Below are 60,948 nucleotides of genomic sequence, written 5' to 3' on the forward strand. Positions count from 1 at the left end.
TTGTCTATCTCCTGTCTCCAGTCATCTGGGCCATTTTGCTGTGAGATAGCCTAGCTGTTATGAATTAGGATCTATCTGTTTTGTGAATTTATGGGTGGAAAAAGGTGTGGGGCACTTATTCAACCGCTCCAAGTCTATTTACTGTCCAAGTGGGGCATCTCAGTCCACAGTGGAGGGGGTACCATTCATCACAGTCAGTGGAGGGGCTACCATACATCACAGTGAGTGGTCCACTGCAGCCAGCAGATGAGTCCCAGGTGGACAGTGAGTGTCTGCACTGATTGCTTTTATGATTTAGGAAAAGGAGAAATGACCCACTGTCTGATCCCCCCCATCTCTCCACGTTGGAGGCAATTGCCAAAAGCCATCTTTGTCCTCTCTTTGTTTGACTGGGCCATCACGTCACCATTGAGGTCTTCAAGGTGGAGTTGCTCGAGCACATTAGTGCCGTGGTTCTGTTTTGTTTTTCCTGTCAAAACACATCTCATACAAATGGCAGCCAGGCCGAGAGTTGTATTGGATGTGTTCTGGTGTTTGACACTGAGAAACACAAACATTGGAGCCTATTCATTGACTTGTCAATCGTGGATGTAGCCTACAGTATAGAGAGAAAATGGAAGTGTCAAAAGAAGCTGTAGCCTTGTCTGCTTGAATAGCAAACAGCTTGCCGACCTCGCAAATGAATGCTTCCGATTAAATGGGCTCAGACAGGCCAAGACGAGGCCTCCCTCGCTTTATTGTTAACTAAGTGTTTGAGGAGCAGCCGTTCTGTCTTGTGTTTGTGACCATGTGCACATTGCACATATTACTCCAACACCGTCCAATCACAATCACATCAGTTGCACCGTTCAAGCAAGATGCAAAACAACAATATCCTGTCCATGAACCAAAGATTGGAAGGCAGGATAACTCACTACATCTCCATGATTTAACAGTCTACTGAAATGTGGAGACCTATAGGAGAATTCTGGTGTTTTACAACCTGGACCTTATTTCCAACTTTAATTATGTTTTTTAACTCACCCTGAAAAGTTTTTTCTTTAAACTGGATCCACTACAACGTTATTACATGCCGAGCAGCCGCCTGGAAACGAGGAATATGGGGCCTTAAAGGAACACTCCGCCCATTTTCAACCAGCTTTGTATCATTAGAACATCAGTAGTATATCAGAAAACTGTAAACGGTTTTGAAGTCTGTCATTTAATTTGACAGTTATTGAGTGTTAAAGTGTGGACCAGTGACATCACTGGTCCACACTAACTCAAATGAATAACTCATTAACTCAAATCAACTCTCAATAACTGTCAAACTATTCATCATTCATCTAGTTTGACAGTTATTGAGAGTTGATTTGAGTTAATGAGTTATTAATTTGAGTTAGTGTGGACCAGTGATGTCACTGGTCCACACTTTAACACTCAATAACTGTCAAATTAAATGACAGACTTCAAAACCGTTTACAGTTTTCTGATATACTACTGATGTTCTAATGATACAAAGCTGGTTGAAAATGGGCAGAGTGTTCCTTTAAGGTTTCAGCCCGATCGCACGTAAAACGGCATAGCTGTGGCCGAACACAGAACTTGAAACAGTGGACAGAGCCCATACTCAATTTTATATATAGATAGATACATTTGCAATATTTTTACCCTGTTCACAACCTACTGTTATCACACATGGATCGAGTACAACCCTTTTCTTTTTTTAGTAATCCAAAACGCATGCTCACCAAAAAAACTAAACAGAAACAAAATACCTTACTATTTACATTTCATTTACACAGAAGTTCCTTTTCCTCAAACTAGCAAAGTTACTTGCTGTTACCCAAAGCCAGTGCTGTCATTGTGGGGCTTCTATCCGTGTCAAAACCCAACATGAGCTTATGTAAACCACTCAGTAAATCTGTCAAAAATAAGAGTACTTTCTCACAATTAAATTGGGAAAATATACAGAACACCTCTGGGAATGAGCTAACCTGTAGCCTACTGTTCTATTACATTACATTACATTACATTACATTACGTCATTTGACAGACGCTTTTATCCAAACCACTATTAACCTTATGTTCCAACACAGGGGTCAGCCAGTTACTTCCTATTGTGTTTACACTTCCTGTGACAGTACAGTAGCCTAGTGACCAGGTAAAACAGACAGTGTTTTGAACATAATGGTAAATGGTAAATGGCCTGCATTTATATAGCGCCTTTATCCAAAGCGCTTTACAATCAGTAGGTAGGTTACATTCACCCATTCATACACCGATGGTGGCAGGCTACCACGCAGGGTGCTGGCACATCATCGGGAGCAATTTGGGGTTCAATATCTTGCCCAAGGACACTTCGACATGCAGACTGGAGGAGCTGGGAATCGACCACCGACCTCTCTTATCCAAAGCGATTAGTGGACGACCCGATCTACCTCCTGAGCTACAGCCGCCCCTGAACAGGAAGTCATAACACAACTGGGTCAAGTGGGCCGGGCTACATAAGGTGAATACGAGGAATCAGCGTGACATCACGACACTGCAAATCTCATGGAAGCGCAGCTGTTAACTAGTATGAGTTGTGCCAAACAAATGTTAGCTCAAGAGTCTGATGTAGGCTATAATAGCCTATATGCATGTCGTGTTAAAGTTGTGTGAACTGTCGGAGTTTTTAAAATGTAAACAACATAGAGTGAGACATTCAAGGCAGCTCCATGGGATCCCATTGCCGTTTCCCCCCAGAAACACAGTTTGTTTACTAAAATGCTGCTCGGCTGATCCCTCGTATAGGCCCTATATCTGTATGGAAACAAGCGTTTATGCATGTATTTTACACCAAGAGAGGAACCTGCTCTGCAGTCGCATTTTTCCACTTTTCCAATTGTTTTGTAGAACTAGTATAACCCATCTATAATATTTCCAACACTGCATATGGGTGGATGATGGAATCTCTACTCTGTTATACATTACACATTAAAAGGGGAGAGGTTTGGGATTCAGGGGGGTCCATGCTTGCAGTTGAATCGGCCCCCAATCATTAGGTCCGCCCCTGGCCAGCAGCTCCTTGAGGTGCGAGACAGACGGGGAAAGGGAAACCATCACTGGGCGCCAGCGCCACCGCACCTCGCCGCTTGTGCGCAACCGACGGAGACTTTATAGGCTAAGAAAAAACAATCTCTACAATTCGATAATTGGCTCCTATTTGATGTCATTTAGGTAAGTTCACACCTATTGTCTGCATTTTAGCCCTGATGAAGACCTTTAAATGGTCGAAACCTGTTGGCGTTTTTTAGTTAGTCTTGTTTTGAATATCCTCTGTGTGATTATCAAGTGGATGTTTCCAGCTGTTTTCCAACAGAACCCTTTTCTAGCCTACCTGCTTTGGACAATTAGTTTGTCCTCTTTTCATTCTCTACAATATTCTGGACATTATATCCCGGGCGTTGTAAATGTGGCTCGGATCTTTGGCCACCACTTCTCATGTGATGATGCTGGGGAGCGGGAGATGAATCGGACACATCTTTACGCACAGTTGGGACATGTCTTCGCCCTGAACGCCTCTCTGCTGTGGGCGCCTCACCGCCATGACCACCGCAACTGGAGCGTGTTCAGCAGCGGCCCGTTCGCGGTGGACGTGTTGTTCTCGGGGCACGAGCCGGGCACCATCGTGCTCGTGGTGATGTACACGCTGTCCTTCCTCGCGGGACTCGCCGGCAACATCACGGCGCTGCTGGTGCTCACGCGCAAGAGGAACCGGCTGTCCGCGGCGTGCGCCACGCGCCGGCTGCTGGTCAACCTGGCGGCGTGCGACATGCTGGTGGTGTGCGTGTGCATGCCCGCCACGCTGGGACACCAGGTCTACAACGCCTGGCTGTTCGGAGACTTCCTGTGCCGCGCCGTGCCCTTCGTCCAGGCGGTGTCCGTGTCCGCCAGCGTGCTGAGCCTGGCCGTCATCAGCCTCAACCGCTACTACAGGTAGGCTACACCCCCACAATCTAAAAATTGACCATCATCATCATCATTAGTATATAAATTGGAGCTGGGGCTCTGTCTGTCTGTTTCTCTGTCCCACTGTGATGTCATAAATCCCACTGTACCAGAATAAACTCCTGCACACTGTCTCCACATGCAATCAAAAGTTAACGTTGATTCTCAGAGAATCTGATGAAGGTCTCACGACCGAAACGTTATTCTATATATTAAACTTTTGATTGCATGTGGAGACAGTGTGCGGGAGTTTATTCTGGTACTGTGTCGGGTTTTGCCCTTCTCCGACGCACCTGTTGAGCCTAGGTGTGCAAAAGCTTTTTTCCTTCATAAATCCCACTGTGACATCATCAGTGATGTCATAAATCCCACTGTGACATCACCAGTGATGTCATAAATCTGACATCATCAGTGATGCTGGTCTCATTGGCCACACAGCAGCCGAGTTGCGAATGCGAGCTGCAGGGCCAGCTTGGCGAGCTGCAGGGGCGGACAGGCGACTAGCTATAGCGGGCGAGCCTAGGAATCCCTAGTAATAATAATACACTATGGGACATGCAGGAAGGAGGATGTGTGTGTGTGTGTGTGTGTGTGTGTGTGTGTGTGTGTGTGTGTAGCATAGGCTATATATATATATAATATATACAGCGGGAGAGAAATAGAGGGAAAGAGAGGGAATGGGAGGAAGGCCAGCCGAATAGGCAGTTCCTTGAGGTGCAAAAAAGGGGAAAACCATTGACTGACGCGCACCTCAGCCCTTTACTATTAAAGGGGAAAAAATCTCTACAATATTCTGGACTATATTCCTTGTATCATCTCGTCTGGACTAATTCCCTTTTCACATAGGCCTACATGTCTCAGCAAGTCATCCCTGGACGCAAATGGTCCAGAATGCTGCTGCAAGGGTTTTGACTATAGGTCCAGCAGATTATGTCACATCTTAGCTTCCTTACATTACAAGTTCTTATAAGTTCCCAAATTGTTACCCCCTAATTCCATAAATTCACATCTTGTTCCCCTGTGCCTATACAGTATGTCTTGCTATACTGTACTGGTAAACCATTGTTGTGGGCTACAATTCTAAAGTGTTACCAAATTGACTTACTCACTGACTTACTTTACAGTGTGCACAGCCCGCTCCATGCGCGCGCCTTCTTCACCGGGCGGCGTATCCTGGGCATGATCTGCCTGGTGTGGGCCGTGTCGTCGGGCCTGTGCCTCCCCCTGCTGTTCATGAACACCACCCGCACTCTGTCGCTGCTGGACGGGGCGCACACCGTCACCGTGTGCGTGGAGGGATGGAGCAAGGTCAAGCTGCGGCAGGGCTACAACTTCCTGCTCTTCTGCTCGCTGTACTGCTTCCCCGTGCTGTTCAACCTGGTCATCTGCTTGCTGACCGGGTGGAAGTTGTGGCGGCGGGATGACAAACTGGGCGAGTCAAACAGATTCGGCCTTGCGCAGGTTGTGTGTCGGGTGCAAGTGCGCAAAAGGATAGCCAAGATGGTGCTGGCACTGGTGCTGCTTTTCACCGTGTCCTGGCTGCCTCTGTACGCCGTGGACATCTGGATAGACTTCAACATGCCGGCCTCGCTGGACAGGGAGGACGGCGATGATGATGACGCGGCGGCCCACGTCCAGCACGAGTGGATCCTCCAAGGCAGACCGTTTGCGCAGTGGCTCGGCCTGACTAACTCGACACTCAACCCGCTGTGCTACTGCTTCATGGGGAACCTCTACCGGCGTGCCACGCGCTTCAGGGAGAGCTACCGGGAGAAGCTGTCGTCGGTGTTCAGCCTGTCCCTGCAAAGCGGCTCCGTGTCCAAACGGGCGTCATCAGAGAAGCAGGTTGTCGGGGCGCACGGCAGCACCAAGCGGGCGCCATCAGAGAAGCAGGTTGTCGGGGCGCACGGCAGCACCAAGCGGGCGTCATCAGAGAAGCAGGTTGTCGGGGCGCACGGCAGCACCAGGCTGACTAAGAGCAGGAGCCCGTCAGCCGTGACTGTGTGCGAGACGGTGTTCGACTGAGCGGGATGGGTGGAGCCAGCAGAGACCAAAATGCACAATGGTGCACACAAATTCCGGGTAACACTTTATATTAAGGTACACATATTCACCATTAACTAGTTGCTTATTAGCATGCGTATTAGTAGCACATTGGTTTATGAGTCATTATTCTGCATGTCCATATTCTACAACTACTAGAATCAGAATGTTTTTTTATTCAGCCATAGTGTGTTTGCACCATGGTTTGCACATACAGTCCAAGGAAATTGTCTTGGTGTAGTTGGTGCACACGTGCGATATAGACAAGCCAACAAAAATAACACAATAAATACACATAAATGTAAACATATACAAGATATGGACAGAGTATTTACAGCCAACAAGTGTGACAGAGTACAATGTTAGCAGGCAAAGTGACAGGTACAAGTACCAAGTTGACAAAAGTACAGTTATCAGAGATGGCAATTTTAGCTAAATAATACATTGTACAGAGTATTAACAGGTTATATGCATGAATTGCATTGTATCGCACATGAAACTGTATAGGGATGTGGGAGATGCAACATCAGTGCAGGAGCACAGTGCATTGTATGTGTGTGTGTGTGTGTGTGTGTGTGTGTGTGTGTGTGTGTGTGTGTGTGTGTGTGTGTGTGAGAGTGAGTGACAGCGTGGAGGGGGAGGTTGGAAGTCTCAGAGCCTCACAGCCATAGGATAGAAACTGTTCAGACATTAGACAATAAGAGTTTTCCTGTAATAACCTCCTAATTAGCCGACTGCTTATTGATAGTAAGTAAGGAAGTTATTATCTTAATATGCTTTAGTGGTACAGGGCAGTTAAATACTGCAGTGATTTATGGTGGTTGCCATCGACCATGATCATATTCCATCGCCGGTGGCAACGATGTAATGTTTACACTTCCAGTGATGGGCAATATGGCATCTTTGCGATGATGGTTGCGCTCATTGCCAAGACATAATTTGGATTGAACTTTCTTTGAACCCATCGCTGGCTCAGTTTGTTTTATTTTTTCTACCTCCATGTCTTGAGAGAAAATGAAAATGAAGTGAAGTAATTGAAACTGCGCCACTGCGATGAGTTCTACTATCGCCTAATATTTATACTCTTTATGAGCGACAGCGTCCAATACCGGCGTCCAGCGATAATGCCATGTAACGGGCGAACATCAATCGCTGTACTCTAAACTGCCCTTCAGGCAGCAGCCCATACTGAGCAAAACATATTAAGATCGTAATTGTACAACTTCCTTACATACTATCAATAAGCAGTAATTACATTACATTACATTACATTACGTCATTTGGCAGACGCTTTTATCCAAAGCGACTTACAATAACACATTTTTTGTCAGCAATAGAGCAATCAACTATGGAGCACAGTCTATGACAACTACAACTTCTGAAGGAACAGTGGTACAAGTTTAGGTTAGTGGTACAAGTTTAGGTTATTTTATTGATTTATTTATTTATTTATTTTAAGAAAGAGAGAGAACGAAGTTAGATCAAGAAGGGCCCAGATGGAGCCTGAAAAGGTGTGTCTTTAGTCTTTTCCGAAAGATCGGCAGTGATTCAGCTGTCCTGACCGAAGGTGGAAGCTCGTTCCACCATTGAGGTGCCAGGGACGAGAAGAGTCGAGATCGGGATGAGCGACTTTTGAGCCCCCGTAGCGAAGGAGGGGCGAGGCGACCTGCACTGGTGGAGGAGCGAAGGGAGCGCTGAGAGGTTTGGAACCTGACCATGGATTGCAGGTACCGGGGAGCTGACTGGTGTACTGCCCTGTAGGCCAGTACCAGTGTCTTGAATTTGATGCGGGCCGAGATGGGAAGCCAGTGGAGCTCCTGGAAGAGGGGAGTGACGTGAGAGAATTTGGGTTGGTTGAATACCAGACGGGCTGCAGCGTTCTGAATGAGCTGAAGCGGTCGGATGTCGGTGGCAGGTAGGCCGGCCAGGAGCACGTTGCAGTAGTCCAGGCGGGAGGAGACAAGAGACTGGACCAGGAGTTGAGTCGCTTCTCTTGTGAGAAAGGGACGGATTTTGCGGATGTTGTAGAGAGAGAACCTACAGGAGCGTGCTGTAGCAGCTATGTTGGCAGAGCAAGACAGCTGGTTGTCAAGGATCACCCCAAGGTTCTTAGCTGTTTGGGAGGGAAGTACAGTGGTGTTGTCAATGGAGATGGAGAGATCTGCGAGAGGGCAGTCTTTTCCTGGGAGGAAGAGTAGCTCGGTCTTACCAAGGTTGAGCTTGAGGTGGTGGGCAGACATCCAGTCGCCAATGTCTTTCAGGCATGCAGAGATGCAAGCCTCAATTTGAGTGTCAGAGGGGGGGAAGGAAAGGAATTAATTAGGAGTTATTGAGGGTAAACTCTTAGTTAATGGCCTAGTAGTTGTAGAATATGGTCATACAGAATAAGGCATTAATATGTGCTTTATAAAGACTGATAAACGGCCAATATGCATGCTAATAAGCAACTAGTTAATGGTGAATATGTGTACTTTAATACAAGGTGTTACAAATTCCAATATAGGCAACATGACATGTTTAGATAATCATGATGGAACAAATCCCATGTATTCTTCCTGAATGTAAGTAATTTATTTGTATATTTTAAGTGCAAACCAAATGTAAAATATCGTGAGCATGTGGCCTATACTGAGTTGAATATTGTGCTTTGTTACCAGACTCATATCAGGCTACTATTTGATGTTGAAATGTTATGGGAAAATGCACTGAGGGTAAGGGGGGATTTTTGTGCATTAATGTGTTTGTAAGAATGAATCTGTCTGAATAATAATCTCGTGTCATTAAAATTTGTATTTCATTATAAAATGATTGAACAAGCTCTAAAATTGTTTTCTTTGATCTTAAATTGTCTTTTGAAGTCCTGAGGGGGAATTTGTTTAGTTGAAAACTTGAAAGAACAGTCAATCGAAATACAACAACAATAGCGGTGGATTGAAGGATGACAACACAGAAGGGTGGGCTGACACCACGCGGGGTTAACACACTGCTGAGATCTGACCTTTACACCACGCGGGGTTAACACACTGCTGAGATCTGACACCACGCGGGGTTAACACACTGCTGAGATCTGACACCACGCGGGGTTAACACACTGCTGAGATCTGACACCACGCGGGGTTAACACACTGCTGAGATCTGACACCATGCGGGGTTAACACAGTGCTGAGAGCTGACACCACGCGGGGTTAACACACTGCTGAGAGCTGACACCACGCGGGGTTAACACACTGCTGAGATCTGACACCACGCGGGGTTAACACACTGCTGAGATCTGACACCACGCGGGGTTAACACACTGCTGAGATCTACTTTATCCGCTTCCTCTCCCTGCATATTCTCCACATCAATCAGAAGTCTAAACAATGATGGTCCTGGCCGGAGGTCGATTCGATGTCTAGGGGAGGGGCTGATATGAAGTTTTTCCTGATGTTGGCCTTTCAAGCCATGTCGTTTTAACGGCTCATAGATGACATTCCAACCAGTATAAAATGTACTTTTAAGCAAAGCCACCCACATCCTTTATGAAAGAAAATATGATTAAGAAAAATCTCACTTTCATAGCCTTGTTTTGTTTTTTAATCTTTTTTTTCTTTTCTTTTAATAATATGTTTATTAAATTTTTCCCTGTACAATTATCAACTGTTATTGCAAGTATTACAATATAGGTTGTGTACAATAAACACAACAAAACAAATACAACCCTCCCACACACACAAACCCCCACTCTCTCTCCCTCTCGCTCTCAACATCTATCGATCAGTGGTACCTAATAAAGTAAAGACAATTTTGAACAAAAAACAAACATTAAAACAACATTTTCAGAAGAAACCTGGAATCTACCACATACTGTAAGTCTTCAAGATCCCTGTCCTGAGTCCGCCTCCTGTATGAGCTCCCCTATATCTGCACTTGTGATGAAATCATGAAATGGTTTCCATATCCGCTCATACACTTCCAATTTGTTTTTCAAGGTGTATGTTATTCTTTCCATTGTCATACATTGTGCCATGTTCCTGATCCAGACCCCAATTGAAGGTACATCAGTTTTCTTCCAATTAAGAGTGATTATACGTTTTGCCTGCAGTATAGCAAAGTCAATCAATTTATATTCTTTGGTTGTCAAATTGAGACCTATTGGGTATAGGTGAAGTAATATCATTTTAGAATCTAATTAAATATTCACAGACAAAATGGTCATGATTTTATTGATCACCTCTCTCCAGAATTTTTTTATTTTTTCACATTCCCAAATACTGTTTTTTAATCTTTAATCTATTTAGGGAGTAGAGATGAAACGATATGATAATTTCATATGATGATTATAATGACCAAAATTATCACGGTTATCAGTATTATCACGGTATTGTTAAAAAGTGCTGAAAATGTTCAAAAAGTACTAATACACTCAGAGAAATCATTTCACCAAGTTCTATATCGAAAACTCAGCCCCAAAAAGGATTGATACATTCACTGAAATAATTTCTCCAAGGCTGTGCGTCTGCATGATGCATTTAGAATAACCTTTGCGATTCATGCGTAAACACTAACATTCGCACTCATGTTACAAAATTATATTGTGGTAAAAATACATAGTGTTTATTCGGTTACACCACTATAAAACATGTTTTCATCAAATTCACCATTCCCCTAAGATTATATGCTGTCATGTCGGCAAATGGTCAAAATAAAGTCACGTGACTGGACATCTCAGACTTGTCCTCTGTTTGCTGGGAATTTCGTCCTGGCATCGAAACTGAGAAAACATGGCCATCAGAATCAATCTGACCATCTGCAGTAGGGGAGATAATTTATGCGCATGCACGGACGCATACACACGCGCACACACACAAGATTGATGACAAGATTACCATCTTAGAGCTCATTTATGCTCCATTTCCGTCCAAAAATGAATGCGTCTGTTTCAAACGATGTCACTGCCCACATACTTCCATGTGTCTTTCACGTTGGTATCATGTTAAGCAATACAGCCTAGGCTAGTGGGCAATAGAGAGTCAAATGTGTGAGTGTGTGTGTGGTACTGCTTCGTTTCATCCGTATCCATAAGCTCTCAGAAAACATGTTGAATTTCGCACGAAATGAACAAAGTGTACGAACACAAAGCTCCATCCGTATGCGTATCCGTATTTAAAGTTGAGCCTAATTGGGCCTTTAGATGAGTTGGAGTGCGCGGCCACCTCACATGTGCAGTTAGAAGAATAGAATCTGAAATACTTCTCACTTTTGGAGCAGTTAAGTGAGCCCGGACTCCGCACAACATTTATGGATAATGCTCCACCCTGGCTTGGCTGGAGTCTGGATTATTAGATTGCCTGCTTCAAACCCCAGGCTCCCACCTGAACCCCTTTTTCTGTTTCCTCCAGATCAGAGAGTCTCTTCAGATAAACCTCTCTCCAGATAAACTCGACAAGAAAGAAAGCAGACTGGAAAACAAATAGTCTGCGTTGTGATAATGGGCCAACAAGTCCCCCCCAACCCATACAACCGTCGCTTCCAACGTTAATTTGAAAAAGTCGGCGGCTCATTTTTAAAACGTTGCTATGTGTTAATTTGAAAATGTTTGTCAATTTGAAACGGTTAATTTCAAAATGATGCTACAGTTGTGTATGGGCAAATACAACAGCATGGTTATGGTTAGGGTTATAAGTGTGATCCTCCCAGGTGCTACGTCCTACCGGTGAAGCTCCCGCTGTCAGGTGAAAAGAAGCAGCTGGCTACTGCGCATGTGTCGGAGGAGGCATGGTGCGAGTCCCGGCTCGCCCCAGATCGGCAGAGGGTGGAGCAGCAACCAGGGCAGCCAATAGGGCAGCATGGGGATAAATTGGCCAAATATAATTGGGGAGAAAAAACTGAAAAAAGGTTAGGGTTATAGCTTAGGCTTAAATAAGTAACAAAAACTTTCCTCATGGTTCAAATGTTGACTTTAGAAACGTTCAGATTGGAGTACAGCTTTGGGCTTCCATACTCCAGTGTTTAAAGCAAGTTCTTACGCCCTCTGCCACCTCCATGCCCAACGACTTTACTTTCCACTGTTAACCGCCCCCCTCTGTGTAGTGATGTCATCATCACCGATGACATCACAATTACTCGAGTGACACCACTGATGACATCACTCACTGATGACATCATCAGTCGAAATGCACCATGCAGCTTCCAGAAATAGAAAGCAGGGCCGATTGTGACAAGAGATGACCGCCAACTCAGCCACTGTCTTTAGGCAACAACGGGTTGCTAGGTATGCGGCCCTGCTTGTTCCTCGGTTGCCGGGTACCGCAAGACAGATGCTGAGATGGCCCACTTCCCAGGCGGATCCCTTAGATACCACAGTGCGCACTGTGCTGCTCAATCATCAACAAACCACCAAGTTCTGCGACAACCATGTCAGTACCACCAAGTATGGGGTGCTCACCTTCCTCCCCTATTTCCTGTACGAGCAGTTTAGGCGAGCTGCCAACGCCTTCTTTCTGTTCATTGCTCTCATGCAGCAAATCCCTGATGTATCACCGACGGGTCGCTACACCACTCTTGTGCCGCTCATCTTCATCCTCATCATGGCCGCGATCAAAGAGATCATAGAGGACTATAAAAGGCACGAGGCAGACAACATGGTCAACAACAAGAAGACAACAGTGCTGCGGAATGGAGCCTGGCAGACAATCCTCTGGAAACAGGTGGCAGTAGGAGACATAGTGAAGGTGACCAATGGCCAGCACCTTCCAGCTGACATGGTTATTGTGTCTTCAAGTGAGCCTGAGGCCATGTGTTACACTGAGACCTCCAACCTGGATGGAGAGACCAACCTGAAGATCAGACAAGGTGTCTCCCTCACAGCCGGTCTCCAGTCTCAGGAGGAGCTGATGATGGGACTGTCCGGTCATCTGGAGTGCGAAGGCCCCAACAGATACCTGTATGACTTCACTGGAACTTTGAATCTGGAAAACCAGAATCCGGTTCCTCTGGGTCCAGACCACGTGTTGTTGCGTGGCTCCCAGCTCAGGATCACGAAATGGGTTGTAGGAATTGTAGTCTACACTGGCCAAGACTCCAAACTGATGCAGAACTCGACCAAGGTGCCCCTGAAGCGCTCCAACGTGGAGCAGGTGACCAACGTGCAGATCCTGGTCCTCTTCTGCATCCTGCTTGTCATGGCCCTGATCAGCTCTGTGGGTACCACCATTTGGAACAGACAGCACACTGAGAAGGCCTACTGGTACCTGTCCCGCACTGGTGATATCTACACTAACTTTGGATACAACCTGCTGACGTTCATCATCCTCTACCACAACCTGATCCCCATCAGCCTGCTGGTCACTCTGGAGGTGGTCAAGTTCACACAGGCTCTCTTCATCAACTGGGATGTGGAAATGTACTACCCAGAGACAGACACACCAGCCATGGCCCGAACGTCCAATCTCAATGAAGAACTGGGCCAAGTCAAATATATTTTTTCAGACAAGACAGGAACCCTCACCTGTAACGTCATGCATTTCAAGAAGTGTACCATTGCCGGAATTAAATACGGCCACTTCCCTGATCTTAACTGTGATCGTTCGATGGAGGACTTGAGCAATCTGCCATCCAGCAGTAATAACTTGACAGAGTTTGATGACCCGAGTCTGATCCAGAACATCGAGAGGGACCATCCTACGTCGCCTCAGATCTGTGAGTTCCTGACCATGATGGCAGTGTGCCACACGGTGATCCCAGAGAGAGAGGAAGACCAGGTCATCTATCAGGCCTCCTCACCTGACGAAGAAGCACTGGTCAAAGGGGCGAAAGGACTGGGATTCGTCTTCATTGCAAGGACCCCACATTCAGTCATAATCAACGCTAGAGGAAATGAGAAGAGCTTTGAGCTACTAAATGTGATGGAGTTTTCCAGTAACCGCAAACGCATGTCTGTGGTGGTTCGGACCGCCGATCGGAAGCTGCGGCTCTACTGCAAAGGAGCTGATAATGTCATTTTTGAGCGTCTGACTGAGGCATCCCAGCATAAAGAAGTAACCATTGCTCATCTGAAACAGTTTGCTACTGAAGGGCTGAGGACTCTGTGTTTTGCCTATGTGGACCTGGAGGAAGGCGTCTACCAGGAGTGGCTGAAGGAATACACCCGCATCAGCACCCTGCTCAAAGACCGTGCTCAGAAGCTAGAGGAGTGCTATGAACTGCTGGAAAGGAACCTGATGCTCCTAGGTGCCACAGCCATAGAGGATCATCTCCAGGCCGGAGTCCCGGAGACCATCGCCACTCTGATGAGGGCCGGCATCAAGATCTGGGTCCTGACTGGAGACAAGTTGGAGACGGCCATCAACATAGGTTACTCCTGTCATCTTGTTACACATGGCATGTCGCTCATCAGCGTCAATGGGGACTCTCTGGACACTACTCGCGCCACTCTGACGTCCCACTGCTCGTCTCTGGGCGACTATTTGAGGAAGGAGAATGACCTGGCACTGGTCATTGAAGGCCAGACCCTGAAGTACGCCCTGTCCTTTGAGCTCCGCCAGGCTTTCCTTGACCTGGCCCTATCCTGCAAGGCTGTCATCTGCTGCCGAGTGTCTCCGGTCCAGAAGTCGGAGATTGTGGATATGGTGAAGAGACACATGAACGCCATTACGCTGGCGATAGGTGATGGTGCGAATGATGTGGCCATGATCCAGACAGCCCATGTCGGAGTGGGCATCAGCGGCAACGAGGGCATGCAGGCCACCAACTCCTCTGACTACTCCATAGCACAGTTTTCCTACCTGAAGAGGTTGCTATTGGTCCATGGGTCCTGGAGCTACAACCGTGTCACCAAGTGCATTCTCTACTGTTTCTATAAGAATGTGGTTCTCCACATTATAGAGCTGTGGTTTGCCTTTGTGAACGGGTTCTCTGGCCAGATACTTTTTGAGTCCTGGTGTATAGGCCTCTACAACGTGATCTTTACTGTGCTGCCTCCCTTCGCCCTGGGGATTTTTGACCAGCCGTGCCACAGTCAGGAGAAACTGCTCCAATTTCCCCAGCTCTACCAAATCACCCAGAATGCAGAGGGCTTCAACACCAAGGTGTTTTGGGGTCACTGTATCAACGCACTCATCCATTCAATTATTCTCTTCTGGTTACCACTCAAAATGTTAGAGCATGACTCTCCCTTCCCTAACGGTCATGGAAATGATTCCCTGTTTGTAGGGAATATGGTCTACACATATGTGGTAGTTACCGTGTGTCTAAAAGCTGGAATGGAGACCACCGCCTGGACCAGGTTTTCCCACCTGGCGGTATGGGGCAGCATGGCACTCTGGATGGTCTTCTTTGCTGTCTACTCGACCATTTGGCCCACCATCCCCATCGCCCCCGACATGCTGGGCCAGGCTGGCATGGTGATGCGTTGCTGGCATTTTTGGCTGGGCCTGATCCTGGTTCCTGCTGCTTGTTTACTCAAAGACTTTGCTTGGAATGCTGGGCGTCGCACTGTGAGGAAGTCACTTCTGGAGGAGGTGCAGAAGTTGGAGGCGTGCGCTGTAGACCCGGGGGCGGCCGTACTCAGAGATGCCAGTGGCCGCAGTAGAACAATCGTGCCCATCTGCTGACAGGTGTTTAGGAAAACGCCTTCAAGCGTAGGAGGCTCCAACTCTGTACAGCAGACCATGTCACATGACTACTACGCCTTCTCTCAGGAGGAACACAGGGTGGTGTCCCAGTCCCAGGTAGTGTGTTCCTACGACACCACCCGCCACCAACACCCCAGCCTCTCTAGCCCCACCCCTGCACCACTGATTTGGCTCAACGGTAGTCAATGGCTGCTAGGGTGACAGCGGAGAGAGACTTATGGGACAGCCTCACGCTGGGTGACCGACTCCCTGCTGTGGCTTTACCAGAACTATGATCTGACCCATCCCCCTGTCCCCAAGGGTCCTGTTTAGACGTGGAGGCTGTCGCTGGGGCGTGGAGAAAACTGCCTTGGGAGAAGCGACCAGGCCAAATAAATGGAATAAATGTTCTCCACATCTCACACACAAAGCTGCATAGGCATGTGTCATCATATCCACGCACAGACAAACTCAGAAACTTCTACTTGTATTTGTATATATCACACAGACTAGGTTTGGTTTATGCCAGTTCGTGTTAATAAGTGTGTGTGTGTGTGTGTGTGTGTGTGTGTGTGTGTGTGTGTGTGTGTGTGTGTGTGTGTGTTCCAGACAGTGCATCTGTATCTGACTGCACATGTGTGTGCAGAAGTACAGAAGTACAGCCACAATTGCTGCGTTTCTAAAGCTAACTCTCGTCAAAGTATGAACGGCGTCTCCCAGGGAGTATTTTGAGTTCCAAGTGGCTTAATTGTTCTCTCATAATAATCTCCCACTTCTGATGAATAAACAAACATGAGTGTGTTGGGAGAAGCCCCCCAGATTAAAAGCACAGAATGCAACGCAGGGCTAGTTCTCAACACTTTATTAAAACAAACAAATTAACATTGAGTGCCAGCCACTTTTGGAAGACGGATGCTCCCAGTGCCAGCCCTTTCAGAGCGTTTTCAGTGATTTCTCGAGGCCCACAGAATATTGTGTGATATTACTATGTAAACACCGAACACGCCCAAAGAACGATGAGACTCTATTGTATCATCAGCAAAAAAAAGTTTATTGATATCATTTTCCGTTCTTTAGTTATCAGCCGGAGAAGATAGGTTGTTTTCAGCAAAAACAGATGTTTCAAACTAGAAGCTGAGATAATCAGCCTTTTGTGAAATGAAGCATTTCAAGCACATCACTGACTCTGAAGCTAATATTTTCTGATGTAGTGACACCTCAAAAATAATTTCCTTCAATAAAACAGCGAAAACAAAGGAATTTTGTTTGGCAAAATAATATTTTTTAGCTGCAACCAGCAGCGCTGGCCCGTGCGTGCGCAGACCCTACACTTTCTTGCTGGTCTTGATTTACTGCTGGTGGGCATCAGATATTCTAGCTTGCCAATCTGTCCATCGAGCCTGCTGTCTGGGTCTGTCTGGGTTGGTGTTGTATGCTGCCCTGCGTGCCCCACCCCTCTCAACTGCAAACCCCTCCTCCGTGGGTGTGGCTCTGGTGGCTCTCTGCTGCGTTTGCTCTGCACTGAAAACCCAGCTTTTTCACAGCGTTCCGCGTGTATTTGTCACCGGCTCCCAGCGCTTCCAGTTGAGAATAATAACAACTCCACAACTAATCATGTGGAGGGGCTATCGCAGCGGACACGGAGGGACTCAATTGTGGGAGCAGATTGGCTGCTGCAGGCACAGCTAACGTTATGCTTCATGCATATCGATGCATACCGATGCGGTTTCCATTTCATCACGGGGCTTCTTCTGCTGTTTTTCCTCACCTTTCTCTAATCTGGAGAGCACTGTCGCCACCTAATGGGTCCGTAAAATAGGTTATACACATTCAACATGCCCCAAATTTTTACAGGAGATGTATCAGGCTTTGATCCACGTCCCACCGTCAAAAAACGCAATTGACGACTTTAGTCGTCATTGGTACTCTACGTTACTATTTGAATTGACGACTATAGTCGTCATTGGCACTCAATGAGTTAAAACAAGTTATTTTGATGCTGTCAATAAATAACCAGATTATCCTCTCCGATTCAGACAACTCAGAGAAGTAGCCTTTCAAACTGCCTTCATATACTGTGCATCTTTTCCCTAAAGGGAAATCACTTGGTTGGAATGAATATATGAGGAATGATTGGTTTTGGATGTTTATTCAAATCACTCCAGTGTATTGTAGCTGTCAACAGAGTGTCAAACATCAAATTGAAAATGCTTATTTTTTTAACCCCTTCTTGAGCTCAAAATCGGTATTCAACATTCTGCATTCTGTAACTATAGCCTCCTTGAAAAACATGATATGCAAGATGTGAAACATTTTATTAACTATAAGAGAGGGCGCTATCTATGGCTGATTGCCTTCGAGTAGAAAATAATGGCGATTTACTGGAGGAAAATAAACAATACAGGCTGTACATTTAAGCTGTCTACATGACAGCACGTCATCAGAATGTAAATTCTGAAGGATGAGAAGGCTGGGCCTCTGCTGTAAGGAACAACCAATTATTCCTCCTTACAAAATGAATCAACCACAAGATTAGCATCACTAAAGGAATATGAAACCATTGAACACCAGCGGAACCTTTCATCTAGACTAGAGGATTCAGTGGCCTTGACATTATCATGAACATCAAAGCCTTTGAAGAAAAAGCTACTGTGGTTGTTAGGGATCGCAGGGTCGGCTCTGCTCCGGAAATTTCACTCCATGGAGGTTGCAAATATAAAACAACGATTCAAAGTCATCTGCAGGCGAGTGGTTTTGTGTCAAGGCCAATAATTGTCCCTTGGATGCCTTGATAACTTCGGTCTGGGAGGAATAGTCCAATGCAACCTCATCCTTTGGAGCCCCATTGAGCATATACAAATACATAACTTTGACCTTCTCTGTCTCTAACCCTCACAAAACTGAAATTTTAGTTTATATTCATGTCACTTTCACCAGAACGCACTAATCTATGCATGCATGGTGATCACCGGTGACATGAACCAGACCTGGGTCCTGAATCCTGGGTTCACCTCTACACACTTCAGTTAGAGCAGCTACAGTAGATTCCTCTCACGATATGACCTCTTACACACTTCACACTAGTTGATTGCTCTATTGCTGACAAAAAATGTGTTATTTGCAATTCGCTTTGGATAAAAGTGTCTGCCAAATGACATAATGTAATGTAATGTAATGTTAGCCAAAGAGATAATATGGGGGAGAAGTCTACTGTGGCTGCTCTAACTGAAGTGTGTAAAGAGCTAATATGGTGAAAGGAGTCTAACTGAAGTGCTCTAACTGAAGTGTGTAAAGAGCTAATATGGTGAGAGGAGTCTACTGTGGCTGCTCTAACTGAAGTGTGTAAAGAGCTAATATGGGGGAGGAGTCTAACTGAAGTGCTCTAACTGAAGTGTGTAAAGAGCTAATATGGTGAGAGGAGTCTACTGTAGCTGCTCTAACTGAAGTGTGTAAAGAGCTAATATGGTGAGAGGACTCTACTGTAGCTGCTCTCTAACTGAAGTGTGTAAAGAGCTAATATGGTGAAAGGAGTCTAACTGAAGTGCTCTAACTGAAGTGTGTAAAGAGCTAATATGGTGAGAGGACTCTACTGTAGCTGAAGTGTGTACAGAGGTCATATGGTGAGAGGAGTCTACTGCTGCCCCGCCGATTGAAACAGCGGCGAAGCCAGACCCGGAGGCCAGGAAGGAGAGCGCCGAGCCTGCGGCGACAGAGGCGCCACCGAAGGACGGACTGGAGAGCAGCTGCCCCACACCAGGGGAACCCCCACCGCAGAACGGATCGGGCCGGCAGACCACCACGTTCCCTAAAAGCCCATGAGTGACTCCTGTGAAAATGTGTACAGAAGAATACCTGCAAACAATGAACATTATTATATTGTGCTATGGAAGCCAAATGTTATGGAAATATATATATTTATCCACATTTTCTTAAATTACCTTTAAACAAGAGGTAAAAACACTAACACTATATACGTAAGCTCCCATCTCCCAGCATAGGCCTACTCTAGTCAGTGGAATAGTCGGCCCATGACCAATAAAACAAGTCTGTAAAGAGGTTCTGAGACCAATGAGTGAGCCAGGTTTTCATGATTTGATTGCACAGTGAACTATTCTCATCAGTGTTTAAGGAGAGCGCTGCCTGTTCTAAAAGTGATTCTGAAATCTCTGTGTGTCACTGGCTTCTCTGTGGAGGCAGTATCCTTCTCCCTGTTTCCCCCAGTGTTTCCTTTCACATGTATTAGCTGTCAGCATTACATGTTCTGCCTGTGGCATGGGCAGAAACACAAGCAGTACAAATAGGCTGTCAAAGAACTACTGGTAGCACTTTACATTACAGGTCAGTAACAACATAATAGGGGTAATAGTGTGATAATAAAGATGTAATAATTATGATATAGCCTACCATGTAGGCTATATAGAAATGTAAAAGCTGTGTTTCATCTAAAAAAAAGAACACCTCACCCTATAAGATCGACTATAGGCTAGCCTACATTTTCCTCTCACCTGTAGTGCTATTTATCCATCTAGATCGCTTTGTGAATAGCTTATATAAAACATGCCATATTTTATTTATGTAACATTTTCTTGTTTGGGAAGGAGCGCTTTGGACTGTTGTTTGAGTTGCTCTTTTGGGCGTGCCTACTAGCCTACTACACAATGACGTGTGGCCGATCTGATGAGCCTACACTGACCAAGATGCTTTGCGCTCAAATCTACTTCCAGTTCCTGGTTACTTCCTGGCTTCCTTTAGCCCAACTGTCAGCTGTCTGCAAGGTCTGCAACCGTCTGTAACAGAAACAAACAGCAAGCGACTTTTGGGCTGTGTGGTCGCTGCGACGAGGTTTGTGCCTTTCTTTTCTTTTGAGCCTTCCATCATTGTTTGCCTTAAATTGCACCAAATACTTTGAAGGGGTAGTTAATAGTTGGTGAGCCGTCCATCAACGTTATGCCACACTCCATTCAAAATGTGGCAATGGCGTGATCTTCAAGATCTTGCTCCTTGGCAAAATTGTACACCATCTAAAATCTGAGTTAATACGTTTTCTGAATAACGAGTAGCTACTTTTCATTTCGGCTTTCTGAAGCTTTCAGCCTTCACAGCCATTTGCGTTGGAATACTTGGAAATGGGTTTAGTAGCTAGTAGCTACTCAAAGCCTCGAACACAGTGCACGTGTTTGACATCTACTGGACAAATAAATGTACTGCAACCAAGACACGTGCTTTTATTATTATTATTATTATTATTATTATTATTATTATTATTATTATTATTATTATTATTATTATTAATAATTCAGGCATTTTATGTGTGTGTGTGTGTGTGTGTGAGAGAGAGAGTGTGAAGGTGTGTGTTTGTGTTCATAAGATACACACACACACACTTACCCTCTATGCCAAATTTCAGCCCTCCGCACCTGCCATCCTGCATTCTGAAATTTACCCCCCCGCCCACCACCCCCTTTTAGCCAGTTGGCATGAACACAAACACACACCTACACACACGCACACACACACACATTTCAGCATCCTAGGGCAAAAACTGTGGCCACTAAAGGGTGGCGAAATTTTTGTGTAATGACCGACCGATAAGAGTGACTTATAGAGCTGCTGGTCGCAGCTAAAACTATCAACATTTGGCGGCAGTGTATTGATAACATATCACAAGAGGAAGTATCGCAATATATTCCAGTACTGATATTTTGTCCCGCCCCTAGAAACCCCCCCAATGTGATCCAGAATGGAGGACTTCAGGCGGACATACCTGCGTCTGTGTAAAGAGGGAGGCGTGGAGCCCCAGGAGTCTGTTGTGGCTAAGCTCCAGGAGAGCAGGGGGATTCAGAGCTGCAGACTGGACCTGAGTGGACAGAGCCTGTCTGTGGACACCTGCTCTGTGCTTGCCAGGGTCTTCCCTAAAGACACGCTATTTACCGAGGTGTCCCTCAGTGACTGCATGCTCAGCGAGGAAGGTGTGTGACACTGTGAACTATGGGGCATTCCTTTATAACTGGGAAATGGGGATCTGACAGTTCAAAGGTCATAAGCTCGAACGGTGACGTCACCAGTGCTCGTATTTTCCCTCCCAATCTAGTAGGAGCCTCAGCAGGCCCAACCTCAAAAATCCAAGATGGCTGCTCCACGCAACAAACAGTAGCTAAAAATCGTAGTAAATACTGTTTATTAGCAATTCTGTCTTGTTTGTGTCTCATTAAATCAGCTGTACAGTGCACACACTCAGTGCACAGATAGAAGTTAGACAGTGCTGAGCACTGTCTAACTTCTATCTGTGTGGACATGTTGTTGCTGCAGTGTTTGTATGTGCGAAATGCCGCGTTATCAACTGTTATTGCTAATGATGGCTAGCAACCGGCTCTGACTCGTTTAAACGGATGTGACATAATTCAACAGTGAACTTCCCAGCTCCCAGTTTTCTGCAAATGGAACGCTAACAAAACGGATGTGACGTCATTCAACCGCCACATCCCAGTTTGTTTGCGATAAAGGAATGGGCCAATGCATACGAGGCCTGTGTGTTTTACTTATGTGGATTAGAGTTAGACTGGTGTTTTTCTATGTGGGTTAGAGTTAGACTGGTGTTTTACTATGTGGATTAGAGTTAGACTGGTGTTTTTCTATGTGGGTTAGAGTTAGACTGGTGTTTTACTATGTGGATGAGAGTTAGACTGGTGTTTTACTATGTGGATTAGAGTTAGACTGGTGTTTTTCTATTAGAGTTAGACTGGTGTTTTTCTATGTGGGTTAGAGTTAGACTGGTGTTTTACTATGTGGATTAGAGTTAGACTGGTGTTTTATTATGTGGATTAGAGTTAGACTGGTGTTTTACTATGTGGATTAGAGTTAGACTGGTGTTTTACTATGTGGATTAGAGTTAGACTGGTGTTTTACTATGTGGATTAGAGTTAGACTGGTGTTTTTCTATGTGGGTTAGAGTTAGACTGGTGTTTTACTATGTGGATTAGAGTTAGACTGGTGTTTTACTATGTGGGTTAGAGTTAGACTGGTGTTTTTCTATGTGGGTTAGAGTTAGACTGGTGTTTTACTATGTGGATTAGAGTTAGACTGGTGTTTTACTATGTGGATTAGAGTTAGACTGGTGTTTTTCTATGTGGGTTAGAGTTAGACTGGTGTTTTTCTATGTGGGTTGGAGTTAGACTGGTCTTCTGGTTGGCTGATATAGCAGCCACTAATTGGCCTTATTGAAAAATTGGCCAATCAGTGTTCACCAACTAATCAGTACATTCTTAAAGGGCACCCTTTCTGATTTTCAAACCGCTTTGTATCATTACAAAATATGCAGTATATATGCAAATGAACAATGTTTAACTTCCTTCCATCTTGCCGGGCGCACGTTTCATGAATCCCACGCACGATTTTCTTATTTTCCTCTTATTGCTCTTTGCAAGAACAAACAATTTATAAGAGAAAAATAAGAAAACATTTATGTATATGGTTTTGGTTTTGTTTGTCTTTGTACGTTTGACGGGTTTAATTGTACTAAATGGCATTTCACAGTAGGCACAAAGTAAAGACCCATAGATGATGTTTTGCAGTCCATGTGACAAGTCATTTATTCTAACACTTAAGAACGTCTCTTGCCATGCATGTGTGTCACTCTCAGGTGCCAAGGTCCTCCTGACTGGACTGTGTGGAAACACAACTGTGAAAGTCTTGGATCTGAAGGTAAGACCAGGCAAATTAGGCTGCACACCGTCACCCAAAAATTTTGGTAACACTTTATTTTATCGCTCTGCAATTTCCTTGAAAGGAGCTGTTCATTTCTTAGGGAGTTTCCTTGAAAGAACCATTATGTAGTAGTCATTATATATAAAATTTGAAATTAGAGTAAGGAATAAAACAAATGACTATTATAAATTATAGGAAAAATTACTTGGGTTACCAAATGGACTTCTGCCTATTATTTGTCCAATAAATAAATAGTTTATTGTTTTGCCGTTCTTTCCAGGAAATTCTTCTAGAACAACTTATGACCAGGGTATACAGAAAAGAAACTGACCGCAATAGTTTTCTTGATTTTTCCAGTTATCATCCCCCCAGCCTCAAAAAAGGTTTACCCTACAGTCAGTTTTTAAGGGTTAGGAGGATTTGTAATACTGACACTGTTTTTGAACAACATGCCTCTGAACTGTACACACAGTTTAAAGCTAAAGGCTACAGTAATTCAGTTCTTGATAATAGCCTCCAGAGGGTTAGACATTTGAAGAGGGACAACCTACTAGTACCTAGGACGTCTTCCTCTAGCGATTTTAATATTGTGTGTGCCACTACTTTCTCTCCTGTGTCCCAGGAAGTAAAAAAGAGTGTTCTGAAACACTGGCACATTTTGCACAGTGAGCCAGCCGCAAGTGGGCCATATTTACACCAAGCCGCCTCTTTTCGCTCTCAAAGGAGCTAGAAATCTAAGTGATGGGCTAGTCAGAGCTGCCTGCCACACACGGCGCCTTGTTCATTTTTTATCTAATTTACCTAATGGCAATTTCCCTTGTTCTAAATGTGTTCAGTGTAATGCTATGATCAGAGGGGGGTCCTTTTTACACCCACACTCAGGTAAGAAGTTTTCTATCAATAGTATAATTACATGTAAGACTAGGTTTGTTGTCTATCTTTTGAAATGTCCTTGTGGACTGTGTTATGTGGGTAAAACCACAAGAGAGCTAAAAACTTGTGTGTCAGAACACAAAAGCACTATTAGGAACAAAGAGGAAAAGTCTTCAGTGGCGAGACATTTTAATTCTGCTGGCCATGATGTATGTTCACTCAGGTTTCAAGGGATTGAATTTGTAGCACCTTTGAAAAGAGGCGGAGATAGAGATAGAACTCTGCTACAGAGAGAAGCCTTCTGGATACACACCCTACAGACTGAACATCCTAAAGGTCTCAACGAGGAGTTGTTAGGATGTTTCCTCTATGTACTTTTTAACTTTATTTCTATATTTTCTATCTTGTCTACTTACAATGTGTCCACTAGACCCTCGACTGTATATTTCTATGTTTCTGCGTGTTCTCTGTGAAGGGCTATTGACAGGAAGCATATCCTGCCTTACTTAATTTAATTATTTCTAATTGTAAACAAATGTGTACGAATACCTGGTAACTGATTTGATTATTGAATGTAGTTCCGGTTTGACTGTATATAACGCTGATGAAGGCTACCCGCTGAAACGCGTTTGTTGTGCTGTACAAGCCAAGTATTAAAAAACCTAAAGGACTTTTTTGAGTGCTGTCCTTTTGTTCTTTTTTGTACGTTTCTACCTTGGCCCTGCACCTTGACTGACTTCAATTTTGAAGTGTGCTCGCTACTGCTCTTGTTTTACATCTTTCCAGGAAACTGCCTAAGAATTTAACAGGTCCTTTCAAGGAAATTGTAGACCCAGAAAATAATGTGTTGCCGTTTTGTTTTTCCCCATGAAGTACCGGTATATGCATAGATGCTCACTCAATGCAAAATAATGTTTACAGGGAAATAACCTGAGATCAACAGGCGCTGAGGTGTTGGGGAAGTTGTTGGCACGAAACAAGACTCTGAGAAGGTGAGGATTACGCACCTCAGTTGAGTGTGAGACTACCTCAAAATCTGTGACAAATCTGTTATTGGTTAAAGCTACACAAAGCAATATTTGTATGTAAAGCAACCCTGCCTCCTCAAGTGGGGCTGCTGCAACAGAAGCGTATAATAAGTGAATAATTTCAAACGGTTACCTCTCACTGCCACTTGGGGGCAGCCAACGTTGCAAAGTTGCCTTGTGTAACTTGAATCTCGCAGGCTTTGCATGTTGCTCTGTCACTGCACGCTGCTCACATGCCCCTCTGCAGGCTGGTGCTGGAGTGGAACGCGCTGGGGATGTGGGACGAGGCTTTCTCGCTCTTTTGCGAGGGCCTGGCCTCCAACGGCTGCCTGACCCAGCTGGACCTGCGCAATAACCAGATCAACCACAAGGGGGCCTCGGAGCTCGCTCTGTCACTCAAGCGGAACGGCACCCTGGAAGTTCTAGGTCAGTGGTTCTCAGACTTTTTTTTGGATACAGCACCCCCTTTTCCCTGATTTCTCAATCCAAGTGCCCCCTTTACCAACTACAACATTTTGCTTAGGAAAGTGAATGAATGATAACCCACCTTTTGAAGAATATAACATTACAAAATTAGTGTTGCAATAGAGTCCCACAGGAATGAGTCCGGAAGTAGCACTTCCAGTTTGTACGTGTAAAAGGCAATGTGATTTTTGCATGGGAATTTCGGTTAAATGCATGAAATAAGGTCTGTGGTTAACAAAAGTTTATGAAACAGTGAAGTTTGCGTTCAGCAACATAATCTTCACAAATGAGAACCACCTTTATGACTTGTGAAGCAGAAATGCGTTAACGTGATTTTCAGAAAATGCTTCAAAATCCCCATACAAAAACACTATTGCCTTTTCCCCCTACGAACCAGCATGGCAGCGATCTCTGGGTAAGCCTACAAAAATACGCCATCTCTGCGGTACTCTATTACGTAGTGCCTCCTGAGTAGACTTATTTTAACGTTTCATTTATTTTCATGATTTATTCTTACGTCTATCCATTTCCCCCTTTCTCTCTCCACGTAGCCCAGTTTGGGAACCACTGTCCTAGCTGATATATAACCCTCCCCCCACCCATCCCATTACGGACCGCTCTTGCTTTTTCAAAAGGAGGAAGGACTTCTTGTTGGAATGAGCTCGCTGTATTCATAGCTGTTTCACTCCCGCCTCCCGTCTGCTTTTTGTGGTAGATCTGAGGTGGAACAACATAGGTCTGCTGGGTGGCAGGTCTCTTCTGGAGGCTGTACAGCACAACAAGACCCTGGTCCAGGTGGAGATGGCAGGGAACAACATACCCAGCGACACACTCAAAGCACTTGGTAAGGTGTGTGTGTGCGCGCGTGCATGTGCATGCTGTAGCATTATGATTTCCGACTCTTTCCTTATACTGAATGTGTTGGGGCGGATTCACATTGGCTCCGGCTCACCGGATTGGCCCCCGCGCTCCACTCATTGTTAATGGGGGTAGTGGGGTAGTGATGTCATGGGCTAGTGGGGTAGTATGCTAGTGGGGTAGTATGGTAGCACCCCTATCGCTGATGTGACGAAAGTGGCGTTGAGGTGTTAAAATATATTGAAAAGTTCTTAAAAAAGGTCTTAACGGTATTGAATTTAACTTCAGGATTTCTGCATACCCTGTATTATGAGCCAATATCTCATCGACATTGCTTTGATGATGATTTTTTCTTTTAGCTAAAACATTTGCGGGCAATAACAGTGGAGAGGCGTGTGTGTGCGCGGCTTCAGCTATATACAACCACACCATCTCTCCCACACCTGAATTTGAGGGGGGAAATCAAGGCCACACACGACCCTGACTGACCTGTCTCTATTGTCCTCTACACTCCTCTCTGCAGTGAATGACCTGACTCTGACTCACCTGTCTCTACATAGCCCACATATTTCACCTATCCCAGCTATTTTGTGTGCAGAGAGCTCCCCCTATAGGATTTTCCCCCTCCCCATCCCTGTCATTTGGAACCGCAGCTCACAGCGGCTGTCTGAAGGCAGGCATCGCCGGCGTGTAAACGCCTCTCACTTGCGCCCGTTGCCTCTCGCCTCTCCTGGCACTGATGAAGCTACCATAGCATCTATCAGTTTGGCTCTGCTCAACGCTCGCTCTGTTGCCAACAAATCATTCATCCTCAATGACCTATTTATTAAAGAGAATATGGATTTTCTTTTTCTCACTGAGACTTGGCAGCGAGATATGGATTACGCAGTCCTAAATGAGCTTTGCCCTGCGGACTGTAGCTCTATATCCTCGCCTAGGCTGTCAGGCCGTGGTGGAGGTCTCGCAGTCGTTTTTAAAGACCGTTTTGTTTGTCGATCAGTAAACACAGAGACCTTCCCCTCCTTTGAACTACAAATAACTAAAGTTGGTCGGTTGAACCCGTTTTACTGTATTTTAATTTATCGACCCCCTGGCCCATCTGCTCCTTTCTTGTCTGATTTTACTGAGTTTTTATCATCTGTTATTAAGCTGGACAAAGTTTTAATTACAGGTGATTTTAACTTCCACATTGATGACGTCACCTCTAAGGCGGCGTCTGATTTTATTTCTATTACTGAGTCTTTTAACTATGTGCAGCATGTCTCTGGTCCCACTCACAGAGCAGGCCATACGCTGGACTTAGTTTTCTCCCATGGTTTAACTGTTGATAATGTTCACCTAGAGGATTTTCTGATCAGTGATCATAAGTGTGTTTTATTTGATGTAGTTTTTAATCTGGACTTGCTGCCCCAAAAGCGCACTGCTCATAGGCGCGTTGTCAATCAAACCACAGCTGAAAAATTTTCAGCCTTATTTAAGCCAGAAAACATGTCAAACTGCACTGATGTGGAGAGTTTTGTCCAGTCATTTAACGATCAGTGCACTGCTGTGCTGGACATAGTAGCCCCTTTTAAAAATAGGCTTTTTTCCTCTGGAAAATCATCCCCCTGGATTAATGAGCCTATACGCAGTTTTAAACGAAACTGTAGGAAGGCTGAACGCCTATGGAAAAACACCAAACTAGAAGTCCATCGGTTGAATTTTAAAGAGCTTTTAATCATTTTAAATCAAATGATAAGGGATGCCAGGACTGCCTATTTTACCGATCTCATTGAATCAAGCAAAGGAAACTCAAAGGTTCTCTTTGAGACTATCAACTCCATAGTGTCTCCTCCCTCTCCTAATGTACCTGTTTTTTCGAACATTGAGTGTAACACTTTTCTTAATTATTTTGTGGACAAAGTTAACAATGTAAGAGCAAGCATTCCTCCTTCAACCAGCAGCCATCCCACCATTACTCCCTCCGGCTCCACAATTCTGGACTCCTTCTCTCCTGTAACACTAGAAGACCTCACTAAATTGCTGCGTGAGACAAAGCTCTCATCTGGCCCGACTGACATTTTTCCTTCATCTTTGTTTTTAGATGTTTTTAATGCTATCGGCCCTTCTGTGTTGTCCATGATCAACCTCTCCCTTTCAACCGGCACTGTCCCCAGCCATTTTAAACATGCTACAGTTCAGCCTTTGCTGAAAAAAATGAATCTGGACCCCTCTCTCCCCAAAAATTACAGACCCATATCCAAATTGCCATTTTTATCCAAATTACTTGAGAAAGCAGTCGCAAAACAACTCACAGCCACCTTAGAATTACACTCTCTATATGACACATTTCAATCAGGTTTTCGTAAGCAACACTCAACAGAAACAGCTCTTCTTAAGGTCTCGAACGACATTATGATGGCGGCAGATGATGGCAAGTATACTATACTAGTATTACTTGACCTCAGCTCAGCATTTGATACGGTTGACCACAGTGTTCTTTTAAATAGGCTGAAACATTTTGGCATTTCTGGTTCTGCCCTGGACTGGTTCACATCGTACCTCACTAATAGACATTTTTCTGTATCTGTGCAACAGTTCATATCAGAATCTGCCTGTCTGTCATGCGGGGTGCCTCAAGGATCGGTCTTGGGTCCATTGCTGTTTTTATTGTATATATTGCCCCTGGGTCAAATTATTAGTTGCTTTTATGGTATTTCTTATCACTTTTATGCGGATGATATCCAGTTGTATTTTTCTTTTAAACCTGAAGAGACAAACAAATTGTCAATTTTAAATGATTGCCTGGACGCAATAAAAAACTGGATGGCTGACAACTTCCTCCAGTTAAACTCAGAGAAGACTGAGACTCTTATAATTGCTCCAGAAAATAAAGCGCCATACATTAAGCAGTGTATTGGGCCATTAGGCAACTGTGCACAAAACAAGCTGAGAAATTTAGGAGTCATTTTTGACACGTCAATGTCCCTTGACAGCCACGTGAGCCAACTCACACGCTCTTGTTTTTATCAGCTCAGGAACATTGCGAAAATTAGAAATGTTGTGTCCAAAGTTGAACTGGAAATGATTATTCATGCTTTTATTTCTTCTCGTCTTGATTTTTGCAATTCTGTTTTTACTTTGTTAAGCAAAACCTCTCTGGGCCGTCTACAAATGATTCAAAATGCAGCTGCACGGCTTTTAACTGGTACCAACAAGAGATCCCATATCACTCCCATTTTATATTCCCTACACTGGCTTCCCATTAAGTACCGCATTGATTTTAAAGTACTGGTTTTAACTTTTAAAGCCCTGCATGGTCTGACGCCACAATACATCTCTGATCTTATTATCCCCCACACAGCAGGTCGACCTCTGAGGTCATCTGTACAGTCCCTGCTTGAAGTCCCTCGTACCAATTTTATAACTCGTGGTGACCGTGCTTTTAAATCAGTTGCTCCAGTTTTATGGAATGCCCTCCCATTATCTCTGAGAACCATAGACTCTTGTGGCATTTTTAAAAAGCAACTGAAAACATTTTTATTCAGACAGGCTTTTGGCTAGGTTTTTAATCCCTGTTTTATTTCTTGTTCTAATTGTTTTATTTGTTATATTTTATCTATCTGTTTTATTTGTCTTTTAAGTCTATTGGTCTGTTGTAAGTTTGTATTTTGCACAGTGTCTCGCTACCTCTTAATCTGTAAGCCACTGTTTTTATGATATCACTACTGTTTTTAATACTGTAAAGCACTTTGTGATTTTGTATCTGTGAAAGGTGCTATACAAATAAACTTTACTTACTTACTTACTTACTGTCCTCTACACTCCTCTCTGCAGTGAATGACCTGCCTCTGACTTACCTGTCTCTACTGTCCTCTACACTCCTCTCTGCAGTGAATGACCTGACCCTGTCTCTACTGTCCTCTACACTCCTCTCTGCAGTGAATGACCTGACTCTGACTCACCTGTCTCTACTGTCCTCTACCCTCCTCTCTGCAGTGAATGACCTGACTCTGACTTAACTGTCTCTACTGTCCTCTACACTCCTCTCTGCAGTGAATGGCCTGACTCTGACTTAACTGTCTCTACTGTCCTCTACACTCCTCTCTGCAGTGAATGGCCTGACTCTGACTTAACTGTCTCTACTGTCCTCTACACTCCTCTCTGCAGTGAATGGCCTGACTCTGACTTAACTGTCTCTACTGTCCTCTACACTCCTCTCTGCAGTGAATGGCCTGACTCTGACTTAACTGTCTCTACTAGTGTCCTCTACACTCCTCTCTGCAGTGAATGACCTGACTCTGACTTACCTGTCTCTACTGTCCTCTACACTCCTCTCTGCAGTGAATGACCTGACTCTGACTTAACTGTCTCTACTGTCCTCTACACTCCTCTCTGCAGTGAATGACCTGACTCTGACTCACCTGTCTCTACTGTCCTCTACACTCCTCTCTGCAGTGAATGACCTGACTCTGACTTACCTGTCTCTACTGTCCTCTACACTCCTCTCTGCAGTGAATGACCTGACTCTGACTCACCTGTCTCTTCTGTCCTCTACACTCCTCTCTGCAGTGAATGACCTGACTCTGACTTACCTGTCTCTACTGTCCTCTACACTCCTCTCTGCAGTGAATGACCTGACTCTGACTGACCTGTCTCTACTGTCCTCTACACTCCTCTCTGCAGTGAATGACCTGACTCTGACTGACCTGTCTCTACTGTCCTCTACACTCCTCTCTGCAGTGAATGGCCTGACTCTGACTCACCTGTCTCTACTGTCCTCTACACTCCTCTCTGCAGTGAATGGCCTGACTCTGACTTAACTGTCTCTACTGTCCTCTACACTCCTCTCTGCAGTGAATGACCTGACTCTGACTCACCTGTCTCTACTGTCCTCTACACTCCTCTCTGGCCCTGACCCTCTCCCATGGTCCCCCCTCTCAGAGCAGACCATAGAGCATAACTCAGACAGACAGTCCACCCTGAGAGAGAGCCACAGCAGGACACAGGTTCTCAGCAAGGAGATTCGGATCCTTAAGGACCAGAAGGGACAGCAGGTAATCCACAAAACAACGCATTTACATTTGGAAGGTAGTTACACCTGAAACATTTGGTCTTTTCAGAGCTGTGTGACTGGTGCAGCTTTCAAGCTTTTTTCTTCAAGATTAGCTGGATTATTTCATTCTTTTCATCCCCCCCCCCATTCAACCCACAGCTCTCATATTATTATTATTAATGCCTTGATAGGGGATATTAATGATTGGTGCCTGAACGCCCCCGCATAAACTTTGCACAGTTTTTGCTTTGAAAGGTTGAGTTTAGAACCAGCCTATAGCTTCGACAGCCACAGCCACACCAATACAACATGAAATAATGATGCAATCACATGTGTTGTTTTTCTTGTTATTTCTCCTGCTATCAGTTCCTAAACCTGATGGATACCATAGACAGGCAGAGGGAGGAGATGGGCCGCTCCAGCAGGTCAGTGGAGGTGGGACTTGATAAAGAAGGGCTGTGGGTGTATGAAATGCGAACCAAAGAAAGCTCCTGGCTTCTGCTATGCCTCTGCTTGGCCTCTGCTTGGCCTGTGCTTGGCCTGTGCTTGGCCTGTGCTAGGCCTCTGCTTGTAGCCTGGGTAAACCCAGGCTCCACGTGACCTCTGAAACTTACGCTACAGGCATAGCCTGTGACGTCACGTTGAAGGCTGGGTTTACCCAGGCTAACACTGAAGTGCCTGGAAGCGCAGATAGTTTCCTTTTGGCGCCCTTGTTAACAGATTAGACTGTTCAGACTGGCCGCGGCGGTGTGCGCCCTGCAGCGGCAGTTTGGGCATCTGGTCTATTTTTTGGCGTGAGCCGCGTGCAATTGTGTGCAGCCAGGCAGGAAGTCAGTACAAGTTGTGACCGGCGCGGAGCAAGATGGAGCGTGTCTGGTGTGAACGGCCAGGCTGCTGCTCAAGCTAAATTTATGCTTGGCTGCGCTTTCGGAGTTGGTGTGTTTCCACCGTAATAGCAGAAATGTTCTCACATTCAGTAATAGGCAATTTTTCACAAAGTAAATGAGCAATGCTCAAAAACTACAAAATGGTGAATATTTGGCGAAAAATTTAATTGTTTATCCAAAACAAATGCAGCATGATATTTAAAAAGCATCAAGCCTATGTTTTGTTTTATAATACCCCATCAGGTCCACCACTATGCATGTCGGCCAACTCCAGGAAGCGCTGAACGAGAGGAAGTCTGCTGTCAACTCTCTCACTGCCAAGTAATCATCTCTTCTTCTTTTATTCAATATGCAGCCAATCAAGAGCTAAATGTATTAGATATTAGATAGTCCACATTATTAATTCTTAATCAGGCGCTCCGAGGGACGACTATTATTAGCTACTAAACAGACAGCCCTGGCTCTTATATTTATTCTTGCTGACCCACATACTGTTGTCCACTCTGTCGTGTTCTGTATGTGTACACCAATCAGGTATTTGCATGCTGTTGCTCTTGTATCTGGGATTTTCTGCAAACAAATCAATGTTAATATCTTGAAGTAAGGTAAACCACTAGGCATGCAATTATAGATACGATAACCGATATTAACATTTTGCTCATCGGACCGATACAATATTCTAAAAACTGAGTAACAACGCCCGATACCGATATGATTGCGGATATATCGTGCATCCCTATAAACCACTGCTGCACTAGTACCAAGAAAATTAACAAGCTGATTTGCATTGGAAACAAATGAAATAATCTTTTACTTAATCGTTTGTCAGATCTTTCACATACACACTAGATACCACTTTCAAATGAGTTTCATGCTCTGAAGCTTATGAGTATGTACATGTATATACTCAATACTATAGAGCTCAACAATGACCACCTACTTGTTCGCAGCTCGACAAACCCCCCATTTTTATCTTTTGTTTTTGCTCCAAGTGGTCCATTTTATGGTCACTCATGATTCAGTAGCTGGCTGGTTGGCTTGGTTCCAGGCTTAAAACTCTTTATATCAGGATTTTTCAAAACATCTATGGAGAAAATGAATGGGGAATTCTCTTATGGAACCGGAGCTTCGAAAATGTGGGCGGTCACTGTTGACTCAATACTATGGGTGGGACCATATATCGTCGCAGTACAATTCAAAATCAATATAAAACAATGTTTTGTGCACAGACTGCAGATGATGGAGGCCGCCCTCGCCCTCTCTGAGCAGAAAAACCACAACTTGGGAGAGCTGCTGACCCGCGTGAAGACAGAGAAGGACGAGCAGAGGGAACGGCAGAGCAGAGAGAGGAACAAAGTGCAGGAGGTATGGAGAGAGCGGAGATGGACTGGCCAGCCGGCGCTGCAAAAATGGCCACCTTAACAAGTCATTTAGCCTCATATTCACTGCAAGTTTGCCTCGATGTCACACCAGTCAAGAAAATAACATTATCACTGGTTTTTGGCAAAACATCATTTTAATAACATTTCACAGGATTCAGGCTGTCCGTGGGGTCTTAAAAACTATTAAAAGATGATTAATTAATTAATTGAGTGAAAATTAAGGCCTTAAAAAGTATTAAAAAGTCTCCATTTTATAGCTATTTTCCCCTGTGTAGTATTTTGGTTTAAAGAGTTTGTATGCTAAATTTGCATGAATTTATTTATTTTGCCCCTATTTTGCTCTTTTATTTAGCATGTTACTGTCATGACCTTTAATGAACCATACGACCCAGTCTAGGGGTTGGATCGCAACATACAATGTGACACTGGAAACCATGAATCGTATGATTTTATTGTCACATAGTACAAAAGTGACAATAGTGATGCTGGCTCGCCAACAAGCTAACAACAACAAGCAAGCTAACAGCCTAAACTGAAGGCCGAAGCCAAGGCTAGAAGACAGCATTGTTACGAGCAGCTAATACATGGAGTCGAGTCCAGCACCGCAATAAACAACAATAACATACCAGAGAATTAACAAGTAGATAAATAAGTTTGCTTGCAGTACACGGCTGTTGGAAGAAGTAAAAGTGAAGTAAAGTTTATTTGTATAGCCCTAAATCACAAGCATGTCCCAGAGGGCTTCACAGAGAATAGTCTAGCTAATTCTAGCTGACACAAAAGTATGAAATAAAAGGATGAGAGAGCAGCGGCACAGGTCAGCAAGCTAACTGCATCAACAGGAAATCCAAGGGTGTACGGTTAGTGCACATAGTGTGATAGATTCAAGTTCAAGTAGTTTATTTGTCATATGTATAATACAATGTATAAATACAATTAAATTCTTTATGCTCTGAGCACCCTCAGCCTTACACACACAAGGACATGGTCACAAAGACCGACAGAAAAAGGGTGTAGACCTACATAACTATGTAGGCTACACGTGATACAGACATGTCTGTACACAGTGCGTGTAGACGTAACACAAACCACGATACAGTACAATACAATAATGGTGCACAACAAAGTGACAGTGCGTTGCAGTGTGTGTGAGTCAACTGTTCAGCGGCATTCCATGCCTACCAACACGAGGGTCGCAGGTTCGATCCCCCGTGTTACCTCCGGCTTGGTCGGGCGTCCATACAGCCACAATTGGTCGTGTCTGCAGGTGGGAACCCGGATGAAGGTTGTTCAGGTTGCTGCACTAGTGCCTCCTCTGGTCGGTAAGGGCACCTGTTCGGGGGGGAGGGGAACTGGCAGGAATAGCATGATCCTCCCATGCGTCATGTCCTGCTGGTGAAACTCCCCGCTGTCAGGTGAAAAGAAGCGGCCGCACATGTATTGGAGGAATGTGCTAGTCTACAACTCACCCCCAATCGGCAGAAGGGGTGGAGCAACAAACGGGACAGCTTGCCAGGCAATTGGCCACATACAATTTGGGAGAAAACGGGATGGAAATCAGGAATAATAATAATATATACATTATATATAATAATAACAACAATAATATAAGAATAAGAATAAATGCAAGGAAAAAGACATCACAGTACTGGACAGAACAGAAACACCACAAAGATCAAAGATGGAGACTAAATAAAGAATCATGGTTTATCACTTGGGTTATGAGATTACATGGTTTGTTATAATGGATGTTTGTTTTGCAGTGAAACATGTTATTAACTGAGGTGTGTTGGTTGGTCATAATATCATAATTGCTCTCCATCTTGTAGGAAAGTGTGCTCAGAGAGGGCAAGCTCCTCAGGGAGATGCAGAACATGACAGAAACCAATGTGCAACTCCGAAACAAGGTATGACCATTGTGTTTTTTGCAGGACGTCCTCACAAAGAAAATGACAACATTGGTCGATTTTCAAGGTGGAATGCGCCCTCTTGCAGCCGTGCGAATAAGTGCATACATTTTACATGTAGTGCATACACCAGAGTCGGGAGCTGTAACCAGGAAGTAGCGGCGACCTCTGGCGGTCTTTAACAGTCTGATATTGAAATTGCTCGCTGACACGTAACACCTGGGACAAACGTCGCAGCACGTCACGGGAAGCGTCGAGCAGGAGCCTGGCCATTCACACCAGAAGCGCTCTGTTTTGCTCCGCGATGGCTCTGCGTCGGTCACAACTTGTACTGACTTCATGCCCACTCGCGGCTTGCGTCAAAAATAGGCCAGACAAGGAAACTGTCGCTGTAGGACGCGAGGCGGATGCTTCTGGTGTGTCCCCGCCGTAAGAGTGAAGGGGTGGGATTGGTCGACTGGTAACTTCCTTGTCTTTCAATCGAGAGGACCGGGTTCGCCAGCCAACATGTTTCGTTTTTAACAGTAACCTAAACCAGTGGTCCCCAAACTGGGGTACACGTACCCCTAGGCCTAGGGGTACGTGGAGCTACTACAGGGGGTACTTGAAAGAAAGGAGAAAATGTAAGAATAAATCATGAAAATGTTAAAATAAATCTGCTCAGGAGGCACTAATTGCAACTCTTTCACTCCATTTCTTATTTTGTAATGTTATATTGTTCAAAAGGTGGGTTATCATTCATTCATTGCATCATATGCTATAGTTTTGTCTTGCAGTATCCCAGTAAATGGGATACTTGGATTCAGAAATCAGGGAAAGGGCGTACTGAAGGCAAAAAAGTTTGAGAACCACTGACCTAAACCATAACAAAGTTATTTTAGTTGCTTAACCTTACCCAAGTTGTTTTAGTTGCCTAACCTTAACCAAAGTTGTTTTAGTTGTCTAAACATAACCAATGTTTAAACATAACCGACATGACATTTTCAAATTAACCGACGCGAGGCGTATCACCTGCACACAGCGTTTTGCTCATAATTATGTCGTTTTGGGAGTCATTGGAAATCGACCAATGTTGTCATTTCGGTATGAGGATGTATTGGTTTTTCTATGGTTGACTCGGTCAATGTGAGCCTCGTGTCTGTGTCTGTGTGTGTTAGGTGGAGGAGACGGAGCGCAGGTGCAAGTCTCAGCAGCAGCATATCTTTGAGCTGAAGCAGGAGCTGACCAATAGCACAGCGGAGCTCAAACTACGACTAGCGCAGGCAGAAGGTACATGTAACACACACACGCACACCCTTGTTTTATTCCCAAACTCACACAAGTACAGGCCAGCTTTATCGCATGAAAATGAGGAAGTGTGTCTTCTATGTCGCTCTCTAATAGACCGTTTGGAAATGGAGAAGAGGCGGTCCAAACAAGCCCTGGAGGACATGGACAGTCTACGCCAGAAAGAGGTGCAGCCCTGCATTTTTCTCTCTTCACATGTAGCCTAATATTCCATTGGTAATCTCTCTACTGTAATAAGGCGGAGTGGCGCATACAGTTGTCAACTGAAAATCACAGCAGCAGGATCTCTTGTCGAATCGCTAACACCTTACAAGTAGGGTCACTAAATTAAGTGTTCGTTAATGCTAAATAAGAATTAGTAAGCATGAACTCACCTTTAGTTAATGCTAATTAACTAACCCTAACCTAAACTATTAAATAATGAATGGGAAGTTAAAAGAAATGGCTTGCCACCTCTTGCTTGCTTATTTATTTATCAGGCTGTCTTTTCCTCCCCTCCTTCAATAGACCCTTCTCAAGGGGCCATTTTGTGTCGACAGGGTAAACACAGGTGCAAGCAAAACACTAATGAGGGTTTCAAACTTCCATGATTGGAATTTGGAAACCGTCATTAGTGTTTTGCTTGCCTTGCACCTGTGTTTATTCTGCCTTTTCGACACAAAATGGCCCCCGTGATAAGGGTCTATTGTAGCTGGATGCTGTACTAATGATGTAGTAGGATTTAGTAATCCTAAGAAACAGTCAAACTTTTTTTCTACATTTTCTTTGTGCAGGTGGACCATGTGAATCGCCATCTAGAAGAGAGCGAGAGAGCGCTGCAAGAACGCATCTTCAAACTGGAGGGACAGCGGATACAGCTGGAGGAGGTCAGATCTTGGAAAGAATGTCCATGTAAAAAAAGTTAAAATAAAATAAAACCCACAGTAGACCAAACACACAAAAAATAGTGAACAAAGTAGCTTGTTGTAACAGACTATACTTTTTTTGGGCTATATATGAACTAATGTCTAATTGGGATCATTTCTATAGAGCAAAATAAAGTATGTACCGGTAATAGGAAGTGTGTGTGTGGGTCTTGCAGGAACTGAGCAGGGCGAAGGCAGCATGTGTGACAGAGCGGGCCCAGGCAGAGGAAGAGCTGGCCAAAGTGCGCGCTCAAGTCCGCCTGGAGGAGGTGGGTGGTACTCTTCGATTAAACAAGATGAATGAAACTTTTTAAATGTTGCACAAAAAAAAGGCTATTTAGGTGCTTTCCATTGTAATGACATCTCAGATACCTGGCGGTGATGATGGAGGTTCCTGTTATGAAATTTGACTTGTCATTTTAAAGATATTTATAAGCCCATACAGTACCAGTGAATTGACATTCACCTCGTTTTTGCAAAATATCGCCGATATGCAACCACACAACGTTACTATTTTTAGCCATTTGGGATCAAATAAGCCATACGTTCCCACTCTTTGACAGCGGCGCTCACCTCCTTGCTCGTGAAAAAATGTAAACAGGAAGTTGACAAAAGGCTACCGCTGAGAATCATGGGAAACGTAAGTCCAGGAAAAAGGTGAATAAGTCAGATATTGCACCGTTGTTTATCGATCTATAAGCAAAGCTATGGGACAGAAATGATTACACAGTTATTGCACAGTTAACACATTTCACCAAAGTGTTCAAATGAAGTGATTAAGTGACTGGTTTAAGTGTTCGTCAGAGTGATGGCCTGTGGGAAGAAACTGTTCTTATGTCTGGTTGTTTTGGTGTGCGGTAGTCTAAACCACCTACCAGAAAGGAGGAGTTCGAACAGGTCATGTGACGTTCAGTGTGAGATGGGTCTTTGATGATCTTTCCTGCCCGTTTTTTGACTCTAGAGGAGTACAAGTCCTGGATGGAGGGCAGGGTGGCACAGATGATTATTTCTGCAGTCCTGACCGTCGGTGCCAACCTGCCCTCCATCCAGGACTTGTACTCCTCTAGAGTATTCTGCAAGGTAATGCGGCTATCCCTTGCAGCTAAACTGAGGAGGGACATCTGTGAATTCTATTTCCGGCTGGCTTACGCTGTTTTTCTGGGTGTAGCTTACGCAAATAGCGTAGCACAGAATCAGATGCCGTGCAACTGTATAGCAGCCAGGTGCTCATAGAACGTTTGAAAAAGAACATTAACCGTTAAAACAGGTAGAAACAATGACTGGGTTTTTCTTAATTTACACTAAAATAATTTGTCCAAAGTATGATCTAGGTAACTACTCTCTCTATGAATCTTCTCAGTTGACTCAGAGCCGTTGGTTTTATAGGGTGAGGGAAAGGTGTGTGTGGGGGGGGTCTTGGTCCTGTAGAATCAAACTGTTCAAATGATCTCATTTGAAAAAGTGCGTTTCAACCAGTAGAGGGCTAGTCTCTTAGAACAGACAAGTTGGCTTCCGCAATTTTCAAATGCTTCCACCATACCGTCTGTACTTCGTGGGGGAGAATCATGCACCAACTGGAATGGGAAGTAGAAAGGCGGGTTTTCCGCTCGTTAGTCCAATCAGAATCGCAGAAAGGCGGGTCTTCCGCTCATTAGTCCAATCAGAATCCAATATGCCGCATTTTTCGTGGACACACGTGTCGTGATTGGTCGGATTCCGTCAAACTTCTTTCCTGTCTGAAGGTTTTTTCCCAACTTCCTTGTGCATGTTCTGGGGGTGTAACGTACAGACTGTGTATAGCTGCATTCGCCGGATGTAGATGAGACAGTCTGTTTTAAGAGACTAGTAGAGGGCAGTCTCTATGCATGAAAATTGTAAAGTATGTAGAATTCAACATTTTCGACTAAAATGTTGAGATTTTGACCAGAATCCATCAACAACACTACTAAATTAGCCATATACATTGGTTTAAAGCTGGAGGGGAAGAAAGACATTTAACATTTAATAGTTGACCACTGAAAAGATGTGGTGACTCCCCCTGCTTTAGAGAGTTGCTAACCCTTTTCGTTGGTATGGCTCCCTCCCGGTTTCCCCTGAGCAGCAGGAGCGCGTCGCCTCCCTGGAGGAGCAGCTGCGCTCTGTGCGTCAGTCCCGTGATGAGGTGCAGAGTCACTGCTCCCAGCAGAAGCAGACCATCGCCCATCTGCAGGCCAACACCGGCCAGCAGAGCGTCCAGATCGACGGCTTACGACGCAGGATAGACCAGCTCCAGCAGGTCAGCACCATGACCCAACCTCCGCTTCTATAGAGCAGCTCCAGCAGGTCAGCACCAGATAGAGCAGCTCCAGCAGGTCAGCACCAGATAGAGCAGCTCCAGCAGGTCAGCACCAGGCCCCAACCTCCGCTTCTGAAAAATGGGAGTCGACAAACCAATGGCTACGTCCACTTTTTTTTTCATACAGTCTATGGTCAGCATCCACCTGTTGCACTAATAATGCCTAATACCTGAGGCAGCTGTTGTCTGAAATGCTATTCCTCATGGACGGAGCACTATGGCTCACTGAACTTCCAAACAAGTTCATATCCAAAAGTTTCTGTGGTCAGATTATGGCGATGACTGATACTGTAACTGTTAAGATATTTGGTCATTGTAAGAAATAGACGTAGGCCACTAAACTATCAGCTCAGAACCGCATTGGTCCTGAATGTTCCTCTGATGTTTCCAGATACATTTCAGAAAACATCCATCTTAATGAGTCATTAAGTCTCATGTTCAGTCTTATAATGTTATATTCACAGTTCAAACTTCACACTTAAAGCCCCCCTTCAGTGTATTTTGTCATTTTTAAGATATTTCATGTGTTGGGTTTTGCCCTGGTCTGTTGATTACCCACAGTGTTTGCCAGTGTATTTTGACAAATAACCTCATTTTGGGGGGGAAAGAAGAAAAAAAGAGTTGCATAAAGAAAGTAAATTCTCATAATAGTGAGATTAGGCTATATTGTAGGAAAATATCACGTTTCACAAGAAAGAATTCAGAAATTCAGGGACACTTAAGTCAGACATCAAGACATACAGACAGCAACGAACTGCAGCGCCAAAACACAGTTAGCAGTACAGCACTTGCGCGCCTCATGGCAAAAGAGGAAGTAACGTCGGTTATACTCTGTTGAATTAAACTATGGCAGGAGGCAGACTGGTGGTCAGTAATCCAAAGGTTATTTTAACAGTTAGGAATTAAATAAATAAACTATGGCAGGCAGACTGAGGTGCTCAGTATTTCAAACGTTATGTCAACAGTTAGGAATTACGATTAAAATGGAACAAGCATGGGATTAGAGCTGTAGGCCTCTTTCCTTTAGGATGTAGAGGGGAAAACAATAGTGGAATTTTACTGATAAAAGGAACATAATTCCTTCTGAATTCCTTCTGGAGAATTCAGATCAGTGGCCATTAACATTCTGCCAATGGGGTGAGATAATTGTTTCTAAAATATGAAGACTCAATACTTGCCGATGGACACTTTTCTTCCACTATAAAGGTCTCAGTGTGCGATGAGGATGTCTGGGTGTTGACCAGCGGGTGTTGTGTTGGCAGGAGTTGTCTGGTAAGGACCAGGAGAAGGTGGCCGAGGTGAGCCAGGTGAGGGTAGAGCTGCAGGAGCAGATTGGACATTTGCAAGCTGAGCGGACGGCACAGGGCGGACTCCGAGAGAAGATCAGTGCTCTGGAGAGAGAGATGAAAGGTGCTCAGTTTATTTATTTTTTATTTAAAAATATATATATATATATATTTTTTTTAAGTATGGAATTTTCAAATGGAAAATGTGTAGGAAGGAACCCTGCATTTCTAACGCCGTCTTGTCCTGACCCTGCAGTACTGAGCAGCAGCCACCGCGAGGCAATCCTGGACAAAGAAAGTGAGCTCTCCTCCCTGCTGGAGAAGCTACGGCTGCGTGAGGCGGAGATCCAGAGGATGAGGGAGGACGAGGCCCAGAGAGCCAGCTACCTGCACAGCGCCATCCTCACCTACGTCCAGGGCTCGCCACTACAGGGCCTCTACAGCAGCCCCAAGAAATGACCTGCAATCCTCAGCCACTTCAGCTTTCACCTCTGACCACCAAAAACATCTTCAAATCGTGTCAAGAAATGAAGGTCTTGGAATTTTGAAATTCAAACTGTGTAGGAATCCTGTCCTCCGGCCCATTTACTGCAACTCACCAGTACACATTTACATACCTGCCAACATTAGGCTGTGAAAAAGATGTTGAGACCCGTCCAAATTCAATGTAGTGCAGTCTGGCATTGCTCATGTTGTGTTTATATAGAACAGTGACAATGTTTGATAGACGTCGGAACACAGATTTGATCCACTTGAGCCTTTATTTCATATCTATCAAACAAAAAATAAGACTGTTGCTCCTCTGTGGCTTATGCAGAGAGCAATTAAACCAATTGACAAAATGTAATTTGCTGTTTTTTGCAATATTTGTGGAAGAACCTCCTATTTTCAACAGCTGATGCAGTTTTTTTTGTATATGAATTGTTGCTTTATATCTTGATATTGTTTCAGAAAATCAAAGATTTCATTATTCCCTTGATATATACATTTTTCAGGTGCGTTTTTACCATTTTGCAGTATGTTTTAGATTATATTTGTTTTTTTCTACCAGTAAAATAATAAAATGCAATAATTTCTGTATGATTTCTAATTATTTCACTTATGTGTGATTCATTTAGCTGGTAGAGGCTAATGTAGTTACATTTGCCTGTTTTACAGATAACCGTATAATATCTGGTGTGGCGTGTAGATGGTGTGGGGATGGATGAGGTCACTGAGGCATCTTGGAATTGCAGCCAAAGAGGTTTAACTGTCAAGATAGTAACTTCCTGTTCCAGGCTATGGCATCCTTTGTCTACTAGATGTTGCGCCTGCACACATGTTGAGGTTCAGATTATAGGGGGTTTTGAAAGCTGATAGCAGTCTTTTTAAGTGATGTCATTTCTGGGTTTTCAGATTCTATCAAAATAGTTTTTTTTTCCTCTCTATGAAAATTAATGGGATTCTTGGATGCCGTTTGTCAATTGCTCTGTTTTTGTTTAAATGGGTGAAAATAATGCAAGTAGAAATTATATAAGACAGCTATGATATATATATATATGCTGTCGTTTTTTTATCCACCAGAATCCACCTCAATAAGGACACAAATACATGTTGTACTTTAATTGAATAGTTAGCCTATATTTTCTGCTACAATATATTGTAGCAATATATTTTACTTTTTCCTCTACATTTCCCTGACAGCTTTAGTTAGACTACTAGTTACTTTGCAGATTCAGATTACAATACAAGATATAAATTCACAAGCTACCCTACCAGCAGATAAAGTAATACAATATGTAAATAAATTAAAATTACCTACACATTTACCAGATGCAAAATTAAATGTTAATATTGCATCAATTATTATAATCCAAAATATATTTTAATTATTCTGAAATTGGCCACTACTACTTCGACCACCACCACCACCACCACTGAAGAAATGCATAAAAGAGGAACTGTTTTACTCTGTCAAAAAAAAGAAGAAGCGAAGTCGGAAGTGCCGGGAGCGAGCCCTTTTCTTCCCTCGCTGCTCTGCTACGCTGCTGGCCCTTTAAATCCAGTCGGTCTTCTCCGGAACCGCTCGGTCTTCTTCGTTCTCGACCCCTCTCACTGCGGCTCCTCCATCGCTGAGCAGAGTGGACTGGCCCAGCGCGCTGCTCTCTCTCATCACAGCCGCACCAGAGGATCTATCCAACCAACACTTCTCGCACACCGTCAGCCGCTCGCAGCACAAAATGCAGGCTATCAAATGCGTGGTGGTCGGCGACGGGTAAGATCAGAGGAAGCGTCCGTGGACGGATGGATGGATGAGTGGGTGGGTGGATGGATGGATGGATGAATGGGTGGGAGGATGATATGTAGGAAAAGGGGCTGGGGCTCAGTCTCCCTCTCTCTCTTTGACGGGTGGTCTGCTTTCATGTGGCCTATGCGAGACGCCTTTATAGCTGCCATTTGCATTGGGCGTGTGTCCTCCAGGTTATTGTGCGGGTAGGGAGAGAGCGCCTCGGCAGCACCTCCACGCCTCACAGGCCACTGGAGGCAGCTTGCTGAAGTGCTGATGCACGCTAAGGAATCTGAGGGCAAAAACAGGCCTCACCCGCTCCATTCTGCCCCCTCTCTCTCACCGCATCCCGATCCACCATCCATTTCCCTTTGCTGCTGCATCTACATCCTAACATCACGTCTGTGGACCAGCCTACTCTATTGCAGGAGATATCTGCATGCTGGGTTACAGCACTTATGGCTAAGGTCATCAATCAATCCAGATGAAGGCACCTGCATCTTCTCATTACAATTTCTCGTTTGTTTGGCAGATGCTTTCATCCAAAGCGAGGTAGCCTACACATAAGATTTATGCAACACAAGCGAGGAGCACGGTTCTAGTCCAGAGAGAACAATGAGAGTAAGTGGGGCAAAATTGCCCCAAAGATTTGGATAATTTTATTTACATTCGATTAATTTAATTTAATGTCCATTTCCATCTCTGGGAGCTCATCAGCTGGTTGCCAAGAAGACGATGAAGAACACACACAAACAGCGCTGTTGTTCACACTACACTTTAGCAACTTCAGGGTTGCCACTGTTTTGTAATGATACATTTCAAGCACTTTATTTGAGCTAAGAACGCCTCACCTACAACAGCTAATGACAGCTCAGCAATCAGCAAATTGCTGTATACTGGAGAGTAATACTGGAGATAGTAAGAAGAAAGTGTATCAAAGTTGGCCCAGCAGTGCACTAGTGATGAGATGTAAAAATGTATCATAGGTGAATTTTGAGATTAGAGTGCACGAGGCTCCAAATCAGAGAGGCTAAATCTAAGCACGTTTAAGGACCTCTTTATAAATCCAAGCACTTTCAAGTATGCTTTCCAGACCTGTGGCAACCCTGAACCTTATGCACTAATTACTATTTATTTTTAAGTGCCCCCAACATTTTGTAAATGCCCCCACCTTTTCTTAAAGATTGAAAGGGACTCTGCGGATCGAATGGAGTTTGGTCAGTTGTTCCACCACAGAGGAACCACAGAGAAGAAGAGTTTGGCTAGAGACTTAGGGCCTTGTTGTGGTGGCACCAGAGGAACCACAGAGGAGAATAATCTGGCTAGAGACTTAGGGCCTTGTTGTTGTGGCACCAGGGGAACCACAGAGAAGAGCTAGAGACTTAGGGCCTTGTTGTGGTGGCACCAGAGGAACCACAGAGGAGAGCTAGAGACTTAGGGCCTTGTTGTGGTGGCACCAGAGGAACCACAGAGGAGAGCTAGAGACTTAGGGCCTTGTTGTGGTGGCACCAGAGGAACCACAGAGGAGAGCTAGAGACTTAGGGCCTTGTTGTGGTGGCACCAGCGGAACCACAGAGGAGAGCTAGAGACTTAGGGCCTTGTTGTGGCAGCACCAGAGGAACCACAGAGGATAAGAATCTGGCTAGAGGCTTAGGGCCTTGTTGTTGTGGCACCAGGGAACCACAGAGGAGAGCTAGAGATTTAGGGCCTTGTTGTGGTCGCACCAGGGGAACCACGGAGGAGAGCTAGAGACTTAGGGCCTTGTTGTGGTGGCACCAGAGGAACCACAGAGGAGAGCTAGAGACTTAGGGCCTTGTTGTGGCAGCACCAGAGGAACCACAGAGGATAAGAATCTGGCTAGAGACTTAGGGCCTTGTTGTGGTGGCACCAGAGGAACCACAGAGGAGAGCTAGAGACTTAGGGCCTTGTTGTGGTGGCACCAGAGGAACCACAGAGGAGAGCTAGAGACTTAGGGCCTTGTTGTGGTGGCACCAGGGGAACCACAGAGGAGAGCTAGAGACTTAGGGCCTTGTTGTGGTGGCACCAGAGGAACCACAGAGGAGAGCTAGAGACTTATGGCCTTGTTGTGGTGGCACCAGAGGAACCACAGAGGAGAGCTAGAGACTTAGGGCCTTGTTGTGGTGGCACCAGGGGAACCACAGAGGAGAGCTAGAGACTTAGGGCCTTGTTGTGGTGGCACCAGAGGAACCACAGAGGAGAGCTAGAGACTTAGGGCCTTGTTGTGGTGGCACCAGGGGAACCACAGAGGAGAGCTAGAGACTTAAGGCCTAAACATGGTCGTCCGTCCGCCTCGAATTGGAGCCGTCTCGCCGTCTGGCGGCGCCAGCGAGCCCTACATGCTCGGACGCCACTACACCCTCCCTCCTCCCACCCCCCCTCCTCCTGTGGAAGCTCCGTGTGAAAATGGCGGAGATTGTGTGCCAGGCAGTCTGAATGAAATTGAATGTAACGTTCCCAATTCTATGTATTAAATTCTAAAAAACGACCCTCAACATTTGGGAAGGCTAAGCCACACAACTAGTTCGTTATAATCTAACATCATGCTTTGAAAGGCGACTTTACGACGAAGAGCCAAGGCAACGGCCAATCACAACTCTCCTGCAGCTGTCGTCACGCACGTATCGTCGCTGTGAAAGTCACATTTTGGAGCAGCCCCCGTCAGCCGACGGCGGCCCCCCCCCCGTAGGACGGCGCTTCACCCGCCGTCACACGGGGAGGGCGGGGCGAGGCTCTGACGGACGACCATGTTTAGGCCTTTAGGGCCTTGTTGTGGTGGCACCAGGGGAACCACAGAGGAGAGCTAGAGACTTAGGGCCTTGTTGTGGTGGCACCAGAGGAACCACAGAGGATCATCATCTGGCTAGAGACTTAGGGCCTTGTTGTGGTGGCACCAGAGGAACCACAGAGAAGAGTCTGGTTAGAGACTTAGGGCTTTGTTGCAGCACCAGCAGGCGCCGCTCCTTGGCAGAGTGTAGTGAGTGGTAGGGAGCGTAGACCTGAATGAGGGAGGTCAGGTTAGGTTAGGTAGGTGAGGTGAGGTGGTGGGAGCTGTTTTGGGTGCTCCTTTGTAGGCCAGCATCAAGGACAGTGAATGGGAGCCAGTAACATCATGTGTGTATCTGCATCTTCTCATTCCTCACAGGGCATGGTAGGAGATGTAGGTGACAGGACCATCGGCCCATATACTCTTTTTTACATCCTTATTTCTCATCCTCCAACCCCCCCACCCCTCTCTCTCTCTGCCCCACTCTCCTTCCCAGCCAGGCAAACTCACTGACCCCAAATTTCACTGTGCCCCCCCTCACACACATTGGGAGTGTATGTAGGAAGAGAGAGAGAGAGAGAGAGAGGGGGGGGGTGGACACACTCAAAATCACTCTCATTACTGCATGCATGAGTACACCGCTCACTCCAATGCTCCAAGCCACTTACTGATCTATGCAGTGTCCCTCGGACAGACAAACTGCCAAATACTGAGCTTGTGTCAGTGTAGAATGGGGAGGGGCTGTGTGTGTGTGTGTGTGGGGAGGGGCTGTGTGTGTGTGTGTGTGTGTGTGTGTGTGTGTGTGTGTGTGTGTGTGTGTGTGTGTGTGTGTGTGTGTGTGTGTGTGTGTGTGTGTGTGTGTGTGTGTGTCTGTGTGTGTGTGTGCGCCTGCGCCTGCCTGTGTGTGTGCGTGTGCGTAAGTGAAATGGGGCTTGGTATCAGAGGGGGTGACTCTGCCCCTCAGGCAACATGAATGTAGGCCAGTGTCTCTGTGGCACTGTGAAAGGGAGGGGCTGCATGTCTTTACTAGTATGCATGCATACAGTCATGTTTTGTTTGACCCTTACTATGAGGATGGAGCTACATTACAAACAACTAGACAACGCAGACCCAACAAGGATCTATTTTTTAGTAGGGATGCAGGCACGGGCTGCATAATCGGGCACGTCGGGGCAAATGCCCGGTTGCCTGGCCTGGCCTGGACTCCAAAAAAAAAAAAAAAAAAAAAAATTGTTTACTAGTGGTTTTATTACTTTATTCAGGGTTAAAGTGGGCGCATCTCATTGTAAAATTGGACTCGGCCCAAATTGGGCTTCAAACGGCCCAAATCTGGCTTCAAACGACCCAAATGTGGCTTCAAACGGCCCAAATGTGGCTTCAAACGGCCCAAATGTGGCTTCAAACGGCCCAAATTGGGCTTCAAACGGCCCAAATTGGGCTTTAAACGGCCCAAATTTTGCTTCAAACGGCCCAAATTGGGCTTTAAACGGCCCAAATTTTTCGCCGCCGCCCTTTGGACGCCGGCACGCGCGCCGCCCCGTGTCGGCCTGGCCTGCTTGGTATCTAATGCCCGGCCTGAATTATGATCCCAGTCTGCCCCTGTAGGGATGTACAATGATATCAGAACGTTATTATCCGTATCAGCCGATAATGGCTTTAAAATGAAATATCGCATCTTCTGCTGATTATGACAGGCCATTAAAATGACGCTTTAATTAATTCAATAAAAATGTCTATCTATTTATAATCCTGTATCCTATACCCCCCCCCCCAACACACACACACACACACACACACACACACACACACACACACACACACACACACACACACATTGTGTATTCTTTATCCCTCCCACACAGGGCTGTAGGTAAGACCTGTCTGCTGATCAGCTACACTACCAATGCCTTCCCCGGGGAATACATACCCACTGTGTGAGTAACCCACATTATTTCAGTATTACTTGATGTAGGTGATGTGTTAAATAAACAGGTTGGTTCGCCACAAATATAAAAGAACATCAGTAATCATTCAGAAAAGCATTGATTAATGCTGTATCGACTTCTATTGGCCATTAGTACAAGGAACTAGGAATTGCAACATAGGCAGCTTTTTGGCACAGCTTAAAGCAATATTCCACTTAGTTTGAACATAGACCTTATTGAAACGGATGCAGCTGGATGAATTCATAGCAAGATCAGATGCAGCTGGATGAATTCGTAGCAAATTGTAGATTTTTGCTTCCCATTAATTTGAAGAGGCCAGAAAATATGATGAACAGATTCAACCACATATCCTGTTATTAAGACAATAAAGCAGTCCTGCGTCTGTCCTCATTTGACTTTTTTTTTTTCTTTTTTTTTTCCTTCTGTGAGAGGCATTATTATTTTTTGCATAGTGGAATATGGTTGTCAGGGTAGCTGGATGTGTCACTGTTTTGAGACACACAAAAAAGGAACAGAAACTTAGCTGTTATATAACCTGTAAATGTTTAATCTGCTGTCGCAGAAAGCCTGAAATATATCGCCAGAAAAATCCACCTCAACTTTACTGTCCAAACTTCCTGCCGTTTACAAGGAAGACACCTTTTTATCCTATACAAATTCACGTGTGGGTTTCCTCGACGCTGGTGGTGAAGCCCTCATTTGACATTTTTATTCTTGGTTTACACTAAAGTTAGTATTTAAAAAATAATGGTAGATCCGCCCTCCCAAACAGGAACTATCTCTCGTAAATGGTATCATCCCCTATGGTCTCTTCTGCTATTTGGCAAAATTTTGTTCTAAAATGTTGCACCAACAGTCCATTGAAAATTGTTGAATCACCAATGTGTTAAATGTCAGTTTTCAGTCTATTTTCAAGCCTCATTCAAATGAATGAAATTTGTCCAGCTGCATCTGAACCTGGTGATGAGTTTGTATTCTGGCTTTCATGGTCAAATAAAGTTCAAACTAAGTGGAATATTGCTTTAGGGTGGCTTGTAATTGACATAAATAATAAAGTCACATATACCAGAGAGGAGAAAGCTAGCTAATAGAGCGCCGCAGGAATGAGTCCTAAAACCCGGAAGTTAGCATCGCCTGGTTCCCTTGTCTGGAAGTCTATGGGGTTTTTCTCTGGGGATTTTGGTTAGATGTCTGAAATAAGGTCTGTCACGAAAGCTTATGAAACTGAGACCTTTGTGTTCAGCAAGATAATCTTCACAAATGAACACAGTTTTTATGATTTTTGAAGTATTTACTGGCGATCACGTTTTGTGGCGATCACGATTTTTGGCGATCGCATTTACGCTTGAGAAATCATAAAAGTGGTCCTCTCTTGCTGACCCCCAACTTCTCAGTTTCATAAACTTTTCTTAACTACAGACCTTATTTCAGGCATCTAACCAAAACCCCCATACAAAACTCCCATCTCTTGACTTCCAGACGAGAGAACGAGGCGATGCTAACTTCCGGGTTTGCCTACAAAATACACCATCCCTGCGGTACTCCATTAGAGCAGAGATTCCATGGAAACGTCTAGTGAAGGGATTATATCACCATGATAAATACTGCAATAACATTACTGCTTTGCCTTTTGCTTTTTTAGCTTGACGACAAGTCTTTTTACCCTTTGTGGCTGAAATGTGTTGCAAGGGGGGAGTTGTGTGTCTTGAAGCCCCCTAAGGCACGGGACTTTTTGTTACGTTTTGTGTACAGGCCAGAAAGTGAGTTGTGAAAGCCACTCTCTCAGCATAGCCAAGTAACCATTGAGTCAATCCTATTAACTGCCTGCAGAATTTAGTACTATAGGGTAGGGTAGTGTAGAGGCAAAAGCACTCGCCTACGACCATGGAGACCCGGGTTCAATTCCTGGCAGCACAATGGAAGTACTGTACTTCTGGCTTGGTGAGACGTTCCTACAGACACAATTGGCCATGTCTGCGGGTGAGAAGCTGGTACGGTGTGTGTCCTGTTCGCTGCACTAGCGCCTCCTCTGGTCGGTTGCCTGTTCGCAGGGAGGGGAACTGGGTTGAATGATGTGATCCTCCCACGCGCTACGTCCTGCCAGTGAAACTCCTCGCTGTCAGGTCAAAAGATGCGGCTGGCGAATGCACATGTATCAGAGGAAGCATGTGCTAGTCTACAACTCTCCCTAGATCGGCAGAGGGGGTGGAGCAACGACTGGCACAAGTACAATTGGGGAGAAAATGGGAGAAAATATGGGGGGGGGACTTTTTTTTAAAAGTGCTATGGCGTGGTAAAAACTGAATTATTGCACCTTTAAAAGATAGTATATCTGATTGATACTTGATGCAAGATGTGTACCATGAATTTATGGCTAATTTATGGCTAATCTCTCAAGACAGATTTGCATTCAAATCTGTCAGCATGGTTGAATAAAGTCTGGATAATAGCACTCCTAATACAGTAATAGCAGAAGCAGTCCATAAAATTACCATAAAAGGGGCGTGGCCGGGCGAGTTGAGTTCCGGTTCCGGCGGTTATTCAGGTATTGAAATGAGCTCGCCCCCAGAGGTTGAAAAAATAATTTATTGATTTTTTAACCGATGGGTTCCCAGATTGCTCAAGTGCAACGGTGGGTAAGGGTGTAGCAGTGTTGACGCTCCTCTACCTCCCTGGATGTACCGTAGACCTACATAATGCCGGGCTCAGACTACATGATTTGCTCACTCCCAACACATTTCCAGCGTCGGGCCCAAATATGAACGTCGGGAATGACGAACGGCGTCTTCACTCTCTACCTCTTGTAGTGTGACATAATCAAACACCAGTGTTTGGTCTTCTTTTCTCGCCTAGCTTGACAACTATTACGTCGCGTTCCAGGGCTGCCTTTTGATTGCAGCTTTGGTGCGGCTGTTTTCGGGGGCAGAGAGTCACAGAGCGTCCCCCGTAACCATAGCAACTCACTCACTCACTCTTTCCTGCCTGCCTGCGTGTGAGAGAGGAGAGCTGAACAACATGTAGGGAAAGTGAGAAATATACGTATGCTGTCTGTCAGCCCCCTTGTCACTCTGTGAGGTTATCAATTATGAATTTCTTTTTCACTGTGTGAGAAAAGGGACTTGAGAGCGGGCCGTTTCCCAATTCCAGCGTGAGAGTTGGCAGTCCTGGTCGGGGTCAGACTTGTAGTGTTGCCGGTCTCCCGATCAAAACATTGCCTATTCTGACATGGTGACATGGTGACAGACAGAAAATGCTGTAGTCTGATGTTGGCATTTGCATTTGATTCACTGACATCTGTCTTCCTGCAGCTTTGACAACTACTCTGCCAATGTGATGGTGGATGGGAAACCTGTGAACCTGGGCCTCTGGGATACAGCCGGACAGGAAGACTATGATAGGCTCAGACCACTGTCTTACCCACAGACGGTATCCAAACACACACGCGGGCGCGCAAGCGCACACACGCACGCACACGCACACACACACACACACACACACACACACACACACACACACACACACACACACACACACACACACACACACACACACACACACACACACACACACAGCTCTCAAACACTATCTGAGGCCTCTGCATACAGCCTTCAATGGCACACTGCAGCAAATGTCCATGGTAACAAGTTGTATTCAGTCTTAAAGTTGTATTTTCCTTAAACAAGTTAAAAACGCTGCCAATGGGATGATATAATTCCAGTTGTTCCAATGCAGTTTCACTTATTTCAGGATAAAAAAGTCCCAGTGTCTTGAAACAAGGCGGAGGCCTGATGACAGCATTAAAGTCAGTTCAGATTATGTCTTGAAACAAGGCGGAGGCCTGATGACAGCATTAAAGTCAGTTCAGATTATGTCTTGAAACAAGGCGGAGGCCTGATCACTGCATTAAAACCAGTTCAGATTATGTCTTGAAACAAGGCGGAGGCCTGATCACTGCATTAAAGCCAGTTCAGATTATGTCTTGAAACAAGGCAGAGGCCTGATCACTGCATTAAAGTCAGTTCAGATTATGTCTTGAAACAAGGCAGAGGCCTGATCACTGCATTAAAACCAGTTCAGATTATGTCTTGAAACAAGGCGGAGGCCTGATCACTGCATTAAAACCAGTTCAGATTATGTCTTGAAACAAGGCGGAGGCCTGATCACTGCATTAAAGTCAGTTCAGATTATGTCTTGAAACAAGGCAGAGGCCTGATCACTGCATTAAAGCCAGGTCAGATTATGTCTTGAAACAAGGCAGAGGCCTGATCACTGCATTAAAACCAGTTCAGATTATGTCTTGAAACAAGGCGGAGGCCTGATCACTGCATTAAAGCCAGGTCAGATTATGTCTTGAAACAAGGCGGAGGCCTGATCACTGCATTAAAACCAGTTCAGATTATGTCTTGAAACAAGGCGGAGGCCTGATCACTGCATTAAAGTCAGTTCAGATTATGTCTTGAAACAAGGCGGAGGCCTGATCACTGCATTAAAGCCAGGTCAGATTACGTCTTGAAACAAGGCGGAGGCCTGATCACTGCATTAAAGCCAGTTCAGACTACATCTTGAAACGAGGCGGAGGCCTGATCACAGCATTAAAGTCAGTTCAGACTACATCTTGAAACAAGGCGGAGGCCTGATCACTGCATTAAAGTCAGTTCAGACTACATCTTGAAACAAGGCGGAGGCCTGATCACTGCATTAAAGTCAGTTCAGACTACATCTTGAAACAAGGCAGAGGCCTGATCACTGCATTAAAGCCAGGTCAGATTACGTCTTGAAACAAGGCGGAGGCCTGATCACAGCATTAAAGCCAGTTCAGACTACATCTTGAAACAAGGCGGAGGCCTGATCACTGCATTAAAACCAGTTCAGATTATGTCTTGAAACAAGGCAGAGGCCTGATCACTGCATTAAAGTCAGTTCAGATTATGTCTTGAAACAAGGCGGAGGCCTGACCACTGCATTAAAGTCAGTACTTCAGACTACATCTTGAAACAAGGCGGAGGCCTGATCACTGCATTAAAGTCAGTTCAGACTACATCTTGAAACAAGGCGGAGGCCTGATCACTGCATTAAAGCCAGTTCAGACTACATCTTGAAACAAGGCAGAGGCCTGATCACTGCATTAAAGCCAGTTCAGATGTCTTGAAACAAGGCGGAGGCCTGATCACGGCATTAAAACCAGTTCAGATTACGTCTTGAAACAAGGCGGAGGCCTGATCACTGCATTAAAGCCAGTTCAGATTACGTCTTGAAACAAGATGGAGGCCTGATCACTGCATTAAAGCCAGTTCAGATTATGTCTTGAAACAAGGCGGGGGCCTGATCACAGCATTAAAACCAGTTCAGATTATGTCTTGAAACAAGGCAGAGGCCTGATCACTGCATTAAAACCAGTTCAGATTACGTCTTGAAACAAGGCAGAGGCCTGATCACTGCATTAAAGCCAGTTCAGATTATGTCTTGAAACAAGGCGGGGGCCTGATCACAGCATTAAAACCAGTTCAGATTATGTCTTGAAACAAGGCGGAGGCCTGATCACTGCATTAAAGCCAGTTCAGATTACGTCTTGAAACAAGGCGGAGGCCTGATCACTGCATTAAAGCCAGTTCAGATTACGTCTTGAAACAAGGCGGAGGCCTGATCACAGCATTAAAACCAGTTCAGATTACGTCTTGAAACAAGGCGGAGGCCTGATCACTGCATTAAAGCCAGTTCAGATTACGTCTTGAAACAAGGCGGAGGCCTGATCACTGCATTAAAGCCAGTTCAGATTACGTCTTGAAACAAGGCGGAGGCCTGATCACAGCATTAAAACCAGTTCAGATTACGTCTTGAAACAAGGCGGAGGCCTGATCACTGCATTAAAGCCAGTTCAGATTACGTCTTGAAACAAGATGGAGGCCTGATCACTGCATTAAAGCCAGTTCAGATTATGTCTTGAAACAAGGCGGGGGCCTGATCACAGCATTAAAACCAGTTCAGATTATGTCTTGAAACAAGGCAGAGGCCTGATCACTGCATTAAAACCAGTTCAGATTACGTCTTGAAACAAGGCAGAGGCCTGATCACTGCATTAAAACCAGTTCAGATTACGTCTTGAAACAAGGCAGAGGCCTGACCACTGCATTAAAGCCAGGTCAGATTATGTCTTGAAACAAGGCAGAGGCCTGATCACTGCATTAAAGTCAGGTCAGATTATGTCTTGAAACAAGGCAGAGGGCTGATCACTGCATTAAAGTCAGTTCAGATTATGTCTTGAAACAAGATGGAGGCCTGATCACTGCATTAAAGCCAGTTCAGATTACGTCTTGAAACAAGATGGAGGCCTGATCACTGCATTAAAGTCAGTTCAGATTACGTCTTGAAACAAGTTTCAAGACTGCTGATTACAAGACAGCAAGTTGTATAGTGTGAACAGAACAGCGATCTGACGACGTTGACCGTCATGTAGTGTAGTGTGTCTGTGCTCTTAGTATCAAGAAAATGATACTGCATCAAAGAAAATCGGTTGATATTTGGATCTGAAAGTGAAACAACCTCAACCCATTGGCAGATTTCTCTTTACAGGTTTTAAGAGAAATACAATTTTAAGCGTACTAAATGACAATGGCCATTTTTTTGCAGCCACGCACACACTCTGACACATAGATCTTGCTCTCAACTAGCCATCTCTCTGGTTCTCTCCCAGGATGTGTTCTTGATATGCTTCTCCCTGGTCAGCCCGGCCTCCTTTGAGAACGTCCGAGCTAAGGTCAGTACGCTGACTGACCCCTCGAGTCTGACCACAACGAGGCACATCTATGGCTCCTCCTGGTTTATCGCAACGCTGTCGGGGGGGAGAAAGGCACCCCTGTCCGGACCTCGTCTTACAATGTTGTGGATTTGAGTGCTGTTCGTTCTACATACGGGACGTGGTACAGAGCAATGTTGCATGGCGAGGTCTGAACCAGGCCAGGCCTGCTCTATAGAGGGAGAGGGTCTGAACCAGGCCAGGCCTGCTCTATAGAGGGAGAGGAACCTTACTGTGCTTTCAGCTGCTGAGCATCATGAGCTCCCATGTGAAGTCACACTCTTCCCTTAAGGTCACATGTCCCTCTGTACAGCTTGTCTGGCACCAGGCCAACAGGATTCTCATCATGGGAAGTAAAGATTAGCTCAGGTTGCTTTGCCCAAGGAGGTTTTGCGCTCAGAACTATGGTTTCATTCAGGGCGATAGTCCACACGTACACAGGTTTTTTGTAAAACAGGGTTTTTCCTCCTCCGTTTTCAAAAACAATCCGGTCCACACCAACAATGTTTTAGAATATCGCTCCGTCCTCCAGATATTTTGGCTTCATCTTTGTCTAGCGGTACGAGGTGGGGACACGTTGTCCATAGTCTCGCGGGTAGCCAGCCGTAGATAAATCTACGTCTGGAGCACAACTCTGAAAAGTGGTTTTTGACCAACCACGGACCTCGTGGACGGTCCATTCGGAATGTGTGCACGCTGTATGACGTAACTTCCGCCACAGCCCAGCCAATCAGATTTCTCCCTCAGAATCTTGTGGGATCACCATCTTGGCTTCCAGAAGGTTGACATGTGATTCAGACCCTCCCTCGCTGGAAGCTTGCTGACATCGACGTTGGGTCTGACCACGTGAGACTAACATTTATATACAGTCAATGGTCCACATCAATACAGGAAAACAGAGTTTTGAAAAATGTCCACCTTGGGTGGAGTTTTCCAAAAGGTCCATTTTCAGTGACATAAAATGGCGTTTGCATGTGGAAGAAAGGTCAAAATGCATAGAAAAAGCTACGTTTTCAAAAATATCTGTGTACGTGTGAACAAGACAAATCTATTATTACAAACCCATATTTCCACCATTGGTAGAATCTATTGCATGTCAGCGTGGAAAGGTGCTAATCTCTCTGCCACTCTATCCAGCTAACTCTCCTCTCTCTTCTCTCGCGGACTTTTTCCTTTATATGCATGTGTGTGTGTGTGTGTGGTGCCCTAGTGGTACCCTGAGGTGAGACACCATTGCCCCAACACGCCCATCATCCTGGTGGGCACCAAGCTGGATCTGAGAGACGACAAGGACACCATCGAGAGGCTGAGAGACAAAAAGCTGTCCCCCATCACCTACCCCCAGGGCCTGGCCATGGCCAGAGAGATTGGTGAGACTGTGATTGCCTTATGTGCCACTGCATGGGTTATGTGAGATCAACATTCAATACATTATTACCATTACAAGGCTTTGTTCAGTAGCCTAATCAATTCTGATTGGCCAATGGCGGCATTCTGACGTCCGTTTTGATCATCTTGTTCTAATCGAATTAACTGACGACACCTTGTGCCAAAAAGATGTTACTCCTTACTTCCTGCAGTAACTTGGTTGCTCCTGATAATTTTTTGGGGCAGAAGGTTGAGAATTAACCTTTTTCACAGCAGCCATTTTGTGTCTAAAAAGCAGGGTTTACCATTATTCCGTCACCTCTTTACTGCTCTCACTCGGCCCTCCCAAGCTGCTGCTGTGCTTTACAGGTAGAATCAACGGCACTGAGAACTAAATTCTTGTGTCCGCTCTGTGTCCCATGTGTGTGCGCCCTCTAGGGGCCGTGAAGTACCTGGAGTGCTCTGCGCTGACCCAGCGGGGCCTGAAGACGGTGTTCGACGAGGCCATCCGAGCCGTGCTCTGCCCTCCGCCCGTCAAGAAGCGGGGGAAGAGGTGCACCGTGTTCTGAGGAGGAAGCTACGCTAATGCTAACACACACAGTACATGACCGTGAACAACAACCACTACTTCTCTGAGAGGATGAGAGAGAGAGAAACCTAGACAGAGTGAGTGTGCACTGCTGAGATTTTCTTTCTTTATATTGATGTTTTTTCAAAGTGATGTTGGTAACAAGGCCAATAACATAATACATTTTTTACATTACCGAATAAGTTTGTTTCTCTGTGAAAGACGTTGACTGTCCATCTACTTTATACAGCATAGAACCACATCGAGTTGCCATTGTTTTATATGCAGAGGAACGACAAAGGTTTCTATTACTCTTATTCATACTGTAACTGCACCATCCCTTCTTTCTCAGCCATGCTTGCTTGAGTTGATGCAATGTTGACTAAGTAGAAAGTGAACTGTGAATACGCCTTCAGGTTTGAAGTTACCCTTAGCGTCTGACCTAGGATCAGTGTGTGGTGCCATGGAGACAAAATTCATACTTCTGGCATGCTAAAATTCTCAAAATGGGACAAAATACTGTTTTGGCAGCCTGGTCTCACGAAATGTAATGAGCATGATTGAAATGCAGATCATGTGTTCCATGCACGAAAAAGTCAAATGGTTTTTTTACCCACCATGAAGGGATTATGTGAAGGAGGCACAACAAAAAACTGGCAACCAATTCTCACCTATTTTACGCTAGCTTCTTATTTTACTGCCCAGAACTTTACCAGAGCATTGACCAAATGTTTACTTGCCTAAGCTTATAGATTTGAGCTAACCTTGTCACATGACAAACGAGAAAAGGTCAAATTTGTGTTACTGTCACATCATCTTTTCATGGTGGAGGAATGATCGCCTGGTAAAACCAATCCTGATAAGGTTATCTCATATTCTGTTTCACTCTACCTATCATCAGTCTAGACTTCCAGCAGCTATTTCAGTGGGTGGGAGTACTTGGCTTGACAGACAACTCCTTCAGCCATTCAGCATTGCCAAATCCAGTCGGAAGAAGGGTGAAAATGTATTGTCAAGAAACTCCGCTGGTGCATACTCTTGTTCTGTTTAATTGTTATTGAGTCTATTTCTACAATAAATGCACTTATGGCTGTGTTTATTCAACTAACATTAATGTTACCGTTTGTTGCTTCGGGAGATGTCATTACTATTTTGCCCGATTGGCCCGGTTATGTCATCAACTACAACGCAGGCCCTGATTGGCCCGGTTCCATTGGCATTTCAGGAAGTGGCTGTGGGCGGCTGGACGTCCAGACCGATACGTAGAGCGAAACAGGATGTGAGGTCACGTGATCAGGATGGTTTTACCACACTAGAGGAATGTAATCTTCACATTAGTCGTGTTCACAACGTGAGTCAATGCTCGTTCCACAAATGTTGTGACTCGTGTCGTTTGCAGAGATTGAGGCAAACGTCCGATTCTAGACAAGTGTCTATGGGTAACTTCATCTAACTGTGTGAACACGTGACAGACAAGCATGCCAAACATGGGGCTGTACAACCTTGCTGCCTGAGCTCTGCATCTGGGGCAGAGGAGCTTGCATGGGTCTTAATGATATTCTCTGTCTTAATTTATCCCATTGCTTAGATCTTAAATATGTTGTGTGTGTGTGTGTGTGTGTGTGTGTGTGTGTGTGTGTGTGTGTGTGTGTGTGTGTGTGTGTCGCAAGCGTGTGTCGCAAGCGTGCATGCCAATGTGCAAGCTTGTGTGCGTGCGCGTGTGGATGAGCACATGTTGGTATTGGTGAGAGTGAGCTTGGGTTAGCCTGTAAAAGACAGTATTGTTTTGAGCAAATTTTTTAGTGTCCAGTTTTTTGGTACTATTTCATATTGTATTGTAGTAATACACAAGACTTTTCAACAAACTGTCGGCATAAGGAAATGAAAAAGTAAGTAAGTAAAAAGGGATATCAATGATGAGTCTAGTGATGTACAGAATAACCCTTAGAGAAGGAATGTGTTATGAATATCTATCTACATGTACCTGAATATTTAGCTCTTGAAACTAAATTCAAACTAAAAAGGATTCTAGTCGCTCACATTGAAGTTAGAAGTGTTGCAAAACAATGTACAATAAATGGGCCAATCTTTGTGTTGTTTGTCAGTTGTGGCAAACAGTGCGGATTGCACCTTTTATGAAATGCATTTTCTGTATGGTTGCGGGGACTCCAGTGTGTCTGTCTCCCTCACCTGGCGAGACGCAGCACTGCGGGCCCACCTGTCATGCTGTCTTTGGTTGGCATAGCAAACTGTGTGGTTGAATAATGTCGTGTCTGGTCCTGCCTAGGGTGTCGAAAATGTAGCTGAGAAACGCAGCAAAAAATACAAATCTATTGCATGGAAATTATCTGGTTATTTGACCCACTGTAATTCTTAGGAGAGGTTGTATGATGAAATGCATTGGCCATGTATGTATGTAATGTAAGATGACTTGTATACTTGTTCCAATTGTTTGTCTTATTTTTTATGACTTCACGTCTGTGTGGTATTTCAATTTTTGTATACTAAATACAAATGTATATGTAAGGCACTTTGCTTTCTGTCGTGACTGCCGTTATTCTACTGGCGTTCAGCCACAAACCACACAGGGAAGCACAAAGTCAGCTGTGCACTAGTTTCATCAGTGAAATAGGGCATTCTCGAAAAAGCGCTATGAGTTCCATTTATTATTATTATTATTATTATTATTCACGATTACTGCATTTTAGTAGTCGACTACTCCCAAAAAATAGTAGACTAGTCATGGGAGATATATCATATTTTTTTCACCCAATACAAATGATAAATTATTGTCAAAAAGATGTCAAAAACAGCCAGTAAAGGGTTAACTAATGTAGGCGGGACCAACCTGGGGGTATGTGAAAACATAAATATCAGCAGTGTTTACCATACTAAGCTACATAACATCTACATAGTAGACAACCTTGCGAGTAACGCGGATGTGCTTGACACGACCCTTGTCATGTCAAGCACTGATATTTATGTTTTCAAGAATATAGACGATTCATTTGAATTCGATGGCCACCCGTATAGAATAACGTCATATGGATTACAAACGGCAGTGGGGGAACGGGAACTGCTATTTACCATGTGACGGACAGCAAACGCAGCAGGCTGAGCTAGCGTCACCAACGTAAATACATGGTTAATTTTCTCGTTGTCTCTATATACTGTAATAAGGATATGAGCCGCTGCGTGTCGGAAAATAAGCTTACAGGACGTAAATGCAAGCATTTCACCTGCCCCGTTTTCAGGTCACAGTTCAAAACAAATTATTGTTTCAGTGCATAATATCAAACCAAACTTATCAGGGTGACTTAAAAAGTCATATTTAAAATTGGAAATAAGGTCCAGGTTGTAAAAAACCAGATGCTTCTTTATCATCAGTAGTTTGAACACTGTAAGCAAATAAGCTGATGAAGAAGACTGGGCAAAGTCTCTCTGACTCTAGCCCAGAGGTTTGGTTCGATTCCCGATCGGGGAGAAATGTTGTTCCTTAAACTGGTCTCCCATCTCTCAACATGGCTGGAAACACCCGCCCAAGCCTCAGACACTTTTGAATGGTGCCAGAGGAAAGAGTGAAAATTGCTGAGAAAACCAGTATTAAGAAGTCTGACCTGGTGGCAAACAGCACGCTGTATTGAGGTCTCAATCTCTTTTGA

The 60,948-nt window shown here is 44.8% G+C and overlaps 4 protein-coding genes across 5 annotated transcripts; all 4 read left to right on the forward strand.

The window, feature by feature from the left end:
• Positions 1 to 3,490: 3,490 nt before the first annotated feature.
• LOC310775648 (QRFP-like peptide receptor) lies at positions 3,491 to 5,997 on the forward strand (the record flags this gene model as incomplete). The annotated part of the gene is made up of 2 exons (XM_083635803.1): positions 3,491 to 3,960; positions 5,097 to 5,997. The coding sequence occupies 2 exons, from the start codon at positions 3,491 to 3,493 to the stop codon at positions 5,995 to 5,997; spliced, it is 1,371 nt and encodes a 456-aa protein (XP_083491929.1).
• A 6,224-nt stretch (positions 5,998 to 12,221) lies between these two features.
• On the forward strand, positions 12,222 to 15,608 carry LOC310775649 (phospholipid-transporting ATPase IB-like; the record flags this gene model as incomplete). The annotated part of the gene is made up of 1 exon (XM_083635804.1): positions 12,222 to 15,608. One exon carries the CDS (start codon positions 12,222 to 12,224, stop codon positions 15,606 to 15,608), a length of 3,387 nt encoding a protein of 1,128 aa, XP_083491930.1.
• Positions 15,609 to 20,359: 4,751 nt separating this feature from the next.
• On the forward strand, positions 20,360 to 42,605 carry lrrc45 (leucine rich repeat containing 45). 2 transcript variants are annotated; one of them, XM_083634477.1, is made up of 18 exons: positions 20,360 to 20,450; positions 21,326 to 21,577; positions 23,248 to 23,309; positions 25,107 to 25,177; positions 25,461 to 25,639; positions 26,394 to 26,522; positions 31,373 to 31,572; positions 31,938 to 31,996; positions 32,702 to 32,779; positions 33,688 to 33,823; positions 35,670 to 35,747; positions 36,905 to 37,016; positions 37,131 to 37,201; positions 37,808 to 37,900; positions 38,116 to 38,208; positions 40,041 to 40,214; positions 41,537 to 41,684; positions 41,817 to 42,605. In XM_083634477.1, exons 2-18 carry the CDS (start codon positions 21,349 to 21,351, stop codon positions 42,017 to 42,019), a joined length of 2,115 nt encoding a protein of 704 aa, XP_083490603.1. In that variant the 5' UTR covers positions 20,360 to 20,450; positions 21,326 to 21,348; the 3' UTR covers positions 42,020 to 42,605. The 2 variants fall into 2 exon arrangements, with proteins under 2 accessions (XP_083490603.1, XP_083490604.1); XM_083634478.1 differs by having other exon boundaries at positions 31,460 to 31,572.
• A 1,086-nt stretch (positions 42,606 to 43,691) lies between these two features.
• Positions 43,692 to 59,810, forward strand: rac3b (Rac family small GTPase 3b). The gene is made up of 6 exons (XM_083635408.1): positions 43,692 to 43,814; positions 48,474 to 48,545; positions 51,866 to 51,983; positions 55,249 to 55,311; positions 56,561 to 56,720; positions 57,157 to 59,810. The coding sequence occupies exons 1-6, from the start codon at positions 43,780 to 43,782 to the stop codon at positions 57,285 to 57,287; spliced, it is 579 nt and encodes a 192-aa protein (XP_083491534.1). The 5' UTR covers positions 43,692 to 43,779; the 3' UTR covers positions 57,288 to 59,810.
• The last annotated feature ends 1,138 nt before the right edge of the window (positions 59,811 to 60,948 follow it).

The sequence above is a fragment of the Poromitra crassiceps genome, assembly GCF_964638095.1.
Source record: "Poromitra crassiceps genome assembly, chromosome: 4".
NCBI lineage: Eukaryota > Metazoa > Chordata > Actinopteri > Beryciformes > Melamphaidae > Poromitra > Poromitra crassiceps.

Bases quoted from the DNA above. Each gene is read 5' to 3' on its own strand.
- rac3b (XM_083635408.1), top strand. From the start codon at position 43,780: ATGCAGGCTATCAAATGCGTGGTGGTCGGCGACGG. The intron at 43,815-48,473 runs GTAAGATCAGAG...CCTCCCACACAG, and splicing joins TGCGTGGTGGTCGGCGACGG to GGCTGTAGGTAAGACCTGTC. The intron at 51,984-55,248 runs GTATCCAAACAC...GTTCTCTCCCAG, and splicing joins CACTGTCTTACCCACAGACG to GATGTGTTCTTGATATGCTT.
- lrrc45 (XM_083634477.1), top strand. From the start codon at position 21,349: ATGGAGGACTTCAGGCGGACATACCTGCGTCTGTGTAAAGAGGGAGGC. The intron at 23,310-25,106 runs GTAAGACCAGGC...TAATGTTTACAG, and splicing joins TGAAAGTCTTGGATCTGAAG to GGAAATAACCTGAGATCAAC. The intron at 37,202-37,807 runs GTGCAGCCCTGC...TTCTTTGTGCAG, and splicing joins ACAGTCTACGCCAGAAAGAG to GTGGACCATGTGAATCGCCA.